At 32.5% G+C, this 52,518-nt stretch overlaps 2 protein-coding genes across 2 annotated transcripts; both read left to right on the forward strand.

Moving 5' to 3' along the window:
- The first annotated feature begins 2,105 nt into the window (after window positions 1–2,105).
- Window positions 2,106–32,928, forward strand: LOC132721449 (NEDD4-like E3 ubiquitin-protein ligase WWP1). Its single transcript, XM_060705756.1, has 20 exons — window positions 2,106–2,233; window positions 5,622–5,705; window positions 6,457–6,604; window positions 7,371–7,495; window positions 8,131–8,271; window positions 15,883–16,041; window positions 17,040–17,142; window positions 18,567–18,662; window positions 18,886–19,130; window positions 19,732–19,816; window positions 20,462–20,590; window positions 22,056–22,209; window positions 22,808–22,896; window positions 23,691–23,850; window positions 24,945–25,078; window positions 25,540–25,680; window positions 28,631–28,751; window positions 29,458–29,562; window positions 30,050–30,146; window positions 30,513–32,928. Exons 2-20 carry the CDS (start codon window positions 5,645–5,647, stop codon window positions 30,683–30,685), a joined length of 2,466 nt encoding a protein of 821 aa, XP_060561739.1. The 5' UTR covers window positions 2,106–2,233; window positions 5,622–5,644; the 3' UTR covers window positions 30,686–32,928.
- A 15,388-nt stretch (window positions 32,929–48,316) lies between these two features.
- Window positions 48,317–50,540, forward strand: LOC132721441 (uncharacterized). The gene is made up of 2 exons (XM_060705749.1): window positions 48,317–48,385; window positions 49,434–50,540. The coding sequence occupies exons 1-2, from the start codon at window positions 48,362–48,364 to the stop codon at window positions 49,788–49,790; spliced, it is 381 nt and encodes a 126-aa protein (XP_060561732.1). The 5' UTR covers window positions 48,317–48,361; the 3' UTR covers window positions 49,791–50,540.
- The last annotated feature ends 1,978 nt before the right edge of the window (window positions 50,541–52,518 follow it).

Here is a 52,518-nt window from a genome sequence, read left to right on the forward strand (position 1 = left end):
TTTGAAAGGTTTTTGTAAATTCATTTCTAAATATAGAAACATAGGTCTATTTATATGTGTAAGTTCTACTGAAGCCATTTGATAACAGTCTACTATGGCAGGTATTTATCTAGCTCGTTGTTAATATTAACTCCTTTTCAATCGTGGGTCCCGGACACTGTACATAATATGGGACAGAAAGATACACTTTTAGTCCCAGACATAATCTATAATCTGAAACAATGTAAAAATGCATCAACGTGCATTTTATAACAGAGATTTTTGCTATAAAAACAGATCGAGAGTCTAAATCGTGCGTTATTTTAACTTGATCCGGAACAACACACCAGCTGTTCTCGCATTTACGCCATGTATACGTACGACGCCTCAGATTTCAGAATTTTCATCATAAGTAAAATTGATATTTTATGGAATTTTAATCAGTTTAATACTTGTTTGCAAAAACATTGTATATGTGTAGTTAATTTATCTATTTATCTATTTTCATTTGTTTGAGAAAATATAAAAATATGAGGGACAAACTTTAATTTAACTGACAAAATATTCTTACAAAGTAAAGCTAGTTTTACTTATTAAGCCTGATCTTTAGAGTTGAATAATTCTTCCATTTTGTAGGCATTTGGATAATAAAAGTATTTATTTAACATTTTAGTTTTTATCTATTTAAAGGTACCACATTCGAGGAGAAACAAATTAAGTTTTATATATAGTGTGTTCAGATTCTAAGATGTCTTTCAATACCAAGATGACTGTCTTTTTCTCTATTCCTGGTGCGTTATGGTAAAATATTGCACGGTATATGTTCACATGTTTGTTATCAAAATAACTCGGGTTTCGGTGTTTAAAGATCTACGTATTTCATAATTATCTATGTATTCTTCAAAACATTTTCTATAGGGCTGCTCTTTTCTTAACTGCCTAAAGGAGTAAAAAAATAAAATAAAAAGTAATAAAAAGAAAGAATGGTAGAAAGGTGTGATACAGGGCATTGAAAAAAAAAAGAATGTCAATCATGATTATCTATGTTTTCTTAAAAAATATTTTCTATAAGGCTGCTCTTTCCTTAACTGCCTAAAGTAGTAAAAAAATAAAATCAAAAGTAATAAAAAGAAAGAATGGTAGAATGGTGTGATACAAGGCATTGAAAAAAGAATGTCAATCATAATTATCAATGTACGTATTCTTCAAAAATATTTTCTATAGGGCTGCTCTTGTCCTTAAATGCCTAAAGAAGTAAAATAGTAAAATGAAAAATAATAAAAAGAAAGAATGGTAGAATGGTGTGACACAAGGCATTGAAAAAAGAAGATAGTTATGATTTACAATGAAATATTAAAAGCGCACATACACATTTAGAATGGAAATGAAAACGGTCCCTCTAAGGTTTCCGTTAACATGTTAATATTTCTACATACAAATACTATTTGTCACATCTATTTGAAATTCCTTCAAACTAATCACTACCTTACTCCTTTTAATTATCTCTTTGTAAGTAATACATTTTACAATTTATATGTTCCTAACTGCATGTTCGTTCCTTATAATTAGCTGCTCTACTTTGCTTCCTTCTGGTATGTACACTGTCTAATTATTATTTAAGGAGTTTAATTAATAATATTTTAGGGCGGAACCGATTGCCAATGTTGAAAGAACTCATGGATCAAACCTTTTGCATCGCTGTGTTCATATTGTGATAATATTACGGATTTATATATACCGCTAAATATATGTATGTAAAGAGAAAAATGTAACATTAAAATTAAAACGACTAGATGCAAAGATTTTTTTGAGAAAGAACAGACACACATGAGAGATATTGAATAATGTCTATTTTCTTTTGTTTGGTTTTCCGTCAGAAAGTGTTGTTAAGTGAGGTTTATGTAATCTAAAATCCGTATGTAAAGTAACAAACATTCGGAGATGATAACGTTATTATTGGGTAGTATTCGTTAAATATTTTACCTTCGATAGTTTCCGTAACTTTCCGTAAAAGTAAAATAAATTAGGAAACAGTGAAAATAAAAGCATTTTACAGAAAAACTGTTCATTTTAACTTATTTGAAGTTTACCGTTTTAAAAAATTCTCGAGTTGCCATCTTAAAAAATAAAATAAAAAATATCCTAACGTCAAAATGTCACGTGATCAATGTCCAGGTATGGTGGCCAAAACACTGTCAAAATGTTAGAGTGTTACATCAAAAAGTATACTTTTTGACAATTAACAGTGAAAAATGTAAGTGGAATGCTGTTAACCTGTATTATATTGCATGATACAACTTTCTAAATCATCGTCATGCTGTTATCTGTTGCAAAACTACCCAATATTTACCTTTGTTTTTATTGTGATCATGGTAGTTTATATTCGTGATATTTTGACGACTGTCACATCTTTTAACTTGGAATATTTACGCTTTACAAATAATTGTAGATCATATATACATTTTTCTCAATTATGAGAGTTAGTAAAAAGAGTGTCTTTGTAAGTTTAGGGATCCTAAGTGGTAAAATTTTCAATTTTTTTCTAGAACAACCTGTGACCCTGAATCAGGAAGATCCTGAAACTGGTTTTTAATCATGTGAGATAAGTTATGAAATGTGCATATAATATTTTGTTCAAACATGTCTTTGATATACAATTGTTTCGTATATTGCTAGAGGCAAGTTTTATTGATAAAACTCATGATGATGATGATGTAATCTAGTAATGTCAGGTCATGCATATCATAGAGTCACCGTACCAGTGCTCAACCAGTTTTTCACAAAATCACATAAAAACTCTTACAGGACAAAAAGTTTGCCTGGAAACTTATTTTTGTTACAAAGCTGGCCCTTTCAAACTCACAATAAGCTAAAGCGTTTTAATTACACAGATCAGGATACAATTTACCATGGAGTTGTATATAGGGTATAAAACCACTATATTTTTCAGGCAACCAAACCAGTGCTCGACCAGGTGGTTTTATCTCTATCAGAACTTTTATTTTTTAAAAACAGATATGACTTTTTATGTTCAACAATTCTATTTCAAAAATATTTTGAAACATTTATGTTATAGTGTCTATAGATGTAAATATGAGAGCAAATATGATACGAAGGAAATGCTATACATTGACAAATAAAGTGTTTATAAGAGTTTTGGAATTTACATATACTGGGGTGTTTGAGATTAAATATTCTCATATTTATTTTACTAAAATCACTCTGCAAACATAGTTAAGTGTGATAGTTGGTGTAATATACAAATGGTCTATGCTTTTAGTGGTGTGTTCCCGATTTGTTTCCGTACAGCTGCCATATTTGTTTACAAGTTCATAGCCCCTGCCTTTTATGGAAAGCAGGGTTTTGATGAATTTTGGGCACCTTTCCTATGGAAATCAATTGGAATCATAAGAGTAAAGGCAATTTAACAAAGTATTGTCCACATTTGTCCTAAATTATCATTATTTCAGTGTTTTAAATAGTTTTTACTGCTACTTTTATTATAGAATTGTATTTTTGTACTGTTTAATATTGTCTGCAAAATGGCCAATCTTCTACCAAACTTGGAGTACTTGTACATGGTGTAGAGGTTACAGGTCAGGTACAAATAGCACACACAAACTCCCAGAGTTTTTCTACTTTAATGCATAAATCGTACACAAATAGAAGTATTGGTCGAGCACTGGGCTGGTCGAGCACAGGTACTGTGACTCTAATAATAATAAAATGATAAGATTTAAATTATGATAAAGAATAAGCAGCTTTTAGCAGGATAAGACAGTGAGCTTGAACAGTAGCGTCACACCTTGGTTACGATTTTGAACAGGCAATATTTCCAAAACTACTGAATGGAATAGGTTGAAAATACACAAACTTATAAGTTATTTGATAAGGAGTTCACTAGCCAATGCCTGATAAGGAGTTCACTAGCCAATGCCTACTACTTACTTACTCTAACATGGATCTTGACAGAACTATGGCCCTTTTTAGACTTAGGAATTTCAGCATTTATCAGGCTATTTATATCATACATTGAGAAGAGTTGAGCACACTTTTCTGCCTACAGTTTTGTTCAGAATCTTTCATAAATTTATGCATTGTGGCGGTTGCCAACAGGGCCTGCACTTTGCGGTTGTGTTGGGAACTTGGGAATAATATTTGCTTATATGTAACGGCTCCCTTTGGTAATTCTATGCACTCTTTAATTGGTCTGTTCCTTTCATTTTACTGGTCGGGGACCATCAACCGGACACTTTTTGAACATTTTTCCGTACAGATTTCATAATTTTTAACCTAGAGCCCAGCAAGTTTGACACAGTTCAGCTAGGTTCTTCTCCTAATTAACAAACTAGTTTGTTTATTTCTGATTGTATAGACACTTATATCTGAGGCTCGACAAGGAGGGTATCAAAATTACCTAAATTGTCTGCACTACAGTACCATTTGTCCAGACAGTTATGTACATGACGTGATTTAATTCAGATAAAAGCTTGGGTGTTTTGATTTTTGATTTGTAACATGATATACAATATTTCAGCAACAAATGCTGAAGTTTTGGATATGCTATTGTTTACTCTGCAAATAATTATAGCTGGTATATGAGGTCAGGCTTTCTTGACCCCCAAATCTCAACGTTAACATTCTTGAAATAGACATCAAAATATAACCATTTACGGAGGTTGAAATAAAATTATTTACTTAATTTTAGAAGAAACATTCATTTACTGTTAAAAAAAAAGTGACTGACATCCACTGAACAAAATAATTACTAAATTAAGCATTTTCGGGGCCGTCTGGGTTGGGTGGTTGTCCAGTTTTGGTGGTCCCCAACCAGTATAGATGTTTCTAGCCTTGTGTAAATATTGATAAACTGTTTCTTTTCGTTTAAAATTTGCAATTAAAGAACTCCACAGGACGCAACAGGATTGGAAATATTATTTTGAAGATTAATGTTCCATTTGATGTAGATCTCAGACAAATATCTTGTGTGCAATATTTCAGATAATTCTCTTAAACTTTGTTTCCAGAATAATAATACTTATTGTGAAAAATGACCCAGAACAATGCTTGTGACTCAAATTGGGCTAAGAATAGCACAAAAATATGATTTCAATTATTTCAAGTATATTTCTTGATTATCTTTGCATATCTTTTTATTTAAAGTTCCAAATCTAATCTTTGTAAGAAATTCAGAATTAATTTTTTAAGCTTTTTGAATGCAGAGCAGTTTCTTTAATACTATAATTAACTTGAAAGTCCTGTTTTAATTTGAAAGTCCTGTTGCACAGTATTTAAAAGTGTAATTATTGATTAATGATAAATGATTAAATCATACTGTTCAATTTTACCAGATTGAGGACAAGCTATTCTGAGTTTAAGTGTTAAAACTTTGATTGCAGGATAATTATACCGGTAATTTAAATGTACTGTAGATAAATAAATTTTCTTTATAATAAATCATTTGGAAATCATGTGTGTAAAAAAACTTACATTGGGAAATTTATGATATACATGTACATGTATACTATAGTCGGACAATCATTTGAACTTTTGTAGAACTTTGCTCTTTGACTTGTGCTTATATTTGGATGAGTGGGATTCTTTAGCTTACATTTGTATGAATGACTTTGCATACTTTTCAGTCAACTATAAAAACAGTTATTAGATGATGGGAGAAGCCGCCTCAGCGTCAAGCACTCCCCAGTTCTCCCAGCTGAATGTGAATGGTATGTAAACTTATTACTCTTTATGTATCCTCGACAGTGAAAGAATAACAACTTATTAATGTATATTTAACTTTTCTATGTCCAAAACTGCATGATAACAATAACAATGGAAAATTAAATGTAATAATTATTTTAAAAGCTGGAGAAAATTCAATTTTTAATTGTTTTATGGAATGTCAGTGGTTCTACTCACTACTCAGGTGCCCAATGTACCTAAAATTAAGGCACAGAGATGCAGCTGAGGTCTTTATCCACCATTAAAGCTGGAAAGTCACTTTCTGAGCTATAAATACTGTCTTGGTGCTACATAAAATGTCAAAACCCAATAAAAAAAAAGTTGTTTTATAATCAAAAGAGGCATTTGTAATTTCATGATTTTTAATTTGTTAGTATCAATAATTCAGTTTGTTTTTGTATGATTGTATTCTATAGTTGATACAGGAACTACATTTTTGTTAAAATTTAAAGTGTCGGTAAAGTTCCAGAAAAATCACAGTCATTTGTCTGTTTTGGCTGTTAAACTGTATCTTATCTTTGGAATAAGTTGAAAAAATGAGTCTGTCATATTTTCAGCTTTTGCTTTCTTAAGGACTATTAGGGGATGGCATTATAAATTTGCCATTGTCTGACATGGTAATCTATAGGGGCATCCATGTCCTATGGACACATTTCTTCTTGAATTGACTTTATACATAATTTTATGTTTTAAGTGAAAAATATATTGACTTATACTAATGTTGTTTATTTACAGTGCAATCGGCAAAGTTGTCCAGCAGTGGAGGGTTGTATTCTGGAAATCCTGATACGTTTCTTGAACTTACCGTAGACCAATCACCAGCTAGAAAAACTGAGGTGTGCAAAAAGACGACAAACCCAAAATGGGATGAGCATTTTAATGTGTAAGTACATGTAGATGGACTGTTTATAATTAATTATAAACCAGGTTATTTACATTATTGAAAGGCAGATGGGCAGTATGGCTGCTGGCATAAACAATTTTTTCTATGCACAAATTCCACTTTTTTTAGCTGTTTCGGGAAAAGGTCTCTAGATTAAATCGGGAACAATTGTACGCCATTTTTGGCTATTTGAGAGATTGTTAAAAAGTTGAAAAACTACTTAATACATGGCTTTTTATCATGTTTTATTCATAGTGCAGGATCAAATAACCCATCATTTATCAGTGTTTCTTTTTACATAGCAGGTTTGACCCTTGAAATGACTCTTTGACCCTTCAAATTTACAAAAGACCCCATTTGACATTCAGGATTTTAACTGGAGGGTCAAATTTTGTTATAATCATGTGGATTTGACCTTGTAGTTGGTAAATCTTAGTCAGTATTGGTCAAAATGACCCTCAGGATTTCATGGCTAGTTAAAACCCTGCATAATTTTGCGGCTGATGCTCATTTTGTTCCACTGATTGGAATGGGGTTAGTACTGCTGCTCAAAATAATATTAATGATATTAAACTCCCAGCAAAAACATCAAAAGAACTTGAACTTGCCTGTCTTAAATATCATGAAAGTGATGTTTGTTATGTTTAGAAACATAATTTACTTGAAGTAGAAATCATTACTTTAAAAAAAATTCTTTGGAGACTGTACGATAAAAGAAGAAACACAGTCATGAAAAATGAAGTTATATTTTTGTATTTATTTACAGACTTGTGACGCCATATACAAAGTTAGATTTTAAAGTGTACTGTCGGAAATCGCTACGAGCGGATGTGGTTATTGGACAGTGCGTGGTGGACCTTCACAGTGTCTTGACAGAAAACAATGGAAAATGTAAGTTACTTCAGGATTATGTTGTAATTACATATCTTAAGTATTGTTATATGATTTGCATGAAACTGTGTGTAAAAATACCATTTGTGAAGAAAAAAATAGCAGCAAATTTTATGTTTGACAGAAGGACGCTATAAATTAGATCACTTGAGTGTACATGGAAAGCTTTGGCATGAAATCTTAATATAGTGTAGTTTTATTGTCTTAAAATTTTTGAGAGCGCTTCACTTAGCTGGTATAGAACTGTAGTGTCTGAACCAAGTCTTTACACCAGAATGTTATAAAGTTACAGGAGTAATAATTTAAGGCTGGGTTGATACTAAATATTGTTAAACTCTACTCAAAATGATACCGCTTATAGCAAAGCTGTTGTAGTGGTTCCTGCTCTTGTTTTCAAATTGGTTGCCTCTTGGATATAAGGCTATCCAGATATAACTATATAAATTTGGTGATCCCATGAGTTTAATGTAGTTGAGTTTATTGTACATGTATGTAAAATAGAAAAATACCATTAGTTAAAATTAGGACTCAAGATTTTAGTTTTTGCCATGGTAAAAATAACAGATATAGTATGTTGTAATTTTGAATAGTCATCTTCAGTAAAACTGGATTTTATTTATTTTTGTTTTTTTCAGTGTCGAACACTGTCAAGAAGGTGGATATATCAGTTGAAGGGAAAGGAAAAACTGGTGTTTTGACCGTTTGTCTTGATGGATTAAATGTGACCATGTCTAGATTTCCCAAGAAGCCGGCGTCTCGAGCCTCTACATCCAATGGTGAGTTATTTGAAAATGTGTGTCTTGCGATGAAATAAAGTTACTCAGTGGTCGCTGGTCAGTACTTGATGCATCTTATTTTGCCTCAGTGGTCACTGGTCAATACACGATGGGTCTTATTTGGCTTAGTGGTCACTGGTCAATACACGATGGGTCTTATTTTGCCTCAGTGGTCACTGGTCAATACATGATGGGTCTTATTTTGCTATAGTGGTCACTGGTCAATACACAATGGGTCTTATTTTGCCTCAGTGGTCACTGGTTGTTACACGATGGGTCTTATTTTGCCTCAGTGGTCACTGGTCAATACACGATGGGTCTTATTTTGCCTCAGTGGTCACTGGTCAATACACGATGGGTCTTATTTTGCCTGTAATTGTACCATAATTCAACATAATATAAGTGTGAGGCTGCCAGATTATGAATTTGCAACAGTCATTTGAAATTTTTGGACACAGTTTTGAAGCCACTTTGCATTTTTGCCATTGGAAATTATGTTTTGAACCTGGGTTGTCGGGTTTCATTTTCTTAGAATATTTTGGCTCATCTGGTCGCATGCAGCTTCAAGATTGTTGTGAAAGACAATTAGTCAAACATTGATGGACTTTGTGAACCTAGATATAAGTAAATGAAATTATATACCTAATAAAGTATCGTGATAATTATTTTTGTGATTTAGGCCATCATACTTTCCTACATCAATTTACCCATAGACTCCTTCAGGTAGAATTACATGAACAATTTTACTGAGAATTTTTATGAGTAGTATTATATTTTTATTGTCGATTCTCAAGAGTTTTTTTCTCTGGTACATTAAATGATTTTCCACATGATATGAAACAAGTTTCAACAGCAGTTAGGCAGCTGATTCTAGTTCTTGATAAGTTCCTTTTTACTTATGACATTATGTCCATGTCAAGGTATTTAACTGGACAATTATAAATTGGATTGCAACTGTTGTTGTTGTCTGGACAACTGTAAACCAGATAATAAACCGGACAAGGACAATTATTGCTAACTGAACATTTGTAAAAAGGACAGTTTTTGTTAACTGGACAACTATAAACCAGACAGTTGTTGTTAATTGGACAATACAAACTGGACAGTTGTTGTTAACTCGACAACTGTAAACCGGTCAATTAATGTTAATTGGAAAGCTATAAACTGGACAATTTTTGTAAACCGGACAATTGCAGATTTCATTGAAAGGCTGTTATACATGTGAAAACAAAATTCTCAAAATGTTTCATGTGTAGATTAATTTCCTATAGTCATATTCTTTTTACTATCTTTTTAATGTACATGTACATATAAAATCTTTCCACAATTTTGGTGGAAGTCAGTCATTTTAATGCCCGTGTACTCATTAATGATCAGTCATTGATTGATTTTGGGCTGTCTTTCTCTCTCTGCTGATAACTTATGTACACTACTTGACTATAACCCTCTTAGTTTATAGCCTGGCTGCTGATAACTTATGTACACTACTTGACTATAACCCTCTTTGTTTGTAGCCAAAGTACTCCTATAGTTCTGATGTATATGAAATATATGAAAGTACGACCTTGACCTTAAAAATTTAAATGACTATGACCTTCAAAGATAAAATAATTAGAACTACATGTACATTGCAATTTTGTTACTTACTAACAGGATTTTGAAACAAGTTTCAAGGAAATTTCATCAAAATTGTGTTTATTACCAACAGATATGAACAAAGTTAGAAAAATTTAATCACAAATTTTACCACACTGTTGTTATTTACCAACATACATGTATTGTACATGTACAAAGCCAACAGCCAAAACTTGTGCTATCCTAACAGTTTTGTGAAATAAGCATTTTTGTTGAATAAAAACAGTCATTTTTTTCAGTCAGGAAGAATGTCAAATCATCAATTTTTTTTCTTTTTGAACTTAGAAAAATAAGATATTGACTATATAGTAAACATTGTATTATGGAACCAGCGGGTTGCACATTATTTTTGATCATTGCACAAAATTTTGTGGTATTTCATTCATTTGAACAAAACATTTGAACAAAACTGTAAGTCTAGCTACATGGAAGACAGGAATTTAAAATTGTTATTGATTTATTCAAATCACTCTCAGATAACTGATGAAAACTTGAGATATTTATTTTATATTGTTATTCAATTGATTGAATTTTATTTTAAATTAAAACAAACAGACACACAACTTAATTTAATGCTCGTGTGTTTTAATCATTTATGATTTTATATTAAACATGAGTCTGCGGTGGTCTGCATGGAAAGTACGGTCTCGATAGAGACTTATTTGTGATGAATTTCTCGTTAGCATGCAATCTTTTTGATCCTTTTTTTGCCTGAACTGAATATAACATCAGTTTTGTTATTAATAGTTAAATAATAGGAACATAGTCAAAAAAATCGAACATCAGTTTTGTTATTAATAGTTAAACAGAAGATGCTGAAAGCACATTCATGCTCTTTTTGTGAGAGATATTAAAAATTGATAATTAATGCATACAGAGTTTAATTTTAGTTTATAAGGAAGCTTTTGTACAAAATACAGACCTTTTAATCGATGAATTGTCATCAGATGGGATACATGTATATGTATGTACTGAGAAAATCAAATATTGACCAAGGCGATAGCGATATCATGTCATATTTACCAGCTAAAAAGTCCATATATATCTTTTTTTTTATAGAAGTTAATAAATAGCTTTTATATGGCTTATCAGATATTCTCCTGAATATGATACCAATCAACATTTTTTCAGTTTGTGTACTTTTTTATAATTGGGCAAGGGCTATCTTTTAAAAGAGTGAACAGGAATGTTGAATTCATAAATTATTATTAGTTTAAAATAATAAATATTCCTAAAAATAAACTTAAAAACACCAAGGACATTGGACAACATTGTTTTTGATTTATGTGCTTTATCAACGTGTCTTTATTTCTTAATTTCATCAAAAGTCCTTGTTAGGAATTTTGTGTGGTAATGGTTAATATTAGCAAAACAATATGAAAACAGCAACATCTTTCAAAACAATAAGAAAAGGACGGCTTTAAGCAGTTCTTTATATATAGATTGTAGAGAAATTATAAGAATATTTTTTATATGACATAATATGATTAATGTCACATTTATATCCTATAAGCATAATATAGGCCTTGAAATTGAATATGAACTATCTTCTTTGGTCTTTAAATTATGACCCAGACCTGTGAAACAGACAACTTAAGATATAAGAGTCATATTAAGTAGACATACATGATGGCATGCAATCTTGTTTAATATATTTGAGCCATGTTTATTGATTTGGTATTTTGAAATCATGAAATGATTCAGCAAATCACAGGTGTCAATGTTTTTTTTTTGTAATTAATGTCATTAGTGAATAAGTTTATCCTTAAAATGCACTGTGTCACATTTAATCAATGAAAAAAACAACAACGACAACTGTACTTTATCTATGATATAGTGATTTATTTTTACATGTATCTCTCAATCTATGATAATGACAGTTTTAAAACTTCATGTTTATAGCCAAATGATTATGAGTTTAAATTATATATCACTGTCTATATATACATGTACTTTAAAGCAGTATGCAGATTCATGCTAATTGTCATGAAAATTTTGAAAAAAAAATTTTTAAAGTAAAAGATTGTGAAGTGAACAAAGAAAGTAATTAACACATTGCAAACAGCGCTTACAATCCAAAAAGAGAGAGGGGGGGCGAATAGCCCTTACTGTGTAAGTCATGCACTCAGTAGAATTACAGTGATGAATATTGTAAAATCAGTCACTAATTGCTTTATGTTAAACACTCTTACCCATTTAGTAACTAAATTTGAACAGTATTAAATTAGTATATTTATTATTCACAAATGATACCATTTGATTAAGGCGTTAATTGCCACAACTCAAAGGGCCCTAAAACACATTCACTAAAGACTAGGGGAAAAATACACTGGTTCCTTAGTGAATGTATTTCTTGTCAAGTGTGACTGTAAAAGAAAAGATTTTGTAAAACTCCACATGTTTCAGGGACATTGTGAATGTGTACAAGAGTCTGTTAGCTTTGGCAGCCAGCCATGTAAGGCATTTGTTAATGAAAGTCTGAGCATGTGGCCTAATCAATGAATTTGACCCACTATTAATGTAAACAATGACGATGGTAAAGGAATGAAAAAAAATTGTTTTAAGTCCCCAACAGTTAACAATAGCCACATTTCTTAAGTGTCAATAATTTCTATTTATTTGCCTCTATTGTATTATATTAGAATGCTTCTTTTGAAGCGGGTATTTTAGTGCTCTTTTTGTTTGGTAATTTAGGCTAGGTGAAATTTAAATTTTTCTAATTTATTTAAATAATTTATTTTCCTAAATTATCAGTTTCTTTCTAAAAATAGCTTCATTGATTTTAAAATCTTATTTTTTGTATGAGAAAATTTGGAATGATATTTTTTCAAAGGCAGTTAAGTTGAATTGTACATGAAGTTTAGTTTTACGTTGAGAACCTTCATTCTTACCATTATGCCAAATCTGTCCATTAAAGTGTTTAAAGCTTTATATTTTTTGCCTTTAGTATACAAAATAATTATATTTGAGTTTTAAAAAAATACACTTTCAAAATATCAGTATTAAAGAAATATTTTTGTATATTTCCTTAAGAGCTATTTGCATGAAATTGTTGCAAAGTGGTAAAATATATTTTAAATACCAGCATAATATTTTGTTCCTGAACATTTTATTTTGTTAATAAACAATTTCCATGCGTGTTAAAAACAGGGTCTTTCTATGGTTACAACTCTTTGAGAATCTACCATACCTTAATGGAAAAAATAAAATGCTCAAGAAACACATTCTATAAAGCTTTTTACCTTATAGAAATTAATGGAATTTTATTACCGAGCTGCCAACATGTCTGGTCATTGACAATTGACTTTCCGGTGGCTTGCCCCTATACTACATGCATTTATATAGGCCTTCTTTTGTCATAGCATTGTATGGGTAAAAAATTATTGAAAGTTTTTGAAATTTGCAAAATAGTCAGAAATAAAAAATTCATGAATCATAAAGTTATAAACTCATTCAAATTCATTCAACAAAGATGCAAAAAGATACAATTTCTATTTCAATATAATTATCAGGTTGATGATTCTAAACGCGGTGTTTCTCATTTATAATTTAGTTTCATTGATTTTATTCCGCAGTTCATTTCTATTCATGGTATCGGTTTTAACTATTTGGATTTGAGTGAATAATTTTTTGCTCATTTTATGAAATGAAATGAGGTCATGTATGAAAGAGTTTTTGATATAGAAATTTATTATCAGTTGAAAAAAAAATCATGTTTTGTTGAGTTTCTGTTCTGAGTAAGTTTTCTCTTTTCACCCTGACTCTTCTGGAACCAACCAAAAGTGATTGAATAAACATTGCCACCAGTCATTAGACAGCCTGTATTATTTGTGCAGTCTGACCAGTTTGCCAGTGTCACGCATACCATTTGAGCCGCGTCATGACAAAGCCAACATAAAATCACGTTTGTTTAGTTGGTACATTGTGGGTCTCTACAGTCTAAAGGTAGATTTGGTGGAAAGTTAAGGTCACTTAGGCTAAAAAAAATGACAGGTGGCGCGATAGCTCAGTTGGTTAGACCACTGACTGTTACTCCTGAGGTTCCGGGTTCACTCCCTTGGGATTTTTCAGAAACACTATCAGTGCTTCCCACCTACCTAGTGGTATACTGGTACGAAACCCAGGTAATCCTGGCATGTATCAGTGCTATACTCCGGGCATGTAAAAGAACCAAGGGATCCATTAAATAAGAGCAGTGACTGGTTCCTGGATTCCCTTGTATATCTCATAGCTGTCTCGGTCTCTAGTGTCGGCTGAGGTGAGGACCCTACTGGAAATAAGTGCTGGCACTTTGGTAGGCTATCTTTGACCCCCTGGTCTAAAGGAAATCAATCAATCAAGGCTTTGTTTTTTAGCTTTTTTAAAAGCAACATTTTGAAAGGAAGAAACTAACATTTGTACAGATAGTCTTGTTGATAATGATCGTTGAACATTTATTCAACAGTTTTGTAGGAAATTCAATGTTTTGTCTCGAAAAGTAAAGGCTAAGCATCTTGAAAGAAAATTTCTGCATTTTAAGTCCTTTGTGATTGTTTATTGTTATTAAGCCACATTTCTAGAGAAGACTATTAAAATCAATCAGATGTAAATGTTTTCCTGCCCATGAGTTTACCACATATCTCCTTCGGAGAGAGTTTGTACGACAGTGTCATATTACGTACTAACATCAGCAGTTGTATAAGGTGTTGAATAACAGAATGCAGTACAAGGAGGAAATTAAAATTGAAAAAATCCTCGTCTTATGACGTCTGAGAGGTTGTAACTTGTTATATTTCTAATGAAGATACCGGTAGTAAAAAAAAGAGTTACATTTGCAAGATATAGGAGATAGGTCTTGTTCTTTTGTATTTGATTGCATTTTTCGGTCATGTTTTGCCTATTGTTTACAATACATTGTATTTCAGTCAGTATCAAATTTTTGACATTAGAATGAAATCTTGTAGAGGCTTGGGCTGGTGGCTCCAGTGTTCATGTATATACAGATGTGTGCGATATTGCCTATTATTTTACATGCATATTGCTATTTATTTGCATTATTAATAATTTTTCTTTTCCAAGTTTTAATAATTAAAATGGCCTTTAGCTTTCATAACGGTTAAATATGTTATTTTTAGATATATCGTTTAATATGATTGTCAAATCAAATGAATTAAGGTTGAAAATGAATTTTGCTGACGATGAAATACATATAACAATAAGGAAACCCCTGGATACCTCAAAAATCTACTGGTCCTCTCTCTAAATGAGCCGCATCATGACAAAACCAACATAATGGGTTTGTGACCAGCATGGATCCAGACCAGCCTGCGCATCCGCGCAGTCTGATCAGGATCCATGCTGTTTGCTTACAAACCCTATAACAAGTAGAGAAACTGATAGCGAACAGCATGGATCCTGATCAGACTGCGTGGATCCATGCTGGTTTCAAACCCATTATGTTGGTTTTGTCGTGATGCGGCTCAAATTAAGATTAGTAAAGCAGACAATGTGTTCCCAGATCTTCCAATATTTAGAATCCAAGGACACTGGTGCATTTTATTTAGCTCTTGGTAGGCTGTTTTGATAGACTTAATAGTGTTATGATATACCAAGATGAAATTATTGAAATACTGAAGGCAACTTTGATGTGAGAAAGGTCTTTGAGGACGCTGAACTGAATAAGATATGAGCCGCGCCGTGACAAAACCAACATAATGCGTTTGCGACCAGCCTGTCCATCTGCACAGTCTGATCAGGATCCATGCTGTTCGCTTACAAATCCTATAACAAGTAGAGAAACTGATAGCTACCAGCATGGATCCTGATCAGACTGCGCGGATGTGCAGCTGGTCTGGATCCATGCTGGTTGCAAACGCACTATGTTGGTTTTGTCGTGACGCGGCTCATATAACATTCGGTACAATAAATTCACATATACTTGAAAAAATCGTGTTGAAACTTGTATACTTAAATGATTTAAATTTTTGTCTTTTATAGGTCAAGCTCCAGGAGCAAGTGCCCAGAGTGGACGTAACAAAAATACACGTGCCGGTGCTGCTGGTAGAGTCCCTCCTGGCCGTCCTGCTCCCCCAGTTCCTGCAGCAGCAGCAGGGAATGCTAGTGGTAGTTCCGCTCCGCCGCCACCCCCTCCAGCTGGTCAGTATAACATGTATTTGATTATCATAAATTGAGCTTATTGAGGTTTGTGGATATATCAATTATTCTAATTAATGCTTGCAAATAAGGATTTGGTATTTAAGGTCATTTTTCCAGATCTTGCATTAATTTTGTTTAATAAAATTTAGTGGTGAGCCAATACAATTTTTTGTATCATCTGGTAGTATGAATGCTCCTTTTGAACTTGATACCAATTTATATATGCAAAAAATGACAAAGTATTTATAATTTTATTATTTACATTATTATTTTAAAGCAGCACACCTCTAGATTTATGCTTTTGATTTATTATTGTGAAGTGACAACAGAAGTTATTTGCTTATTGTAAACAACACTTTCAGTCTATACAAGATACATAAAAGAAAACAAATTATGCATTATTAGCCCTTACTGTATTAGTCCTACAGTAGAAATACAGTGTTTAATACTGCAAAATCTTTGTTTTATCGCATTAAACATGTACATTATTACTTGAAACTTGAATAGATTTACTTTTCGAAATATGTTGTTTCTCAAGTTTGATTTTCTTATAACCTTTTTGGCTGATTGGAGGCATGCAGCTGAAATCCATTATATCAATGGATAGGAAGGCCTTATGTGCATGTCTGTGTAGTATAATTATTTAAAAACAATTTTGTCTTAGCAGAGCATCAGTATTATGTATAATGGTGTATTAAACTAAGTAAACTCTGGGACAGTTCTCTGTCTGATGTTTTCACATTGAAATCTCTAGAAATGCACTGTTGGAAATTCATACATTATATTGAGCTGCGTCACTACAAAACCAACATAGTGCGTTTGCGACCAGCATGGATCCGCGCAGTCTGATCAGGATCCATGCTGTTCGCTCACAAACCCTTTAACAAGTTGAAGAAGCTGATAGCGAACAGCATGGATGGATCAGCATGGATCCATGCTGGTCGCAAACCCATTATGTTGGTTTTGTCATAACACGGCTCATTTGTTAATTATTTTAGCTGGTGATGGAACACCTCCTCTCGGGCCACCACCTCCAGCTAGCAGTGAAAGCTCAACCACCAATTCAGATACCGCCAACAACAATGAACCTCTTCCTGCTGGGTATGTATTTACACCCTTAACACACTTATTATCTTAAATGGACTTGTCCACCCTTCAACTTTGACAAAACCATTCAACGTTTTTAGGGATAATTTTAAAATATGTACTGACTGAAAAGCACACAAGTGCATTCCATGATTAGTTGCATGTGTTTATCCCTTACAAGACATATTATCTTAAATCGACTGGTCCACCGTTTAATTTGGACAAAACCATTCATCATTTTAAGGGATGATTTTAAAATATGTTGTGAGGAAGCTATCCAGCTAGCTTTCGGAACGTCTATGGTTCTACTCAGGTGCCCGTTCAGGCCTGAAATATGCACGGAAGATGGCGTTCAGCTTTCATAACGGTTAAATATGTTATTTTTAGATATATCGTTTAATATGATTGTCAAATCAAATGAATTAAGGTGGAAAATGAAGTTTGCTGACGATGAAATACATATGCACAAACAAATTAAGATATGTACAGGCTGAATAGTAACCAAGTGCATTCCATGTTTAGTTTGACAGATGTGCTTTGTTTTGGTCTGCACTGGTTGCTTGGGTAGGTTCAGTTGATGCCAGTAAGGTAAGGGTTAAAATGTACCCGACGTTTCACTCAAGTTACCGCCAGTTGGATTCGGTTGTTTTTCAGAATCAGGAGAGAAGCTGGCCAATAAATTTGATTGGTTTTGTTACTTTTGAGGTACATAGGCTTTTCAATTGTGTTAAAATGATTCTACAACTAAAAGCCACAAATAAGTTTTTTATGCCCCCACAAAGTGGGAGCATATAGCGTTGCACTTGTCCGTCCGTCCCGAAATCTTGTGAACGCAACTCCTCTTAAACCGGATGGCAGATTTTGCTTAAACTTCCAGGGATGAACAACCTTAATGTGTAGATGGAAGTAAAGGAAGGAATTTTTGCTGCGACCAAATTTAACAGAATTATAGCCCTTTGTTGATTTTTTCACTATATACCATATAGAAAGTTTGTGAACGCAACTCCTCTTAAACTGGATGGCAGATTTTGCTTTAACTTCCAGGGATGAACAACCTTAATGTGTAGATAGAAGTAAAGAAAGGAATTTTTGCTGTGACCAAATTTAACAGAATTATGGCCCTTTGTTTATTTTTTCACTTTATACCATATAGAAATTTTGTGAACGCAACTCCTCTAAAACAGGTGCACATCTGCACAGTGGGGGCATCCGTGTCCTTTGAACACAGTTCTAGTTTTAAACATATTTAGTTTTGCTGCATTGTAATGAAAGCTTTAAACTCAATTGCACAAGCCTCGAGGGAATGAACAACCCTCAGGAAAATGTTTGTGTATATTTCTGCTTCAGATTCTTACTTTTTGTTATATTACAGATGAAAATTCTTTGGTTATGTAGTTACCTTATATGTAGCTAATTGTTGTGTATGTATTATATTTTAGTTGGGAAATGAGGACAGACCCACATGGTCGTGCATATTATGTTGATCATAATACCCGTACAACTACCTGGGAACGACCCCAGCCTCTACCTTCAGGGTAAGTGAAGCATGTGTTTTAATTAGGTGAAATTTGTGTCTAGAATGATCTATTAAGGAACTTTAAGGCATGAATTTACATACATTATAATACTGATTTTTTTTACGAGTCAGAAAATGTGTACAACACTGAATTGCTTATGAGTCTAAAATTGTGTATGACGCTAAAACATTTTAATAAATATGTAAAATACTAAAAAAATGTTCATGTGTATTTCTTTCAGCTGGGAAAGACGTGTTGATAATCGTGGTCGAGTGTATTATGTGGATCACAACACGCGTACGACAACGTGGCAGAGACCGAGCATAGATTTCGTAGCCAATGTACAAAACTGGCAACAAAATTGGAACAACACGCGTACACAGGCGTATGAACAACTGCAGAACAGAACTCTGTTTAACAGCACGATGATGCCGTCAGCAAGCACACCTCAGGATGACTCGTTAGAAAGCCTTCCAGAAGGATGGGGTATGTCTTCTTTCTTTATATACACCGCTGGAAATATTACTAGAGATTCAGTGTATAAGGTTCAAATATATAAGTCCCAGGGAAGTTTTGGTTGAATGCATCTTTCTTAAGTTACACTAATGAAGAGGTGTAATTGATAGCTCATGAAAGTTGTGGTTGTATGTCTTCCTTATACCCAAAATAATTCTGGCGGTTCAAGTGGTAAGTTTTAGGGAAAAAAAATTCTTGCTTGCTGTCTCTTTATATACACAACCAAAATTGTTTAAAGGGTTCTATTCATAGGTTATTGAAAAAATTAACGGTTATATTGAAATTTAAATTGATATGGAAAGTTCAATTTATAGGCTACAGGAAAATTGTGGTTGTATGCCATATTTCTTTATGATTAATTTTATACCACTTTTTTAATAGGTTCATGTTTTAGGTCCTAGGAAACTTGTGGTTATGTGCCTTATTACTTACACAATAAGATTCAAGAGAATTTAGAATAGAACATTACCTGCAAATTCTAGTGTGTTTCTTATAAGAAGTTTCGTATTCTTGCAAGTTTAAGATGACATCAAATTCACATTTTATGCTTGTTTTGTCGTGATATTTTCAGAAAAGAGAGCAGATGCCAATGGGCGTGTTTATTTTGTCAATCATAAAAACAGAACAACTCAATGGGAAGATCCGAGAACGCAAGGGTAAGAAAAATGCTGATCAATTATTTGATTAGGCTTATGTTTGAACAAGCTTTATAGGAATCTAGAATTAAGTTTTCATATAGAATTGTTCGATGTCAATGTTAATTTTTTAATTTTTTTTTTTTAATTGTTGATATGATTTGACAGAAAAAACTTTAGTTATGTGATGCTTTCATTAGAATTTCGGCATGAATTTCACAGGATTTAATATTTTCATGATGGCAAGGAACAGATTGCTGTTTTAACCATTTTAGAGTTTAAGCAAGAATTTCTTCAGATAATTTTGAAGATATACAAACAAGTTTTATTTTGTTCAACAATTGTTTGTGGGGAGTTCGTGGCAGAGCAGTTAAGGTTGTTGATTTCAAACCACTTTCCCCTGACCAGTGTGGGTTCAAATCCTGACAGGAACTTTGCATTTTTTCATGTGCTAGCTATCAAAAAGGTCAGTGGTTCCACTAAGTGTTCCTTTGTGCCCATGGAATAATGCACGGAGGGGCACCTGAGGTCTTTGTCGACCAGAAAAGCTGTAATGTCACCATATGACCTTTACAGTGTTCGTGCAAGGTAAATCCCACTATAAAAAATTAATTTTCGTGTCCTAAATTTGTATACAAATTGAAACATAAAAGTGTTTATTTTCAGAACGATACAAGAAGACCCATTACCTGAAGGTTGGGAGATGAGATATACAGCAGAGGGTATAAGATATTTTGTTGATCATAACACAAAAACTACCACATTCCAGGATCCCAGGGGAGGTCCTTCTAAAGGGTAAGTTGCATCAAATTTTTTACTTGATGAGCAGTTATGCTATCTTGTGAAATTTGATAAGTTATTCTGAACAAAGCATTGCCTTAGTGCAGTAACAGGTTAAGTGTTCCTATAATTTCATATGGGTTAACTAGTTATTGCACTAAGGTGATGAAGTGTAAATTTCTCTAAAGACTAAAATGAAATTTCAAGTAACGATAAACTTTTAACCCTTTACCATGATGAATTTGTATAATGGATTTGCCCTGCTTTGAATTTGGATATGTCCCTTCAAAATTTTAAGGGATTTCAATACCAAAATACAAAAAAATGGGTTGGTTTGACTTAGGGAAGATACTGTATGTGTAGACGAGAATATTTTTATGCTTTAGGCCAATTGGAGCATAGAATACTAGGACTTTCTTTAAGTTTCAAAATTTGGAAGTCGGGAGACTGCAACATGTCTCACAAATTGGAAGTCATATTATATAGGTAAAGAAGGACAAACACTGCTCAGAAGTTACAAGTCAAAGTCAATGAGTAAATGACTCGCAAATTTCCACTTTTGGAAGTCCAGGAGCGCTTTAATGATCAAAATTATTAATGATACTTTTCAGGCAGCAAAATAATTATATTATTTCATGCTTTCCAGTGTTTTATTGTAATATATCAGATGATTATATTCTGATAAACCACTAGTGAAATTTATAAAATATAATTTTCACAGTAGCCGGACTATATCTGAATGCGGATGAAAAGAAAATCATAACTAAATGGAATAACGGGCAGAAATAAATGCCGTCATGCGTAAATTTTGCTTCTTTAGGAAAAGAAAGTCGATGTCATCATACATCATAAAAAAAATGTAACAAAATTAGAGAAATGTTACAGACCTTTATTTCAAAATTGATAGTGACGTCATGATGTGATGACATCACAAGGGAGAATGCGCGACGTTACGCGGCAAAATTTGTAAAGAAGTACTTAAAATCAGTTAAAAAGCATGAAATAAAAAGAAAATTTATTTGTTTTACATATAAAATTGAAATATATTTCATTCGTGAACACCAGCTATTATATTTTCACCCGTGGCTACGCCACTCGGAAAATACTGCGTCTGGTGTTCACTCAGTGAAATATATTTCAATCTTACATGCAAGACAAACAAATATCCTCTATGTAATACTATAATAAGACTTTTAGGCCAATCAAGGATAATTATGGTGTTCCTGCAGTGTAAGAAATTAGGATTTGAATCCACTAGGCTGGTCGGGCTACTAGACTGGAATATTCACTAGCCCAAAAGACATTTCACTAGCATGATTCACTTTTTCAAAACTGGAGTTCTGAAAATACAGTAGCCTGGTCGGGCTTGTTACTTTGAAAACTTGGTAGCTCAAGGAGAAATTTAGTTGTCAGGGGCTATAGGACTACTGCTAATTTCGAACACTGTTCCTGTAATAAGATAATATTCTTTCTGTTTTAGGCCAAAGGGAGCGTATGGTGTGCCTATCCAGTATGAACGTAGTTTCCGATGGAAACTAGGTCAGTTCCGTTACCTTTGTCAATCCAACGCCTTACCAGGTCATGTGAAGGTCACTGTATCCCGAGATAACCTCTTTGAAGATTCCTTTGCTCAGGTATGATAATTTTATTGAAACGTTTTATAAAACCTGATTCTACAGCTCGTTAATTATCAAGGACTTGTTTCGTAGGCTGAACGAGAGTTGTAAAACTATATCTCCATGTTATTTGCAGAATATTTCGTTTTTAACCACTGTATAGTAATAATGGTCGCTTCGAAAATCATTTAACACTTCAGTCACTGATTTTGGTGAAATCCATATATATGATATTCAATGAAATGAATGGAAATTATTAAGAATTTTCACTTTTGTATTAAGACTGTTTACATCTTTGATCTTTTTGGCAGAAAGGTTTTTACTCAAATTTTAAATTACCTGTGACTCACTAATGCAAATTTGAATTCTACCAGGAGTTAAAATTCATTGTTTTGAAAAAGCAGTACAGAAAGTGAACTGTAAATGCCAGTTTGTGCTTAAAATAGTGCATACAGAGGCACCTGATATCTTGGACCGTTACCATTATAGTTTGAAAGTTACCAAGGCTGAAAAGTTGCACCATATGAGCTTTGCATTTATGATGTGACTTTAACACACAACATAAAAAACTACATAAAAATATTTATAATAAAACTTTTTCAAAATGTATTTGCAGATTATGCGATTACAACCATTTGATTTACGACGGAGATTGTATATCATTTTCAAAGGTGAAGAAGGTCTTGATTATGGTGGAGTAGCAAGGTAAGATTCACTATGACTCTGCTAACAGTTAATAGTTTGAGTATCTTGTTATTATAATCTTGTATACATTTTCAAGACCAAGGTGTTTGAACTAATTTGATAGATATTTTCAAACCCTGATGAAGACTCATGAGAGTAGAAACAACAGTTTATATGAATAAACTTACCTTTAAACTTAATCTGTGTTGATTGATTGGTCAACTTTATTAAAATTGTACAGTTATAGTGATTTGACATAAATTTCAAGCTAGTTTTGAATATTTCATTTTTTCACTCAATTGTGAAACAGACTTAAACCGCCTCCGTGGTCGAGGGGTTGGAGTCAATGACGTCTAATCCAGTTACCTGTCTGGCATTGGTTTGATCCCCGGGAGATGAGCTGGTTTTTTACACAGAGGAAGATGTCTATACGGGTTTTGTAATTCCGGGAAATGAGGGGTTTTAAAACTACCCACCTATATGACTGAAATACTTTTGGGAAAAGGCGTAAAATGAAACAAACAAACAAATGAAACAGACTTGAAAGCAATCATTAACTGTGAATAAGTAAAGATTGCCTGAAAAAACCTTGAGGTGAGAGGCAAGAGTCCTCAGGTTTTATGTCAACACTTTTCTTACAAAGTTACGATCAACTTTTATAACATACCATCGAATATTGATCACTTCTGCTTGTAAAAAAAATCTGTCCTAAAGAAACCTTGTAAATTTTTGCTATAATGTCCATGTATTTATGAAAAAATAATTCAAAACTATTTAGATGTTTCACATTTTTTTTCCCATGTTTGTTATTTCAGAGAATGGTTTTTCCACCTGTCCCACGATGTGTTAAACCCGATGTATTGTCTGTTTGAATATGCAAGCAACAGTAACTACAGTTTACAGATAAATGCTGCCTCAAGCGTCAATCCAGACCATCTCGTATACTTCAGATTTATTGGCAGATTTATTGCTATGGTAACCATTTAATGCACTAGACAGAACATGAAACTTATAAGTACTTTAGACTAATTGTTTAAAGAATAAGGTTTATTCCTCATTCTTGATGGTTTTGTATTAAGGTCATTTAAGCAGACATTAGAATTACGGAGATATTGATTTGACATACTTTCACATGCAATAATGAATTTTTTTCCTCCTGCATACTTGAAATGGATTGCTATGAAGTTTTGTGAAGTATATGTATTTTTATAATAGTCTTCTCTTCACATTTGTTAAAACAAAGATGCAAGTTTCTTATATAATAAGGAACTTGCCTGTAATAAGATTAAATGATTTATTTCTAGGTAGCAGCAGATTTTATACATTTACCTTTCTTTTTATCTCAATGAAAGAGATGCAAGTTTTAAATAAAGTAAATGCTAAGGCCATCCTTAAAAAAATGTTTGTTTGCAGTAACCCGACCCAGAATTTTCAAGGTGGGTAGGTAGGTCGATTTTTTTTTAAAAACAAAGCACAAGGCATAATTTTCTGATTCAAAAAAAAATCCAGACAATGAAAAAAAATTTTGAGTAGGGGCAAATTTTGTGAGTCGGTCGCGTTACTGCAAACAAACATTTTTTTAAGGATGGCCTAACCATTTGCCTATTAGATTTTCTAATGTCTACTGTTTGTTATTATTTTTTTAAAGTGGAGACTTAGGTGAATTTAATTAAAGAAATAAAGTTTAAATGATTAAAACAGCATTTGGATATTGTACATTTGGTAAATAAAGGATATTGAATAAGTGTAGGTTAAATATAAATTTATTGAACAAGTTGAATAAAATCATAATTATTATGCCAGGCTCTGATGATATGATATTGTTTTATTTATAAAGTTCAATAACTTTAGTATTGAATCTATAGGAGTATAATATTCTATTTATCACATATGCCAAATAAGAACGGTTTACAATTAAAACACTATGTTTGTATATAACACGAATTATGTCACGTCAGTGTTATATCACTAGAATAATATTGTTTTTAATAAATGGCTTTATTACACTCCTGCGCTGTGGTTTATGAGATAAATTATTTATATTTGTTTGTTTGTTTTTTGATATTCAGGCTTTGTACCATGGTAAATTTATTGACAGCGGTTTCACATTGCCGTTCTATAAACGGATGCTGAACAAGAAGTTGATCTTGAAGGATCTGGAATCTATTGATACAGAATTTTATAACTCATTAAACTGGATCAAGTGAGTCATTTTTATCATAGAATAGTGTTTAGTTTTATAGTCATAACATTGGCAGCAGTTTGTGTTTTTTTTGCCAATTGAATTATGAAATGAATTAAAATGTACATGTTCATCTTTCAAATTGGACAAGTGCATTCAGCTTCATTGTTATTAGGGAAAATTTCAAAATATGTATGGACTGAATAGGAAAATATTCTTATTATGTACAACATAGTCTAAACAATTTGAGCCGTGTCACGACAAAACCAACATAGTGCGTTTGCGACCAGCATGGATCCAGACCAGCCTGCGCATCTGCGCAGTCTGATCAGGATCCATGCTGTACGCTATCAGTTTCTCAACTTGTAATAGAGTTGGACTTATTATGCGCGGATGCCCAGGCTGGTCTGGATCCATGCTGGTCGCAAACCCATTGTGTTGGTTTTGTTGTGACACGGCTCATTTGATTTAATCATTCACAGAGATAATGATATAGAAGAATGCGGGCTAGAGTTGACTTTCTCGGCAGATTTTGAGGTCCTTGGTAAGATTTCACAGCACGAGTTGAAGGAAGGTGGTGCAGACATTAATGTCACAAATGAAAACAAAGAGGAGTATATCAAGTAAGTGAATAAATAAATGTTTAAATGTATGTGTATTCTAGAAATTTTGAAGTTTTCATTTTTTCAAGCAATTCTGTTATTTTTAGCTCGACTATACGAAGTATATGGAGAGCTGTCCTACTCGCCCCGGCGTCCGCGTCCAGATTTCAGATTAAAGTTTTGGTGCAATAAAATATTTTTCACTATAACTTTGTCAATATTTTTCACTATATGTTCCTTATACTTTGTCAGGTTCATACTCTAGCACAATATTTTTCTTAGAATTTCCTTAAGGTATCAACTTCAAACTTCAAATATATGTTCCTTATCATCAACCACATCTTATGTGATAAGGTTCATAACTCTAGCACCAATATTTTTAGATTTATCTCCCCTGGAACTTAGAATTTTCCTCAAAAAATACTTTTTTTTTCTTTTACTACTTTGTTTCTTAAGGGATCAACATCATACTTCAAATATATATACCTTATCATCATCCCCATCTTATGTGACAAGATTCATAACTCTAGCACCAATATTTTTCAGATTTATCTCCCCTTGAACTTAAAATTTTCCTTAAAAATATTATTTTTTAATGTTACTTATTTATTTCTAAAGGGATCAACTTCATACTTCAAATATATGTACCTTATCATCATCCACATCTTATGTGACAAGGTTCATAACTCTAGCACCAATATTACAAGAATTATCTCCCCATAAACTTAGATTTTTTTACTAGAAAAATGTTATTTTTTACTATAACTTTTTTAGTTTTAAAAGGTATCTACCTCAAACTTCAAAAACTTATTCCTTATCATCAATTACATTTTATGTGACAATGTTCGTAACTCTTGAAGCAATATTTACAGATTTATCTTTCTTTGAACTTAGGATTTTCTTTAAGAAATATTATTACTTCTTTACTTTTTAAGGTATCTACTTCAAACTTCAAATATATATTTCTTATCATTACACACAGGTTGTGTGACAAGGTTCATAACTCTAGCATGACTATTTCTAGAATTATTCCCCTTGATCTTGGAGTTTATGTTAACAAATGATATTTTTTTTACTATAACTTAATACATAATGATACATAATTGGTTTTTCTTTCATAGTTTTGTCCTGCTTACTGCGTCCAGTATTTTATTAGTCGAGCTTGGCTGTCTCCTGTGACAGCTCTTGTTAAATAGATGTGTTACAGTAATATGAAGTAAAGTGTAGAAAAATGTTTGCAATTTTTGTGATTAAAGGTATGCAGGCAGTATTTAATGTATTCATGAAGCTTTGTATGAGAACTGAAATTGAATCATAGGATACTTGCTCTTTCTTTTTGGTTGCATATCTGATACGTCTGGTTGCTGAAATAAATCCGTATCAGATTGGTGATAATACTTGGTATATCTGTGAAGGACCGTCATCTAAGAAATATGTGCTATTGTTGGTAGTTTTCACTTCTGATCACGGCAGTAAACCACATTGAATTTACCAGAGCACAGTTCAGCCACCACATCTTTCCTGGGCAGGCTGTCAAGCAGTTTACCAGTACTAGTTGCCTTCACTTTCGCAAGTAACTGATAACTTCTGTACATGCCAATGCCAGAGCAGAGGTACAGTGCTAATGACCATGGAAAAGATTTCATGATCAATCACAACGAAAGTGACTTTAACCCAGATCACCTGATTTGCAGTCCAATTCTCTTACCTATTGAGCTAACTGGACGGTGTTTTCTATGAAATAGATTTCCATCTTAAATATATATTTTGTCTTGTTTACGGAAATATAATATACAGTAAAGACTGTTTACAGTGACCTTCGATGGGAGAACAGAAAAAAGGTCGTTATAGACAGGGAGTCACTGTGGACAGTCTCTACATAATTCGGATATATGAACACATCATACCAATATTTTGTTGAACAGCAGGATAGTACCATACTAAGGGTTTAATTTTATTTTTATTATATTAAAGATATCAAAAATCATTTATAAAAAACAAGAGAGTATTAAAATTGCATGTATAATTGGTTAAGATTATAAACTACACCATAACATTAGTATTTAAAAGTTACATATTCATTAAAATGTTATTTATATTGATAAATCTGATTGTAGAAAATGTTTAATTTCAATTTTGCTAATGAGATTTTGTATAATCAGCCTGTTTATTTTACGGAGTTCAATGTATTAAAAAAACATTAGATACAAATCTCCACATAATTTCTACAGATAAGTGCTCCGAAAAAAATTAACAATCGAGGTTTCAAACATAACCACACCTTTAAGACGTTTGGCATCGTTTATCTTTACTCGCTAAAACACCGCAGCAATTATGTATAATGCAGGTGTCTTTGATCATTTTATCGGCGAAAATTGATTGAATCTGTCGCCATTTTGTGTAATTGTCAACAAACAGTCATAGTGTATTAGCGTGTCGCCAATTGGTCAATGCAAACTGCCGTAGATACAACGCGCGTTCTGATTCGTCAATCATACGTAATGAGAAAGATAAACATAGTGAACTCTTGCCTTGCGGCGTGTATTGAACATTATTGATGTTGACACGCGTTCTTAATTAGCGGATTAACGGTAATTGGTTAATTGAGAGGTAAACAAATTATTAACAGACCTAGCGGCGTAAATAAGTATGACAGAAAATTATAAAAATCGGGCGACTTCAAAATCTCTTTGAAGCCAAAGTCGTTGCTCCCCTTGCAAAAGTCGCTGTTCACGGCTCAAATACCGTAACGGGTGACTAAATCATGGTCGTTGTACGGACTAGACAGGGAGTCGCTACATACAGACCATTTATATAGTAAATACTGTTCGGCGCACCTAACTATGGTCACTAAAGACAGAACGTCGCTATATACAGGGGGTCGCTAAGACAGTCTTTACTGTATTTGATAATTTGATACATTCTGAATGTATTTTACTAAGGCTAATGTTTTTTGAATTACGTTTTTTAGTTTGATGACAAATTGGAGGTTTACACGAGGTGTAGAAGAACAGACAAAAGCTTTCCTTGATGGTTTTAGTGAAGTTGTACCACTGCAGTGGCTGCAGTACTTTGATGAAAGAGAAATTGAGGTCAGTTCTGAATTTTCTTCTTTAAAAATTGTATTACTTTAAAGGCACATTAAACCTTAAAAATGAGTAAGTGTTTGCTTTCTGTAGAAAGTGCAAACATATGATTTATATTGTTGTAATACTATATTTAGAGCATTTAAGATCATTATCATTTGAAGGGGAAGAACAGGGCAGAATGTGAAATAATTCATGAAAATGAAAGCAAAATGTAAACAAAGTAGAATTTTGACTCTCATACCAAATAACCAAATCACAATAACTTTAGTGTCTGAATTACAAACACACAAAAAAAAGCAAAAGATGGCTGATCTATATGGCTAGTGAGAAATCATTCACAGACTGTAACAGGACTCAAAAAAATAAAGCTTATGAAAAATGAAAATATTGCGTTGGTGTGACGTAAAACCCAACCAAAATTAAAAAAGAAAAGAAATAGAAATTAAAAAAAAATGCATTTTCAAGGCTAAATGGGCTTTAACATAAAAAAACCAGATTTAAAAAAACATTTTATTGGAATCCTACAAAATAGCACAAAAAATATTTTGTATATTATCAGTCCTAAGTGTCCTAAATTTTCATGAAGTCTTGTGTCCTTAAGGATTTCGTTTACAGAGCTTTCAATTTTTGTTAAGAGATCATTTGCCAAATACTATTATTTTGCTATTTGTGCAGTGTTTATAATGATGTAGTTATTTTATGATTACAGTTAATGTTGTGTGGTATGCAAGAGGTGGATGTGGATGACTGGGAGAGAAACACCATCTATAGGCATTACCAAAGGAATAGCAAACAAGTTGTTTGGTTCTGGAAGGTCAATTACTCTTTTCAATATTTCATTTATTATTTAAGTATATAATGAACGGAAAATTTAAGTTTTTTTCCTATAAATACAGGATTTATTTTCATTCTGTGGTATGAAAATATTTCATTCATGGAATATTTAAATTCATAACACATTAATGAAAATAAATCTTGTATTTTTAGAAAAAACTTAAATATTTTCTATATATTAGTATAATTACATTTCTTATATGCTTTTTTATATTAAATAAAAAATTTAATTGTGAAATGCCAGAGACCAAGATGTTCAATGTCATTATTATTTTTCTGTCAGATTTTTAATATGATAGCATTGGATTGCTAGTATGGCTGCTTCCTTTGATAGAGTTAAACAATTACGATAAAAAATTTTCAATCTACAAAATAAAAATTAAATTTCTAATTCATCAGATGTTATGTGGGGTAATTGTTAACCTTCAATTATAATTGTTATATCAATGACATTCCTATGTTATCAGATGGTACGTGAGTTGGAGAATGAGAAGAGGACGAGATTGTTACAGTTTGTGACAGGAACATGTCGTCTACCAGTGGGAGGTTTTGCTGAACTCATGGGTATATTATCTTTTTAATACTGCATACTAAATTTAACTTCCTGAAATTATAAAATGATCAATAAATATTCTTGCCAGCATGTCCTTGCATCGTTCCTTGTGTTTTAAAAATCAATAGATTTTTGTTGTGTGAAAGGCTTTTAATTAAGATTACTTCAAAATTTACTCAGATATATTGAACCTTTTCATTATATCATATTAATTTATTCAGGGAAATACACATAAACACATACTATGTTGTCACATATATTTACATTTGTATAGAAAATACACAAAAATGCAACAAATATATAATTAAAAAATTAAGTAATATATCATATTAATACATGAAATAAGTTTTAAACACTCAGTAATGTTCTATATTTAGGGAGCAACGGCCCACAAAGATTCTGTATAGAGAAAGTTGGCAAGGAGACGTGGCTACCACGCAGTCATACATGTTTTAACAGAATAGACTTACCGCCGTACCGAAGTTACGAACAGCTCTGTGAGAAACTGACTCTTGCTATTGAAGAAACCGAAGGTTTCGGACAGGAATAGCGAACTTCTTCATGTGATAGTCAACATTATGTTGTGTTTTTATACATTCTAAGATAAACTCCGCTTCTAAGGAAAATGAACATGTATACGTGTCACAAGGTGTAAATGTTAAACAAGCTTTAAAACAACCAGTATGATGGGTGCCAGGCTCTATAACCAAAGTCGAAATGTATTCAAAATACTGACCGGTCCGTACCGGAAATTGAGGGGCCGGAACTCGTTGATTAAGCTACACAGTGCAACATTTCAGGATCAAATACCTCCGTCAAAATTAACTAGGTTGGTTGTACAGAAATTGTTCGCTCCCTGTTATACAGAAGTTATTGCCCCTGTTATACAGAAGTTGTCTCCCATGTTGTATAGACGTTGTTGAACTCGAAGTGTTATATCAATAGTTAATATAGAAGGTCTTTATCTACTATCTCTAGGAATGACAGATGTAATGTTAGTTACAAGACCTGAAATAACAGAACTGTTTCATAAGCAGTGATTTTCTCACTTATTTTGGGAGAGGCCCCAGCCTCTTGATTTTTAGCTCACCTGAGCAATGCTCAGGGTGAGCTATTGTGATCACCCTGTGTCCGTCGTCCGTCGTCGTGCGTCGTGCGTCGTCAACTTTTCACATAAACAACATCTCCTCTGAAACCAATGACTGCACATCAACCAAACTTTGCAGAAATGATCCTTGGGTGGTCCCCTTTCAAAGTTGTTCAAATGGTTCCGGTCTGTTGCATATGTAGGTCACAGGGCCAAAAAAGGATTTCAAAAAACACAAAATTAAAAAATCTTCTTGTCTGAAAGTACATGGGCCAGAGCTTTGATTTTTGGTATATGGTATCATCTATGGGTCCTCTACCAAAGTTGTTCAAATTTTGTCCCTAGTGTCAAAATTGGCCCCGCCCCGGGGGGTCATAGGTTTTTCCTTATATGTCTATAGGTAAATCTAAAAAAATCTTCTTCTCTGATTTGGCAAAGGCTACAGATTAGATATTTGGCATGAAACATTGTGTAGTAGACCTCTATCAAGATTGTTCAAATAATGGCCCTAGGGTCAAAATTGGCCCCGCCCTGGGGGTCATTGATTTTCATTACATACATATAGTGAAAACTTGAAAAATCTTCTGGTCTGAAAGTAAATGGCCTAGAGCTTTGATATTTGGTATATGGTATCATCTATGGGTCATCTACCAAAGTTGTTCAAATTTTGTCCCTAGTGTCAAAATTGGCCCCGCCCTGGGGGTCATAGGTTTTTCCTTATATGTATTTAGTAAAATCTAAAAAAATCTTCTTCTCTGATTTGGCAAAGGCTACAGATTAGATATTTGGCATGAAACATTGTGTAGTAGACCTCTATCAAGATTGTTCAAATAATGGCCCTAGGGTCAAAATTGGTCCCACCCCGGGGGTTCATTGATTTTCATTACATACATATAGTGCAAACTTGAAAAATCTTCTGGTCTGAAAGTAAATGGCCTAGAGCTTTGATATTTGGTCTATGGTATCATCTGAAGGTCCAATACCAAAGTTGTACAAATTTTGTCCCTAGTGTCAAAATTGGCCCCGCCCCGGGGGGTCATAGGTTTCTAAATATGTATATAGTAAAACATAAAAAAATCTTCTTCTCTGAATTGGCAAAGGCTACAGGTAAGATATTTGGCATGAAACATTGTGTGGTAGACCTCTACCAAGATTGTTCAAATAGTGGCCCTCGGGTCAAAATTGGCCCCGCCCTCGGGGGTCATTGATTTTCATTATATACATATAGTGAAAACTTGAAAAATCTTATGGTCTGAAAGTAAATGGCCTAGAGCTTTGATATTTTGTCTATGGTATCATCTATAGATCCAAAACCAAAGTTGTTCAAATTTTGTTCCTAGAATTAAAATCGGCCCCGCCCTGGGGGTCATTGATTTTCCCTATATGTATATAGTAAAAACTTAAAAAAATCTTCTTTTAAAGAACCCAAAGAGCTAGAGCTAAGATATTAAGCATAAAACATCTTCTAATGGGTGTCTACCAAGTTTGTTCAAATAAAAGCCCTGGGGTCAAAATTGGCCCCGCCCCAGGGGGTCATTGATTTTCCCTATATGCATATAGTAAAAACTTTCTTTGAAAGAACCCAAAGGGCTAGAGCTAAGATATTTAGCATGAAACATGTTCTAATGAATGTCTACCATGTTCGTTCAAATAAGAGCCCTGGGGTCAAAATTGGCCCTTGGGGTCATTCATTAGCTCGACTTTTTTTTTAGATATATACATATTATAAATATAATATATATATATATATATATATATATATATATATATATATATATATATATATATATATATATATATATATACCACATACAGATTACATATATATATATATGTAATATGTATGTATCTATATTGTATATATATATCTATATATATATGTATGTATATATATATATATATATGTATGTATATATATATATATATATATATATATATAGCAAATAATATAAATTATATTTGCCGTAGCTTTCGGCCTTGCGGCCTTCTTAGCATACATTTATTTCATATATATATATATGTGAAATATGCTGAATAGGCGAAGCGATACGGATATTTATTTACGTTTAATATGTATACGGCAATTATATATATTATATTATATATATATATATATATATATATATATATATATATATAGATAGATATATATATAAAAAATCTTCTTTTAGAAAACCCAATAAGCTAGACCTTAGATGTTTAGCATGAAACATCTTCTAATGGGTGTCAACCAAGTTTGTTCAAATAAAAGCCCTGGGGTTTAAACTGGCCCCGCTCCGGGGGGCCTATATACAGGTGAGCGACTTTGGGCCATCATGGCCCTCTTGTTTGATTTTGTTAAAAAATATCGCTGAAATTGCTTATTTAGGAAGTAAAAAAAGCAGGTTTAAGTTCAGATTTTTGGGAAAACTGCATGATTTTAAAAAAAAATTCCATTGGGAAGAGGCCTTTTATCGGAGTCTGTTATATAAGCAGGAAAATCACTGAGAAAATGCACTTATGTTATAGCTACACCACTACAAACACTGCTCTAAGTTGATTGGATGGAATACAACACTTAATGAAATAATTTGGAGCTGATATTTTTATATTTTGCACATTTTTATAAAGTTTCTTATCATTATTTTCCTGTAACATGCCTTTCTTATATAAAACATGACATTATTTCACCAAGAAATAGTAATGAAACAAATCTTTTCTAACTTCAAGCATACTCGACCAATATTAAAATGCAAGATAAACTGGAAATCTAATAACACTTATTATATAGATATGAGGGCATTAGCTTCTTAATAGATTAACTCATTCTTTAAATACAGTACAACCCTAACAGAGTAACACCTTCAGGAGGCAAAAAGTTTTGGTTATTGCCTAAAGATGTTGCTCCATAGAAGTTAAATGTATTGGCAAGTCTTTCTTTGGGAATTATTGAAACTGTTGTTGTAAAGAAGTGATGGTTCTACAGAGGGTAACACTGCAGAAGTTGCACTGTATTTAGCACCCTGAAAAGAAATATTTTTATTAAAAAAAAACAACTTTAATCATATTAAAAAAAACTTGAGTGTTGAACTGTTAAGATCATAGCTGTTGTGTATGATTCTATGCTAAAAAAGGGTCCCTCCTTTAGGCATGAGATTAGGGCCCCGGGACAGAAGCTGGTTAGTTTTAAATTGAAAAAATTTTGCTCTGAACCCTTAGTGACATGCGCAAAATTGAATTTTCTTTTAGAAATCAAGTTTACGTTAATTTTCTAAAATTTCTGTAGAACATTTTTTTTGCCCCGACATTTAGGTGAGGAAATTTCAATTTTTTGTTGCACCACCTTAGAAAATATTATGTAAATGATTTCTATACAAATGTTATTTGAACTGTGGAGTTTTTCAACTATTTATTATTAACTCATTATCAAAAGGTGATTTTATTTCGTTTAATTTTTAATGCACTTTATATGAATTACAAAGATTTCTTTTTTAATTCAGAATTGATGGATTCAAATTTCTATGTTACTTAGGAATGAGTTTCTCATGGAAATGTTGTTATCATATACGTGTACAAGTAAAATGTTGAGGGGTTTTATATATTTTACTTGCAAGTCTGAGAGATATATCGTTTAAAACTTTCTATGTTGTCTACACAGTAAAGAAAATGCTATTTATGATTATTAGAAGGTATTTGGTGTCGGAAAATGACACCATTTGTATACTGATATTGATTGAATTTTGTAAACACCTTATTAGAATAGTTAGGGCAAAATGTTATAATTATGGAGTTTGTAATAATTACTATTTTATACTCTCGTTGGTTGCTTTTAGATATGTACAGTGAAGTTATTTTTCATGCAAATATTATATTAACTCATTGCCTGCTGGGAATCAAAAAGGATTATCGTTTTTACACCAGTATAGAACCAGCCTATCTTTCTTAAAAAAATTGTTAGGGAATTTTTATTCTGTTTTCATATGTATACTGAAACTGTATATTCTTTAATAAACGCCCCTTTCCTAATTATGGCACCAGTCCGTTTAAACATAGTAAAAGCCTTGTGACAATGTAAAAGAAAACTTGAGTTAACCAAGATGTTTACAGTTTATTATGAATCCAAGGCCTGAGGTCTTTCTCCACCAGTAAAGCTGAAACGTCAGTAAATATTCCAATTTTGCCACCTTGGACCTATTGGAGAGTTTGTTAAAGAATATATGGTAATTTATTAAGTTCTTAAAATATTGCATAGGTCCACTTTTTGTCTTTAATTGTCTGATTGTTGGAATCTATGCAACAAATGCTCAAATTCTTTTGTTCACAGTTTTGATAGGAATTGTCACATACCAAGCTTCTTAAGTTTTTACTCCAACTGTAGGTGTACATTATAATACATATCTTCTTTTTTTGCAAGTTTTTATTTTCATTTTAATGCTTTAGGTTAACTTGTTATATTGGTGGAAAAGTCAAGAATATACATATTGTCTTGGTTGGTTAGAAATTTATTTTATAATGTATATTGCATGTTTGTCAACACGGTGTAACCTGAACCCTGCTGGAAGTGAAAGTGATGTGCATTCACCACCAGTACAGATTCAGTCCAGCCTTCACCACTGTGCAGTCTGACCAGGCTCTATACTGTGGGCTGACATAATATATATATATATATTAAGTTTAACTCTTGATATCCCCAAAATTGACACTGGACAGTTCCAAGAATGAAAGATGGACAAGTCCATTATATAAATTCAGCTTGTTAATTGCTTTAAAATTAGTTGCTCAGTTACTATGAGGATTTTTTTTCATATGCAGTTTCTGAATGAACTGTATTGTACACATATTAAACAGAACAATTTCTATTTCATATAGAAAGCTAGTAAAGTAAAGATTAGTTGTACTAGACCAGTTATAGCTACTTACCCACTCAAGGTGGTTTGAATCTGTTTTTGGGAAAAAAGAAGGGTAGATTGACAAGTTCATTTTAGATATTCACTTGGTAAAAAATAAAAAAATACCAAAATCTGGATTAAGAGTGTGATCCCTAGGCAGCATTAATCACAACACAATAATATGAAAATTTCACAGTAGGGAAAAAACCTTATGCAGCTGTAATCCCTCAGAAGCAATGAAGTCACCAAAATTGAAAGAAAGTTGGGGACTTGGTTTGATTGTGTCTGTACATGAGGGATAAGGAAAAAGTGCAACATCCCTCATGCCCCTAGCACTGGCTTGAATGGTACTCAATTTTCAACACTTAAAGTGTTGGAATCAATGATTCAAAAGGATCAGAATAATTACACTAATAAGAAGTACAGGGCAACTTTTTACAGCTGCCATACAGCACCTGCTGTTGTGAAGTATAAAAATCTTGTTGAGAAGTATAAAAATCTGGATAAAAATCACAAACCACCTTGTGTTGGTTAGTAGATTTAAGGTATTTGGACATATCCAGTAATTGTGTGCTGTTCAGTTAAGCTTTTGGTATTTTTAAGTTTTCAGATTGCATGCACTGAATAAGGGGCAAATTGTTTGCTATTAGCCACTTACCTATATGATAAAATATTTCCGTGTTAAAAGACCTCTAATATCTGTATAATATAAATTCTTAAAGGCTTTTGTAAGATCATGTTTTAGTATTTAGGAGTTTGTTTTGTTCAAAACAGTTTTGAAAGTTTTGCTTGTGTATTTAATTTGGTAAGCCTGTACAAAAACTTGAAATTCTCTCGTTATCTCCTTTATAAGGATGTGATTATTTTAAACAGATAATCTCTGTAACAAAAGATTGATTTTTTTTTTCTCAATGTTTAATGCTTGTATATTTTTTCATCAGTGTATGACTGACTGTATTACACTCAGGCACCCCTACAACCCTCTTTTAGCATTGCCAGCAGCACACTATAGTTTTCACAATATATGATAATTGTTTGATAAAGTATTGAATTCTTTTCTACAATTCCAGGCCCTATTCCTAAGCTTATAGAAGAGTATTCCATTTAGTTTTAGTTTAATTCATGTACATGTATTTGCAAAATTTCAGATTCATTTTCATAATTAACTTTTCCTCTGTTGGAGTTATTTATAAGGTTTTAATTTTTAGTTTATAGTTTATGTTGTTGTTTTTTTAAACAGAGCTTTATGTTGTTCCAGTACTTTATAGAACTGTGATTAAGTCAAACTTTGATGAATATTGAAATTTAGATAAATGACATTAGGAGAATTTGATGAGAATGTAACCATTAGTCAAAAAAGATGAAATTGTTTGAAATAGTGTGACCGCTGGCATGAGAAAATGACCTTTTGATATCATTTTAAAAATGAGGTCAAAAAACATTAAAATTGTCGTTAAAAATAAATAAAATAAGAAATTACACTTGAGATATTGAATATAGTTTTGAATTGAATACTTCAGCAGAAGCAGACTTTCATAGGTTTTGGGGTTGTTGTTTTTTAATAGTCGAGAGCTACATATCTGAATGCCTTTGGAAAGTTATTTTGTATCGGGGAGCTTAGTGGTTAAGGTGTCTGCCTGTCAAACCATGGATCATGTGTTCGAGCCCTAGTCAGGTCACGACCATGTTTCTTCATTTGACACCAGTACTGGTTGGAGCAGACTTGAAAGTGATAAAAAGATGGTACAAGTTGTTTCGCAATCGAGCTTAAATAAATATGTTTAAACGGAAAAATTATTTTGTCAATCAAAAAAGGGTAAATGACGTTAAAGGGTTGTTAACTCATGCCAGCGGTCAATTTTGATAACTACGAGTTAGTATAGTCTAAACAGCTTTATTCAGAATGTTTCGATAAATGTTTGACTTGTTTGATTGGAATATTCATTTTACTCAAAGCTTGAAAGAATTGTATTTCTTGCTTTTTTGTAACACGACTCTGTTAGCCAAATTCTTAATGCATATTTCATTTTTTTACATGTTTTTTTTATTTTTTCATCGTGGATTCTAATTTAAAAGTAACGTTTTTGTGTTGCGTGATAACGTTTTAGTTTTCCGAAACCGTGTAGATATACATGATTTAATTTTGCCGTTTGATTACGTAGTTTCTTCGTAGTTTCTTCGTAGTTGTTTATAAGTTTGTATATTTGATATATATTATTCTGCTGTATATAAACTTATCTATATATATATAATATATATATATATATCATGTTGAATTTAAGTGAACGACTTGTACAGTGTTGCCAATTGTTACTGTTTTATCATAGGATGTATGTGTGAGATATCGTGTCCAGTTCATGCTAGAATGTAGTTGTTAAACTTTATACAATGTCTGACTTTAAGATGTTATTCAGATCATTAAGATAAGATCCAATATAGCACTTTGGTCCAGTGACTAGAACGCATTACATTATTGTTCTTTTTCATCAGTTTGATTCATCCTTTTTGTAAAAAAATGTTATTTTAAATTAAAAAAGGCGTCTCCCTAATAAAACTATAGTAGTACTGAAACCGGAAGAATCTTTAATAAAATCAATTACAAAACTGACCCAGTGTTTGACATGTAGTTCCTCCTTTTCAACACTTTTTAAAATGTTAAATATTAAGATATTTGTGTGGATTTTGTCAACATTATTTTACTTTTGGCATTGAGCTGTATACTTGTGACTAGATTATCTTTTTTCATCTTGACTGTGGATAAATATAAGAAAAATATTTGGGTATGTACCATGATTTTTGGATTAAGGAAAAACTGTGTTGAAATAAAACACCCCCTTTTGGAAAATGTTACGCCTCCAGGGAATTTAATGGTATAATTATGAAGACTTGCTGTATTCTTACATTATCTGGTTCATTGAATTTTTAAAACAGGATTTGTCTAAAGAAATATTTGTGTTTGGCATTTTAGTTTTTTCTATGTTTTAAAACTGAATGATGAATTCTCTTTGGTTTTGTATCAGTATTAAAACATTTTGGTGTAAAACATTCATCATGATTTCATGATAATAATGGTATGATTGGTTAATATGTTAGTTTGTGTTTGTTATAACTTTTGTTAAGTAATTTACATAATGTGACATTGTCAAGGCAAAAATATGTAGATATGTGTGGTTCAGAGGATATGGTTGAAAAATGTAGGAAGGTTGGTAGGGAATTGTTTTTTAATTTAATGTTTTTAGAGCCAGCATAAAAATTATGCAGTGACTTGGTTTGTTCTTAATATCTTTTTGGCTCTGTAAAATGAAAAAACGTTTTAATATACATGTTGCTTACATGGGTAAATTGAAAATTGTTTACAATAGAATTTTATTAATGAATACATGTACATGTATTTCTTCATACATAAATTTGTACGATTTGAAGAGTTACAACCTCCATATTAGTTTTAGTGTGAAATTTCAAGATTTTATTTTTTTTTATATCCATGAAAGAAAAACTGTGGGTTTGTCATGGAATAATGTAAAATGATTGGATCTGCAGAACCACTTGTATATATAAATTTTTGGCTTATTCTAGTTTCTTTTTTAAAGTGTGGAAGTTCAGATATTTTAACACCTGTAAAAGGTAAGAACAAGTTGGTTAAGAGGGTCTCAGAAAGATTGTCTATGTAAAAAATTTAAAAATTGGAAAATATAATAAATATGGAAAATTTAGAAATTGTTAATTTAGTGGAATAAGAAACTATAATTGTGACATATATATTTCATATATACTAAGAAATTGTAATTCATGTGGACTCAGAATCTGTAATTGTAATCATGTGGATTTGGAATCTGTTATTGTAATTCATATGAATTTAGAAATGGTAATTGATATGGAATCAGAAGCTGTAATTGTGAGGCATACTTTTCATATATACTAAGAAATTGTCATTGAAATGGATTTGGAAACTGTAATTGATTTGAATTTAGAAACTGTAATTGTAATGCATATATTTCATATACACATGTACTAAGAAAATGTCATTCATGTGGAATTGTTATTCATGTAGATTTGGAAACAGTAATTGTAATTCATGTGGATTTTGAACCTGTAATTGTAATTCATGTGAATTCAGAAACAGTAATTGTAATTCATGTGGATTCAGAAACAGTAATTGTAATTCGTGTGGATTTGGAAACAGTAATTGTAATTTATATGGATTTAGAAACGATCAGTGATTATGTCTTGTCTAACAGTGAAGTTAGTTTGTTTTTATTTTTATTATCGTATGTAATATTTAATTTATGCATCACTTTATCATATTATATTTATACACTTGGAAACTTCATATAGAACTATAGTGCAGCAGTTAAACTTATGTTTGTTTTGTTTTTCCAGATTTATTTCTTTCATGTGTTTTTCTCTCAATTTTTAATGGAGAGGTTTTTTTGCAAGTGAAATATTTTTTTCTGTAAGTTTTCAAAATGTTTGAGTTTGTATCAATTTTAAGCATATTATGATTTTATCATTTTAGTGCAACATTTGATTTGAAAATTGAAAGAAAATCTTATTAGTACTAAGTATCATTATAGGAATAAAATTCATTATAGTAATAAAATTTACACATTTTGTAGAAAATTATTCAAAATTATGTATGTATATTCATTGTTATTAACTTTTTTGAAAACAACAACAAAAAAACGTTCCTATATGATATCAGCTTAATAATGTTTGAATAAAGTGCTGTTAAAAGGCACTCTGTCATAAAATTTGTTTTAATATTACACATTTGGTACATTTATGAAGATGTATTTTACAAATAGGGACTTTTATCAGTTCTATGAAAATCCTTGTATGTTATAAGGGGCACATGTTGTAAAAACACTTATATGTCTTTTATTCGGTAAAAGATTATTTTGGCTTTTTATTATAAAATCTGTTTGGCATAATTTTTATTATTCTATATTTTGCATGTTCTGTAATTCTCAAAATGCAGGTTTATAGTAGTGGACACTGTATTTATCATGTATAAATGTCATTTTGATTTCTTTTTCTTCTTTTAATTTAATTATTGTTATATTATGTTTACTGTTAAATGTGTCTAGTATGAAAAATTGTGTGATGCAATATTTGCTTATATCAAGAGAAATAAAATCATGGATTATTACCCCGTGTTTTTTCGTTGTCTTTCCCCTTTGGGGCCTTTGTGGCCCCTTTTGGGCCTCAGTGACTATGTGGTTAATGTTGGTGACTTAAAAATCACTTGCCTCTCGCCACTGTGGTTTCGAATCCATTCAGGGTTTTGGATTTTTACATATGAGGAAGAAATATCTAACTAGCTTACGATAAGTCGATACCTCTGTTGATGTCTGAAATTACACAGGTCTGAGGTGTTCCCCCAACAGTACAGCTGGAAGGTTGTTATATGACGTTCACACTACCGATGTGACTGAATAGCCAACATCCGTACATACTTAAACGTGTCTGTCTCTACGTTGGCCATGTTCAGTCCAGCTGGCGGCAAGAAATTCAACTCGTGCGACCAGTACAGACGAAGATAGAAATTTTTCCCTTGTCTAGATTGAAAGATGGACTAGTCCAATTAAGTTATTAAACGGGGCATGAGTAAACTGACTTTCTTTATTGTAAAGCTACACTTTCCCTGATGTGAATAACGTTTAACAGTAGCGGCGTAGCTGAGTGGTTAATGCATTGAACTGGTTATTGGCTGGGTGAGTGCAAACCCCGTCAAGAGCAAGCTGTTGATTTTTTGTGTGGGGCGTGGTACAATCATTGATTGGTACTGGTTACAGTTTGGTTTCAAGGAAGGGATTCGACAGTTTGTTCTTGTTGTCTGTCAGCTTCTGTAGGCCTGTATTAAACTTAACGTTTATGAAATACATCAAACGTTTGAGAAATTTGTAAATATACATATAATTCAACGAAATGCTTTTCGTGCTATATATACACGTCATGTACAAAATATGACTGAATTGGTTTTTTTCTCAATACTCCTTTATAGAGTAAAAGCTGTATTTATTTTGAATTTTTGATACATTTAAGGTTGAACTTAACTGGGACATACTGTCCCATGACAATTTAGCAGCTTTTTGTTTTTAGAATGATTCTGCTATTTATAATATTTCATGTTTAGTGATTACGCAACAAAGGTGTCAGTTAACTACAGGGGATGGGGAAGGTAGGGTCCCAAGCATTGCTATTTTAGAATGGTGTTTAATTTTACCAAAATGTCAATTAACTTGGACCTGGAGTAATTCGGTAATTCTTAAAGCGTTATTTTTAAATATAATACCACTTTAAAATGTCAATCAACTATGCCACATAATATTAAGATGCCACATTTTTTATCATTTTAGAACAACACTTCTCCAAAATTGCCAAAGTTTTGTGTTTTTCACCATCATAGTGCTTTATATTTTTTTTAATTTTCGGGACTTCAAAATCATCACCCACGTCGTATTTAGCATTGTTCAGAAGAACTTTGGCTGCTATATTTACATAATTATTCTTCCTCATAACTCGCATATAAGTTTGTTATCTTTTATCAGTAGCTTTGTCATTACAATACATGAAATTATGTTAATGTTTAACTTAGTAATGTTAATATTTGGACTGATATTAATACGATAAATAAATAGTTATAACCACAATATGTTTATTGATACGTATAAAAGTTGGTTTTCTTTACGAGTGTGCCTTTTATCATGAGTGTCCCGTCATCCTCGATAACTAATATATTCTTCATGGCAAAAAATAAAATGCTTGCTTAAACAAACGAACTCAAATGCTAAATTAATATCATTTTATTGCATAAAATGCAATATCATAAAATCTTGTACGTTATTTTTTTAGCAGGAAGAAGTATCTTAGATAAAATATATTAATAATAAATTTATAGATATAATAATTAATAGATAACATATATTAATTACATAGTCTATAACATAACAAATTTCGTATCTGACACATTAGAACAATGTAATGTCAAACTCATTTTTATAACATAATTCTACATTATAGTTTTTCATGTTTAAAGTTATTGGTCTGCAAGTTGAACGTTTTCCTCCGACTTTAAGCAATGCAGCAATGTTTCTTCGCAGCTTTCACAACTTTCGGGTTTCCAAAGCCATCGTATGATACAACAAATTCGTGCTGCCCCCTACCGGAAGTTATTGTATAATATGTAAAGTTTTTGTCAAATAGAGTGATGCTTGCATTTCTCCAAACGCTTTCCTTTTCTTCCTTGGTATAATTTATAATTTCTTGAAGCAAGCGTCTGATGGTTGCTTGGTTTGCATCATCCACTGTACCTTCGTTCCCGCACATTTTAAGAATAATCCGTCCTATACTTCGTCCATTTATGACGTCACATTTGAACACCTTTCCTTCAGGATTTTCATTTTCACTAATTTGACCATCATTGTCCATTTCATGCATTTTGATAATCTCTTTAGGATAAGTATCAGTAATTTTATGGCAGAATACAGGTGTCTTGGCTTTTTTATTAGCGTTAATGCAGAGCGATATAATTATGATTGTGCACGCCTTCGAGATTCATCTAGTAATATAGGACAAATTATCTGCAGGTACTGAATTTTCACCTAGTTATCAATTGTCTGGTTTCACTGATTTCATATCTTTTGCTTTCTTTTTAGCTCACTTGATCACTTGTAAGTGCTCAGAGGTGAGCTTCTATGATGGCAGTGTTTTCGTCGTCCGTCGTTGCCCACAATGTCATTAAGCAACATCTCCTAAACCACTCGATGGTCCTTAGATTACTAGTCCGACGCGTTAACCACTCGGCCACGCAGACACCTGAGCAAGCCGGTGCTAGGGGCGTGGGGGATGTTGCACTCTTTCATCACCCCTCATGTACAGACTCGATCAAGCCGAGTCTGCAGTTTTCATGTAATATCTTGCTGTTTTTAATGCTTCCGAGGGATCACCTTTTTTCTAGATATCCATTACTGGCTTTATCCTTTCCTAGCGTGAATCTCAGATGAGCGTTTCAGGGCCATCATGACCCCTTGTTTGATGGATTTGTTGAATGTTTCCTCACAAAATCAATGGTCATGAAATAAAATTAGTTGTCTTCTGTTGTTGTTTTTTGTATCAAAAATAATTGCGATAGAAATTCATATTTACTTTTTAAATAGGGGTATATGTACTCATTAAAAAGACTTTTAAACTTATTTAAAAATAAAGTAGTTCCAGTATTCTTTTACTCTCTTCGCCTCGTGCGTTTACTGACGGTCGCTTATGAATAATATATGTAATTGAACGAAGGTTAAAATTTGTAAATAAGTCCGAATATGACTTCTCTATGGGAACCTTGGAGGGCCACTTTTGAGTTTCGACTTACGGGTGTGTGTGTTTTTCTTTCTTTCTTTCTTTCTTTCTTTCTTTCTTTCTTTCTTTCTTTCTTTCTTTCTTTCTTTCTTTCTTTCTTTCTTTCTTCTTTCTTTCTTTCTTTCTTTCTTTCTTTCTTTCTTTCTTTCTTTCTTTCTTTCTTTCTTTCGTTAAGCTTAATGCAATATACAAATGTTCTAGGAACCGAAAGTAACAACGTTAAATGCATGTATGTAATCCATATTTTAATTTTTTTTTTGTCTGGCACATACGTTGTAAAATGGTTTTTATTATTCTTGCTCAAATACTTAAAATCGCACCTATTTTACTGTAGGTTTGTCACCAGTTTATTATCTTATATCTTATTAATAAGGTTTGCCGTGTTATCTTTAAAGATAGATACGGGAATACATGTTCATTAAAATCTGATATTAATTATAACCTCAGTTGATTATTTTAATCAATTCACAGAAAGTGCTTAAGATTAAAATTAAGAAATTAATTAACGTGTGGTCGAAACCACTTGAACCAGTTTTAAAGTTTAATAAACGTACATTGGACGGCAACGTGACACCCTATCAATCACATGGTGATTAATTGCCTGTACTAGCTCTCTGACAGTGTTGTTATATTTTTTGTTTCTCCGGTATCACTGATTTTGAATTGAAGTTGTTTGAATAAGCTTAGGCGTAAGAGACAATACCTTTTTACATCAATTCTCTTGAACAGATTCAATGAAGTCTGCAATCTTTATTTGAGCCGCGTCACGACAAAACCAACATAATGGGTTTGCGACCAGCATGGATCCAGACCAGCCTGCGCATCCGCGCAGTCTGATCAGGATCCATGCTGTTCGCTATCAGTTTCTGTACTTGTAATAGAGATTGTAAGCGAACAGCATGGATATTTATCAGACTGCACGACTGCGCAGGCTGGTCTTGATCCATGCTGGTCGCAAACCCATAATGTTGGTTTTGTTGTGACGCGGCTCATTTATTTTTTGTTGTTTTTACTGCTTCCATTTGATTTCCCCTTCATTAAATGCTGGGTAGACATCTTCCTCATATGTTTATGGCCTTGGCGATGCTGAAAATACTCAATGTTTTCGTCGCTTACGAGGGATTTCCTCTTCAAAGTGTTTTTTACCCTTATCTGTAGCAGGTAGCTCGGGGGTCGTAAATCTCATTTCTCAAGTAGGTTTTAAAAAGTATAATATGTAAAGTCCTTTTAAGTTTCTTTGACGAATAGGTAAAGGTTACCGGGCGATAAAAGCATTTTTATGTTAAGCACATTTGTCAATATGAGCAAATTTTTCAATAGAATCAAGAGCAAAGCAACATTTCGAAATTATCTAAATTTTCCAATTGAATAAAAAAAATATAAAGGTAAGAACTACTAAAATACATGTAAAATAAGTTCGTCGCAAACATCATTGGTGATCAAAGTTTTGCAATAAATAAATAAATAAATAAATGAATAAATAAATAAATAAATAAATAAATAAATGCAAACTTTTCTTTGAGCGATATAGAGCCCTGTGTAACCGGACTTATTGCCGATCGTACCTTAATGGGGTCTTTACAGAAGTACTGTGATGCTTCAAGCTATTTGGGATGTGTCCCCTTTACGTTGCCCTTTGACCTTTGTGTTCATATTTTAAACTGTTTTATAACTTATATTATTTTAATTTTTAAAGCACTTTTTTCCCCCATTATCATAATTCACAAAGAAACTTACAGATTCCTCCAGATAGCGGCTGGCATAATTTCTTCCCATCCGGTGTCATAATGGCATGCCATTTTTTGAGTCCCCAAAAAAAAAATTTTGGGCCGGTTCCCTAATAGGCATGCCATCATTGAGTCCTAAAATAATTTCGGCCCGGTTCCATAATGGACATGCCATTATTGAGTCATAAAATAATTTTCAATCCGGTGTCATAATGGGCACCTCAAAATATAACTTCCGACCCGGTGTCATAATGGGAAAGCCATTATTGAGTTCTAAAGATAATTTCAACAAAGATTATATAAATAGGATTTCTATGGGCTGAACGAACATTAATAGGTAATATCATTTATTAACTCATTTAAATTTTATGAAATTAAACAAATCTGAGTGGTAACTATCAAACAAGGTTTCAAACGATATAACAAAAGAATGGGCAAGAACCACAATGTTATGCGTGGCCTTACTTCGAAAGAGTAATAAAAACAAAGGCTACATAATCATTTCATCACATTCACTAAGCATCAAGACGAGGTAAGGTTTTACAAATTTTACTTACGCTTTTCTTCCTGTTTCATTTATAAACGTAAGCATTATTATTTAAAAGAATAAAAAAAAAAAAAATATTTTAAATAATTTTCATCGTCTTTATAGAATTAGTATAGTGCAGTCATGTTATAGTTCTCTTAAGCTATTTTTACTCTGGCTGTAGTGTAATATAATAATCAAGTGACTCCTTTTTTTAAACAACCTTCATTTGTACTAAAGCTGCATGCCTCCAGATGAACCGAAATATTCCAAGAAAATTTAACTTGGGAAAATGTACTAAGATTTTAAGGAAAGTAAACAGAGTTACATCTATTAATTTACATCTTATTTGCAATACATGACTGATTTTGCAGTATTTATCACCATATTCTTTACTGCGTTACTAACGCAGTAGGGGCTATTTTTGCGCATTTTGGCCGGTTTTTTTTTGTTGATAATTTACGTGAATTATAGATGCCGATATGCAATGTGTCAATTACTTTCTTTGTTACCGTCACAATATTTTACGTTAAAATACATTTTAAAAATGTTCACGAACTTAAGGATGAATCTGGAGTCATGCTGCTTTAAAGCTTAAAACTTGCCTCTTTTGATTTATTTATACTCAGTAGCATGCCATAATGACATTTACATGTATATGCAAAATAAAAAAAAAGGAAAAAAAAAAGGACAAACTACTCATTGTTCAGATCAACGCCCTCATTTTCTTCATATAATTAGGAGTATCTGGCTAAACTGAGAGAAAAACTGTATCGTTAAGAAGATGGTGTTGTTGAGTCGCATTTGCTATTAAGCCGCATTTACAACATTTACGCAACAAATGTTAAGCTACATCTTCATTTGATAGACTATCTTCATTCCATTCTTGATAATAATGTTTATAATATTTGAGGAACTTTTACAGAAAAGTGATATCAGGAAAGTATCTTAGAGGTAATTTTTACAAAATAATTATTTATCATGTCTTTACATTGCTATCTGTTGATAAAGTGCATGTCGGATAAATATAGCTTTATATCAGTCACCCTCAGCTTTATCAGACAGCTCATCAATACATATTGAAATAAAATGAAGAGAATGGAATATTTTACCGAGCTCTTACTAGTTTGAAAACATTTATCTGATAAACTTTGAATTGAAAAGATTTGTTGAATATTAAAGTCTTTCTTAAATTTGCCTAAAATTATTTGGGACTATTTCTTTTAGATATGACCCTTGGCATATTAAATGTATAACTGCGCATGCACTCGAGAGGTCTAAGTCCATTTTAAATGTGTAAAAAATGCGTATTAAAAAAAAAACAACAAAAAAAAACAACAAAAAAAAAAACTTTATAAATTTATAAATAGAATACCAAACAAGTGTCTGATATTAAACAATTTTCAGGCTCGGCACGAGAAAATAAAGGACTCAGCAGAGCCTCTCCCTTCTTTTTTTTTTAGCCTTGGCTGATAAACTTTATAATATCGCACGCTAACATGGTATTCACTTTTTCAGAACTTTAAAGATATGGAATGTGAACACTGCTTACAGCTTTGCTACTGTATCAACCAACACATAAATATTTTTACAGTTTATTCATTCTGCTGTTGTTGTTTTCAGAGCCACTTAAATTTATACACAGTTTATCAGATAAGATATAAGTATGGGATCTTCACTCAGCTCATCGGTAAGCATGCGTTTTATTATTAATACTGTAAATTCCACCAATAGCGAACGCGGTTATAGCGAATTCCCGGCTATAAGGAACACTTAATGAATAATAATAATAATAATAATAAAATAATTATAATCATAACAATAATTATAATAATAATAACAGATACATAACAATATTAATTTGTATCATAGTTTGGGGACCTTTCTGTTTAAAATGTGTCCGAGTTAAATCGTATACATATACATGCACCGTGCGTTATTAGTTACCCGCACTCCAGAGCATGCCCATTGATTGGCTTATTTTGCTGGGGTTTACTTATTGTGTCGGCATAGATAGTGAAAACGACAGAAATATCATATTTAGATGATCGTTAATTGGTTACTTTTCTCCGGGGCTACAGGGAACGTGTTTTTATGTTTGACTATGATACAAAAGAGAAAGAACATCAAAACACGCCACGCCCCCTCGTACAAATAAGATAGCCTCGTGTTTCGATGCTCTTTCTATTACTTAAAGCATCCACTTCGTAGAGACACATTTTTATCTGAATCATTCAAAAAAATAAAACAGTTTTGCGCAATACAAATAGTATTTTATTTAGTGTTATAAGCTACCAGTTTAGAGTAAGAATTTGAAATAAGGTTCCAAAAAGTTTTTTCTGTTTGTTAAAGGGGTTGTTACTCGTACAATTAACAAGATTTGACCATTTATGCCTCCTAAGCCAATCGAAACGGAGAATTTAATGCCACATAATTACAAAATTGACGATAAAAGAAATCGAAAAGGGGCTCCCATTGGGCATGCAATCCGCCATGTTTTTGTCGAGTTACCTATATATAAAATTGAAATACTAGCTCGAAACCAGTGTGTAGACTCCTATTGGGTAAACAATATATGAAATATTTCTCTTTGAAGAAAAACAAACATAATTAGCTACATTTTTTTCAGGAAGGAGTCTCTTTCACGAAAAAAAATAAATATTTTTTTCAAATACTCCGATGAACTGCGACTCCTTGCATATTTGAAATAATACATGTTTCTTTTCATATTTTTATAGGGTAACCTAACAGCAACGGACGTACAGAGAGCTGTTGGTAGTCAACGAACGAACTTGTCAAAGGATGATGCTAAATTGCTTCAACATACCCTGAGTACCATACCCAGTATGGGCAACCTTAGCTCATGTGAAGTTGTTATAGAATTTGTAGATACGTATAAAGTCTCTGTTTCAACAAAAAATCTCCCCACAGAGCGTTTAGTGTTTGGAATTGTCAAAGGAAAACCTGATTATCACTGGGAGAGAAAATCGTTTTCAAGGAGTTGCGGGCAATTTTTTACAGACAGTATTCCCAGTCTAGTATCAAGTATTTTTGGTATCATTGGCGCGAGCTTACGTAAAAGTATTACTTACTGAGAAATCTTTAAATACAAAACATTTCCGACTGTTTTGACATTCATTTTCATCATAATTACATATTATATAGTAGTAAATTACAAAATATAGTTGACATTTTTAAATTGAATTTATTATATATAATTTCTCAAAATAAGTATGTTTATTGTATACTTATAAATGAAATATTAAGAAATATTGATGAAATAAAATGAGTTTTTTTTTTCATTTTCCTTCTTTTCAGTAAAATTTTTTTACTGCAGTGATTTTCAAACATATTTCCATATTTTCACTGGTGTCTTGCCGTACTACTTTCTTCTTAATTGGGCCGATACACAAAATCTAAGGGGGAGTATTTCAAAATGTTATTTAAAAAATATAATGTGAAAGTTCTCATTTTTTTTATAAATACAAGATTTATTTTCATCAAGTGGTATGAAAATAAACATTTCATGAAAGGCAGTAGCTACGAGTAATAAATTTCTAACCGATATTGGATATCTTTTATAGCTTATGACCTATATATTTTATGTAATATGCTTTGAAGAATACTTTGAAAACATATTGAATTGCTTTTGAAATAATTTGTCATAGTTGAATTTTGTAAAATGCATACTTTGATATATATGAAAATATTTATCAATAAATGTAACAGTTGCCCTGCCAACCGGATTTAAAGTTATTGTATCACATATAAATTGTATGATTTTTTTATCGGCATTGACTGTATTTATCACATAATGAAATTAAATTAAAATGTATAAATCATGAGACTTTTGTTGTTATTTTGTAACTGCATATCCTTACATTTTGGTACATCATCGATTTGATAAAGAAACATATACATGCTTGTATTTTCACTATAGACATAGCATGTTAACTTCTAAAATATTTTATTTGAATTCTTTAATATTTAAAGCGGAATGCCTCAAGATTCATGATATTTTTTATGAATATTTTAAAAATGTATTTAACAGTACAAAATTGTAAAGTGAACAGAGAAATGAGCCGCGTCACGACAAAACCAACCTAGTGCGTTTGCGACCAGCATGGATCCAGACCAACCTGCGCATCCGCGCAGTCTGATCAGGATCCATGCTGTTCGCTTACAAACCCTATAACAAGTATAGAAACTGATAGCGAATAGCATGGATCCTGATCAGACTGCGCGGATGCGCAGGTTAGTCTGGATCCATGCTGGTCGCAAACCCATTATGTTGGTTTTGTCATGGCGCGGCTCAAATTAATTTACACATACAGTCCGCGTCAATCACCAACAGAGATGTTTTCTATGTCTCCGTTACCAATAAGAGGTCAGAATGTGCAAGAGCTATGGTGGCTGATTTATGCCATTCGTATTTTCGCTCCGCGACTCCGCCAATCGAAAAGTCGAAAATGAGCAAGTTAAAATGGCGGGGGCGCGAAGCGAAACACGCTTATAAGCGTGGGAGTGGGACGAGATTAAAGAAATAAAACTTAAACTTCGCCCGCGCCCTCGCTAATTAGCATGCTTTCGCTCCGCGTCCCCGCCCATCTCGCTACGCGCCCCCCCCCCCCCCGCGGATCGAAGTTTTATTTATTAAACTTTGCCCCGCGAAAAAGCGTGTTTTCGCTCTGCGCCCCCGCCATTTTAACATGTTAACTCTGGACTTTTCGCTAGCGGGGTCGCGGGGCGAAATCACGAATGACACAAATCAGCCACCATAAAAAGTATGGCAGTATACTCTGTACTTATGTGGTCGCACGGTCACATTCCTTACAATATGTCCTCGATGCATGTATGTGGTCGCATGTCGAAAATCTCCGATAAAATGACAACATTTTTAAAAGTGTTTTAGCAAGGGGCACGGAACCGTCTGGGGCGAATTCTTAATGTTCTTTGAAAAAAACAAACAACTGTTTAACTCATAATAAGGAGTTTTAAAAGCCGAATTAGGACATTGTAACTTTTATTTTTGAGTTTTAAAAGCATAATATAATAAGGACTTTTTCACTTTTAATTAAGGGCTATAAAAGCCCAAATAGGAGAGATATAAGACCTAAATACAATGTGATACTACCAATTACCACTAAATAGAAAGTTTTACCCATATGTAGGCGAATTGACTCTTTGTTACTCTTAATAAGAAGTTAGAAGTTTTAAATGTCTTATTATAAGAAATAAAATGAGAAATAAAATCTTGATTAGGAGGAAATATAAAATAGAAACCTTATTTGAACCGTATTACGGTTGCACAAATGTGGCCACGACTTAGCTATCTCGTGGCCACGACTTAGCTATCTCGTGGCCACGACTTAGTAACTCGTGGCCACGAGATAAATAAAAACACACACATATCACCTTTGTGCCACCGTACTTTATACCTTCTAATTGGGTTTTTTATACCAAGAACAAGCAAGAGTTTTATTTCTAATAAGTTTTTAAAACAAGCAGTCCTAATTAGCTTTCAGATATTTAATTGTCACACCAACAAGTAAGGTCATATAGCAATTTCCACCTTGGCAAAGGAAGACCTCTGGTGTCCCTCCGTGAACGAACGGGAACTTAGTAGAATCACCGACAATCCGTTAGGTATAGCTTGATAGCTTCCTCACATGAAATAATCCCAAGTCCCTGGAAGGATTCCAACCCACAGCGGTAGGGTCGAGTAGATGAACGCTAGTCCAGTTATAAAGAAAAAGTATGCAAAGCAATATACTTAAAAGATGAGTATTGTTGTAGCGCCGATATATGTCCAAACGTCGAAAA

This window comes from Ruditapes philippinarum, unplaced genomic scaffold (genome assembly GCF_026571515.1).
Source record: "Ruditapes philippinarum isolate M1 unplaced genomic scaffold, ASM2657151v2 ctg1766_1_1_1_1, whole genome shotgun sequence".
NCBI classification, from domain to species: domain Eukaryota; kingdom Metazoa; phylum Mollusca; class Bivalvia; order Venerida; family Veneridae; genus Ruditapes; species Ruditapes philippinarum.

Coding starts and splice junctions, on each gene's coding strand:
- LOC132721449 (XM_060705756.1), top strand. CDS start 5,645: ATGATGGGAGAAGCCGCCTCAGCGTCAAGCACTCCCCAGTTCTCCCAG. Junction 5,706..6,456: donor CTCCCAGCTGAATGTGAATG/GTATGTAAACTT, acceptor GTTTATTTACAG/TGCAATCGGCAAAGTTGTCC. Junction 29,563..30,049: donor AAGTTGTTTGGTTCTGGAAG/GTCAATTACTCT, acceptor CTATGTTATCAG/ATGGTACGTGAGTTGGAGAA.
- LOC132721441 (XM_060705749.1), top strand. CDS start 48,362: ATGGGATCTTCACTCAGCTCATCG. Junction 48,386..49,433: donor GATCTTCACTCAGCTCATCG/GTAAGCATGCGT, acceptor ATATTTTTATAG/GGTAACCTAACAGCAACGGA.